The 72,089-nt window shown below is 36.8% G+C and overlaps 3 protein-coding genes and 1 long non-coding RNA gene across 7 annotated transcripts in view; 2 read left to right on the top strand and 2 right to left on the bottom strand.

Annotated features, from left to right (window-relative positions):
* LOC109223055 (peroxidase 43-like) overlaps positions 1 to 468 on the top strand; it is a 2,673-nt gene extending 2,205 nt beyond the window's left edge. Inside the window, exon 4 of the mRNA XM_019387317.1 lies at positions 1 to 468. This exon is cut by the window's left edge and continues 10 nt beyond it. Within this exon, the coding sequence (XP_019242862.1) occupies positions 1 to 409 (409 nt within the window). The 3' untranslated portion in view covers positions 410 to 468.
* LOC109213608 lies at positions 15,804 to 17,734 on the bottom strand. Its single transcript, XR_002066040.1, has 3 exons — positions 17,627 to 17,734; positions 16,917 to 17,016; positions 15,804 to 16,122 (listed from the first exon to the last, which is right to left on the bottom strand). It is a non-coding gene; the product is annotated as an uncharacterized LOC109213608 (long non-coding RNA).
* LOC109213601 (putative clathrin assembly protein At1g03050) lies at positions 19,694 to 22,538 on the top strand. The gene is made up of 3 exons (XM_019377418.1): positions 19,694 to 19,970; positions 20,097 to 20,825; positions 21,122 to 22,538. Exons 2-3 carry the CDS (start codon positions 20,186 to 20,188, stop codon positions 22,240 to 22,242), a joined length of 1,761 nt encoding a protein of 586 aa, XP_019232963.1. The 5' UTR covers positions 19,694 to 19,970; positions 20,097 to 20,185; the 3' UTR covers positions 22,243 to 22,538.
* On the bottom strand, positions 22,631 to 48,198 carry LOC109213573 (phosphatidylserine decarboxylase proenzyme 2-like). 4 transcript variants are annotated; one of them, XM_019377396.1, is made up of 23 exons: positions 48,118 to 48,198; positions 47,476 to 47,772; positions 41,948 to 42,187; positions 41,059 to 41,138; positions 40,037 to 40,061; positions 39,008 to 39,067; positions 38,322 to 38,390; positions 37,220 to 37,309; positions 37,076 to 37,126; positions 36,417 to 36,515; positions 36,066 to 36,157; positions 34,345 to 34,500; positions 34,113 to 34,197; positions 32,786 to 32,897; positions 30,877 to 30,977; positions 29,455 to 29,502; positions 28,836 to 28,982; positions 28,370 to 28,465; positions 28,137 to 28,211; positions 27,910 to 28,002; positions 26,448 to 26,534; positions 26,307 to 26,357; positions 22,631 to 22,977 (listed from the first exon to the last, which is right to left on the bottom strand). In XM_019377396.1, exons 2-23 carry the CDS (start codon positions 47,749 to 47,751, stop codon positions 22,870 to 22,872), a joined length of 2,241 nt encoding a protein of 746 aa, XP_019232941.1. In that variant the 5' UTR covers positions 47,752 to 47,772; positions 48,118 to 48,198; the 3' UTR covers positions 22,631 to 22,869. The 4 variants fall into 4 exon arrangements, with proteins under 4 accessions (XP_019232941.1, XP_019232937.1, XP_019232948.1 ...); XM_019377392.1 differs by having other exon boundaries at positions 47,476 to 48,176; XM_019377403.1 differs by having other exon boundaries at positions 36,432 to 36,515; positions 47,476 to 48,174.

Here is a 72,089-nt window from a genome sequence, read left to right as displayed (position 1 = left end):
AATTGGTACCACAGCATGTTTCTTCATGACCAAAAGGCTTTACAATTTCTTCCCTGGAGGAGGTTCTGATCCATCCATAAATCCCAGTCTCCTACCAGAATTAATGGCTACTTGCCCACAAAATGGTAACGTTAATGTCCGATTACCTATAGATCAAGGCAGCAGCGACGCTTTTGACAACCAAATTTTGAAGAATATTAGGAGTGGTTTTGCTGTGTTACGATCTGATGCTAGCTTATATGAAGATGTTGTAACAAGGAGTGTTGTGGATTCTTACTTTGGGATGTTTAGCCCATTTTTGGGGATATCATTTGAGGCTGATTTTGCAAATGCAATGGTGAAAATGGGTAGAATTAATGTGCTAACTGGATTTCAAGGAACGATTAGACGTGTATGTTCAGCTTTTTGATTGATATAATGGTAATTACTAGTTGTACCTTCTCATTGGGTCTTGCTTAAGCATTTTACTTGGTGTGTTGTGCAAACTTACTGGTACATTTTGGAGTGTGCAATATCAGAAGGCAGAATAGCCTCGTAGACACTTGTAGTTGTTCGCGTTTGTCATTCCGGTCCCTATATTCAATGAAGTTTCATCCAGACACTTATAGTTATTTAAAGTCAGTATTTTAAATCCCTCTGACCGTTGACTGGGTCTATGTGGCAGCTTGACAGCTGAACTGGACAAATTACGTTTATTTCACGCGTATATAGAGTGTGAGTATAATTATTTAAACCAGAAAATAATTTAAATGATAAAAAAAAAAAAGAAGACAAAAAGTTAAATGCAGAAAGAAAAGAAAAGTCAATGAGTGATTTCTCTCTTTCACTCACATTAACTTGCTTCTTGCTTGCCTCCCCCCCCCCCCCCCCAATCCCATTATCTCCCCCTTCGTCACGATAGTACTCCTCCTCCACCATTTTTACCAAAACCCATTGCAACAGCCCCCCACGACCGTTGGCTTTTTCAGCCTTGTAGAGAAGACCCAAAAAAGCATTTTTCACGACAACCACTAGAGATAGCCAAATTGGACTATTTCTATTGGTGAGCGTTTATTAGGTGATGACGACCCAACTGAAGTGGGTGCCATTACATTTCAGATCTTGGTAACCTTTGAATTGGAATACATGTGGCCATTAAATTTAATGGATGTTAAGATTGTACCCATAATTTATTCTTTTTGGTGTCTTGCTCTATGAAGACAATGAATATAGTGGGTTTTCCGGCCGGTGATGTTGCTTGTTGTTCTATGTCCCTGGTCCGCTCATTGTTTTGGTTTTGGACGAGGAAATTGGCGGCCAATGGTTGACGGGGGAGGCAGAAACAGAGGAAAAGAAGGCATAGAAGGTGGTGGTTGACTGCATAAGAGGAAGAAAAGGAGAAGTAAAAATAATATTTTATAAAAATAAATAATGACGTGGTTTCATTTAGCTGAGGTGGATTTGATATATCCTCCATGTCAACTCGAGTGAGTAACACGCAGTGTCAGAAGTGTTTAAAACATATGTTTTGATCGAGTTAAAGTGTTTGGTTGAAACTTCATAAAGTAAGAGGATCGGGATGTCAAACCCAAACAAGTAGAAATGCCTATTAGGCTATTCTGTCATATCAGAATCCAAGAATCTGAGAAGATAAGTAAAGAACTACTAATTTTGATAGACTTTCAAGTTTTTTTTTGTTTTTTTTTGGTAAGTAAAAAAAAATTTATTTCACAAACCAATTATAATCTTTACAATTCTCGTTCATTAGGATCTTAGACATCATGCCCCAAGTCCTATACTCTTCTGTTTCTCCTAGTTACAAACAAACAAAAAATAGCAAACAGTCTACTACTAACTCATAGTCTAGGATACTCCTTCATCTCTTGTAACTTCCTATCTAACTTCTTGTATTTACTTCCACGACTATGAATTTTCTGTGCTATTACCCGTATAATGGCTTCCTTCTGCCTAGCTTTCCCTTGAAAAATCCTCAAGTTCCTTTCATGTTATATGTGATAGACACATGCTGCCAAACAGATTCTATATATGCATGAATTTGCAAATTTTCCCTTTGCATGCACCTCTGCTCATTGAAATTCTTCATACCACCCTTTTGTTTTCCTTTGGATTCCTTGCCATTCCAATAAGCTATCCCAGATTTGCGATGCCATTCCACATTTAAAAAATAAATGTTCTGCATTTTCTGGTTCTCTTGTACACAATGGACATGATAGATCATCATCTAGACTCCACTTTGCCACTCTATCTCTTGTTAACAGCCTTCCATGTAGGTTTAAGTATAGTATGAACAACCATCTAGGAGCTCCATAGTTGCTACAGATTAATCTTCTCCATGAGCATTTTGGGTACTCACCCTGAAACTTCTTATACATCTTCTGTATGGTGAAGCTCTGCATCTGATTAAGCTCCTCTTCTTGTATCCCCACTTGTTCCAGATATTCAGCAGCCTTAAGTATCTTCTGTACAATCCAGGATGCCTGCATTGGTTTGCTCTTCCACAGACTAGCTCTCCTCCTATAGTAACAATGTATCCACTTTACCCATAGTTTGTCCTTCTTGTTGCATATATTCCACAGCAATTTGCACACAGCTTCCTTGTTCCACAGTTGGATGTCCATAATGTTCATCCCCACTGCTACTTTAGGCATACAGATTCTATCCCAAGCAATAAGTGTTGGGATTTTAAGTATATGATATGCTTAAAATAGGGTGAATGGGAAATGGAGGGAAATGAAATTCTTGAGTGAAAGTTTAAGTTTCCCCCTTGGCAAAGGGACATTGTCCCATATTGGAAGAGGAAGAGGTTTTTTGTGGGCATATAAGCAATTGCTCTTCTTCTAGCTCTTAAAGAGTTGAGAAGAAGGCAAGCCTCGCGCCGTCGTCGTCGTCGCTCGCTCGGCTCAGCTTCGGCTTTGGCTTCGGCTTCGGCTTTGGATTTGGTCAAATGATTGATCGATTAATTTTTTGGACCAAATTTATTTGTTAAATATTAACAGTGTTAATAACAGAATATTAATATTAAAATAAATATTAATATTAAATCCAATCCGTTTTTCAGTTGTGTAACTGAAAATTAAACTACCCTCTTCAATTTTTCCTCTTTATTGTTGAGTAAATAGCCATTTATGTTATGACATTTATGCTGTGGCCGTTTTGCATAAAGAGCCATTCTGAAGAGTTGCACCTCTTCAGATTTCAGCCCAACTTTGCTATAAATACAGGACTATTCTGCTCAGAATTTCCATACGAATTTTCTGAGTTCTTCTCCTTTCTTCTGCATATTTTAACTTCAAAGAAAGCACAGTAAGTGTGATTTGCAACCGAACTTTGTGTTCGCTGAAACACTGGGGTTTGAAGTACCACTACACTAGTGTGCAATTCGTTCTATCCTGGGAGGAAATAATCCATAACCTTGGGTACTAGGAGGGGATTAAATTCCTTAAGGAAACACTGTGAATTCAGTGGGCTCGAATTAGAATTATGTTTCTGTTTTTCATTTCTGTTTATGTTCATTTATATTGTCCAGAATTATTTTACAAATACAGTTTACTAACAAGCTTAAGGAATTTAATATATTTTCTGTATTTGTACTTACTGTTTCTGGAGAATAAAACCTTTGTGGTTTTGTACTCTATTGGAGATTAAAATCTACATGATTTTAACGTTTGTGTCATTCTTTTACAAAAATGACTAATGATAATGTGAACCAAGCTGTTCCAATGGTGACTGCCAATGCCTCAACGAGCCGAACAACACCGGCAGCATTGGCACCTGCGGAGAAACCCGGAAAATTTTTTGGGATTGATTTCAAGCGCTGGCAGCAAAAGATGTTCTTCTATTTGACTACTCTAAGTCTCCAGAAGTTCATCAAGGAAGATGTTCCTGTGCTGTCCGATGAAACTCCAGAAACTAAACGCTTTCTCGTGATTGAGGCGTGGAAGCATTCAGATTTTTGTGCAAGAATTATATTCTAAGCGGGCTGGAGGATGCTTTGTATAACGCCTACAGTGGCGTGGAAACGTCAAAAGAACTGTGGACTGCGCTTGAAAAGAAATACAAAACCGAAGATGTCGGGTTGAAGAAGTTCGTTGCTGCAAAGTTTTTGGACTACAAAATGGTAGATAGCAAGTCTGTTATTACCCAAGTCCAGGAATTGCAAGTGATTATTCACGATCTCCTTGCTGAAGGTATAAATCAAATTAATACTGATGTTGAAAGTAGTAATCTTTGTATTTTTACTAACAAAAATTTCATTGAAGGTCTTGTCATCAAGAAGCATGCCAAGTAGCATCGATGATTGAGAAGTTGCCTCCTTTGTGGAAGGACTTTAAAAACTACTTGAAACACAAACGCAAGGAGATGTCCCTTGAAGATCTCATTGTTCGGTTGAGAATCGAAAAGGACAACAAAGCTGCTGAAAAGAGAGGCCGTGGAAACTCAACAATAATGGGAGCAAATATTGTTGAAGAGAACAAAAAGAGGAAGAAGGCTTCTGGACCAAAATACAACCCAAGCAAGAAGCGGTTCAGTGGAAATTGCTACAACTGTGGAAAAGCCGGACACAAATCTACGGAGTGTCATGCTCCGAAGAAAGACAAGAAGAAGGGTCAAGCAAACATGGTTGAAAAGCATGATGATGTTGATGACTTATGTGACATGCTTTCCGAATGCAACTTGGTGGGCAATCCTAAAGAGTGGTGGACTGATTCTGGAGCCACTCGCCATGTTTGTGCTGTTAGAGAAGCTTTTGCTACTTATGCTCCTGTTGGACCCGATGAGACGTTTTCTATGGGAAATGCTGCAAAGGCCAAGATTGAAGGATGTGGGAAGATATTTCTCAAAATGACTTCCGGCAAAGTGGTGACTTTGAACAACGTCCTTCATGTTCCCGAGATTAGGAAAAATTTAGTCTCTGCTGGACTTCTTGTTAAGAATGCTTTTAAATGTGTTTTTGTTTCCGATAAGGTTGTAATAAGTAAGAACGAAATGTTTGTAGGAAAAGGTTACCTCACTGAGGGCCTTTTCAAGCTGAATGTAATGGTTGCTGAAAATAATAATAAAATTTCAGCTTCGTCTTACTTACTTGAGTCAAATGAATTATGGCATATACGTTTGGGTCATGTTAATTATAAAACCTTGCGGAAAATGATTAATTTGGAAGTATTGCCTAAATTTGAATGCGACAAATTAAATTTCAAATATGTGTGGAATCTAAGTATGTTAAACATCCTTATAAGTCAGTTGAAAGGAATTCAGATCCTTTAGACTTAATTCACACAGATATTTGCGATATGAAGTCAATACCATCTCGCGGTGGAAAGAAGTATTTCATAACTTTTATTGACGATAGTACTCGATATTGCTATTTTTACTTACTTGATAGTAAAGATGAGGCAATAGACGTATTCAAGCAATACAAAAATGAAGTTGAAACGCAACTTAACAAGAAAATTAAAATGATAAGAAGTGATAGGGGTGGTGAATGTGAATCTCCTTTTGAACAAATATTTTTAGAATATGGAATTATTCATCAAAGAACGGCCCCTTACACGCCCCCATCCAATGGGATTGCAGAAAGAAAGAATCGTTCATTAAAGGAGATGATGAACGCATTATTGATAAGTTCTGGTTTGCCACAGAACTTGTAGGGGGAAGCCGTTCTTACGGCTAGCCGAATACTAAATCGAGTACCCCATAGCAAAACACAATCCTTTCCATATGAAAAATGGAAAGGAAGGAAGCCCAACTTGAATTATTTTAAAGTGTGGGAGTGTTTGGCAAAAGTGCAAGTTCCCAATCCCAAAAGGGTAAAAATAGGACCGAAAACCGTTGATTGTGTTTTCATAGGATATGCGACTAATAGTAAAGCATATCGATTTCTGGTTCATAAATCAGAAAATCTCAACATTCATAATAATACGGTTATGAATCAGATAATGCTGAGTTCTTTGAAAATATATATCCGTATAAAAAGAAATGTGAGTCGATTGGTGAAGGATCTAAACGACCTCGGGAAGAAACAAAAGAAATTACACTTAACCAGGAGGATCCAAGATGTAGTAAACGTCAAAGAACGTCTACTTCATTTGGACCAAATTTTATGACTTTCTTATTAGAAAATGAGCCTCAAACATTTAAAGAAGTTATGTCTTCTTCGGAATCATTATTTTGGAAAGAGGCAGTCAATAGTGAAATAGAATCCATACTGAACAACCATACATGGGAATTGGTTGATCTTCCTCCTGAAATAAACCATTGGGTTCTAAATGGATCTTTAAGAGGAAAATGAAAGATGATGGCACTATTGACAAATTTAAGGCAAGACTTGTGGTCAAAGGGTATAGACAACGAGAAGGTCTTGACTATATCGATACATACTCTCCAGTTACAAGAATTATGTCCATACAAACGTTAGTAGCGTTAGCTGCAGTTTATGATCTTGAAATTCATCAAATGGATGTTAAGACAGCCTTCTTAAATAGAGAGTTGGAGGAAGAAATTAACATGGAACAACGTAAAGGGTTTGTGGTTCCAGGTAAAGAAAAGAAGGTATGTAGACTTGTTAAGTCCCTTTACGGACTAAAACAAGCACCCAAACAATGGTATGCGAAGTTTGACCAAACAATGTTGTCAAATAGTTTTAAAATAAATGAATGTGATAATGTGTGTACATTAAAAATGTTCCAAATCACATAGTCATTGTTTGCTTATATGTGGATGATATGCTGATAATGAGTAATGACATTGCCAACATAAATGCGACTAAGCGCATGCTAACTGGCAAGTTTGATATGAAAGACTTGGGAGTTGCTGATTTAATTCTGGGAATTACGATCCATAAGACTTCTCAAGTTCTGGCATTGTCACAATCTCATTATATTAAGACAGTACTTGAAAAATTCAAGCACTTGGGCTTTAAAGTTGCAAAGACTCCAATTGACGTGAATCTTGCATTAGCAAATAACAAAGGCCAAAGCATATCACAATTGGATTATGCTCGTGTGTTGGGTTGCTTAATGTACATCATGAATTGTACACGACCAGATATAGCTTGTGCTATAAGTAAATTGAGTTTACGAGCAATCCAGGTCAATCTCAATGGATGGCCATGAAACGAGTTTTGGAGTATTTAGTACATACCCAGGACTTTGCTTTGCACTATAGTAAATATCCTGCGGTCATTGAGGGATATTGTGATGCAAATTGGATCACCGGATCAACTGATTCCAAGTCCATAAGTGGATATGTATTCACTATTGGTGGAGGAGCGGTATCTTGGAAATCGTCCAAACAAACTTGTATTGCCCGCTCTACAATAGAGGCTGAATTCATAGCCTTAGATAAAGCCGGTGAAGAAGATAAATGGCTCCGGAATTTCTTGGAAGATATTCCATTTTGGCCCAAACCGTTGGCACCAATATGCATACATTGCGATAGTCAAGCGGCAATTGGAAGGGCTGGGAGCGTTATGTATAACGGTAAATCTCGTCATATACGACGAAGACATAAAACCGTTAGGCAATTACTCTCTAGAGGAATTATCATGATTGATTATGTAAAGTCAAGTGATAATGTGTCGGATCCACTTACAGAAGGCCTAACTAGAGAGGTAGTTGAGAAATCATCAAGGGGAATGGGACTGTGGCCGAAACAAGTCATAGTGGCGGTAACTCTACCTAGAAGACTGGAGATCCCAAGATCTAGGTTCAAGGAGATCAAACAAAGTCATTAATGACGGTTCGACATTGTCAACTAAACTTTTGGTCTCGTGATGAGACAATGTTTAGTACCAAGGATAAAGCATTAACGCTTTTTAATGATTTCTAAATTTGATACGGGGTATATCAAATAGTGTATCTATGGGATGGCACATTTAGGAATCACCTATGTAAGTGTGAAGTGTTAGCCGCTTCAAGGAGAACTTTGTAAGGCCAGTTCTCTACGCACTTATGAAATCAGGCGGTGTTCATGGCTGAAACGAACACAACAATGAGAACCAAAGACGGTTAAGGGTTGGTTGTGTGACTTATGGTTGTCTAGGTATACACCAAAGTTCGACGGTTCAAAGATATCAAATCTACCGATTGACCGAGTATATCTGACATAAGTTCACTACGAAAAGTTCAAAAGGAAACCTACTTATCCAGATGCAATTAATCCTTGCTTGCAAATCACACAGTTTTCATGCATATTTTCGTGATATAGCCATTCCCCATTCATGTGGGGGATTGTTGGGATTTTAAATATATGATATGCTTAAAATAGGGTGAATAGGAAATGGAGGAAAATGAAATTTTTGAGTGAAAGTTTAAGTTTTCCCCCTTGACAAAGGGACATTGTCCCATATTGGAAGAGGAAGAGGTTTTTTATGGGTATATAAGCAATTGCTCTTCTTCTATCTCTTAAAGAGTTGAGAAGAAGGCAAGCCTCGCGCCGTCGTCGTTGTTGCTCGCTCGGCTCAGCTTCGGCTTCGGCTTCGGCTTCGGCTTCGGCTTCGGATTCTGATTCGGATTTGGTCAAATGATCGATTGATTGATTAATTTTTAATCAAATTTATTTGTTAATAGTAAAATATTAACAGAAATGTTATTAAATATTTGTTTTAATAACAGAATATTAATATTAAAATAAATATTAATATTAAATCCAATCCGTTTTTCAGTTGTGTAACTGAAAATTAAACTACCCTCTTTAATTTTCCCTCTTTATTGTTGAGTAAATAGCCATTTATGTTATGGCATTTATGATGTGGCCGTTTTGCATAAACAGCCATTCTGAAGAGTTGCACCTCTTCAGATTTCAGCCCAACTTTGGCTATAAATACAAGACTATTCTGCTCAGAATTTCCATACGAATTTTCTGAGTTCTTCTCCTTTCTTCTGCATTTTTTAACCTCAAAGAAAGCAACAGTAAGTGTGATTTGCTACCGAACTTTGTGTTCGCTGAAACACTGCGGTTTGAAGTACCACTACACCAGTGTGCAATTCGTTCTATTCTGGGAGGAAATAATCCATAACCTTGGGTACTAGGAGCGGATTAAATTCCTTAAGGAAACATTGTGAATTCAGTGGGCTCGAATTAGAATTCTGTTTCTGTTTTTCATTTCTGTTTATGTTCATTTATATTGTCCAGAATTATTTTACAAATACAGTTTACTAACAATAAGTGCCCTATGTGATACATCAACACCTTCTGTCTAGAGAAACCTTTTACATACACTCTCAATCATTAGTATCAACTTCCTTGGTAAAGTAAAAATTTGAGACCAAAAAGTTTGTATTGAGAAGAGAACACTTTTAATGAGTTGCAGTCTCCCTGCATAAGACAAGAACTTTGATGTCCAGCTAGTAATCCTGCCAATAATTTTATCAATTAGTAGCTTACGCTGAGTAACTGATAACCTTTTTGTACTGAGAGAGACTCCTAGGTATCTTATAGGAAGCTCACCCTTTGATAGACTCAAGTTAACTTCATGATAAAAACTAATCGAGAGGGATAATAATACCAAAATATATATCCTGTTTTCGATCCGATGATTAGCTGCTAAAACACATAAAGACACTGATTTCACGACAAATAAAGTTTAACTTTTTTTTTTTTTTTTTTTTTGTGTGTGGTTCTGGACCTTATTTCTTATCTAATTAAACTATTACATTGATTTTTGATGATGAATTTCGCTTAATTAGACCTTAAGCTTCAAGCTAGAAGGTTGCAGAAAACTAAGACGGATTCAGGATTTAAATTTATGGGTTTAACATATGGCTTTTAGCATTTAACCGATTATATTCTTAAAGTTATAAGTTCATATCTATTATTTTTTATAATTTTAATGAATTTTTACACATAAGTTTGTACTCCATGTCGAAAGTACTGGGTTCAGAAGAACCCGGTCACGATGACCGGATCCACCGTTGAATTATGAAAGCCTTTTAGTCAACAAGTACGGATATATAGACTGGCTTGTTCCAGATCAAGAATTTGCAAATTAATCTGTGGTAAAACCAGGATAGTTTAATTTGTAATGCGGCCGGTGGCAAAGTTCTTTATGCAACTTATACATGTGACTTAAAACTTGTTTATATTCCTGCGGTCATCTGTAACTCTGCCAAATGTTCTACCGTGGAATTCTGGATGTAAATTGAAGTGAATTCACGAGAAGCCCAGTTTCTAGTTTCTACACTGTCTTTACGTCCCAGTAACAAGTAGAGGCAGATTCAGGATCTGAATCTGACGGGTTCAACTTTTAAAATTTTAAGCACTCAATTTATTACACTTTTGAATGGGTTCATAATTAATATATAATTTTTAAAATGCTAGTGTGTATATATATATATATATATATATATATATATATATATATATATATATATTCCTGCTCTATGTTGAAAATATTGAATTTGGTTGAACCTCTAGCTAATAAGCTACACAGCCACTCGTAATAACATCAACATGCCACGAATTCTTTGAAACTCTCTATTGAACGGTCAAGAGTTTTGTCTTAAACAATAAAGGTCTATACAATTACAACTTAGATTGAGCTGGCAATTCTCCCAAGATTAATATGAGAAGTCCAGTCTTTAGGATGAGGTTGGAAGACAAGTTAAGCCAAAATAGTTTTCTGGCTGGAAATAAAATTCTGTTAGCTTTTTAATTCGTTATTGTCCACATTAGTAAACACAACCAAATTGACAGCACTTTTTTTTTCTTTTGTTTGGTATATTTGTTATGTTTCACATGCAAGTCCTATTGGAGAGTGAAATCATTTTCAATTTGCACTCGCTTCTTTAGAAAATCTTAATAAGCATTTCAAAAGAAGAAGAAAAACAAAGACAAAAAGCACTTCAAGACTCAAGTCTCAACACTCTTGATTTTCGTCATATGTATAAAACTTTTGTAGCAAGCGAAGACATCTTCTTCAGCAGATTGACAAAACTTTCTTTTTATGTTTATCATTGATAATAGGTGAATTTAACTATAATTAGGCCCTAAATAACCACCTTCTTGTATAGTTTTGATGATAAAAGTGATAACAAAATGTTCTGATTAGTGCTTTTCATGCTTTGCAGTTGATATATGACAAGAGAAGGCTATGGAGTACTTTTGGGATCAAATATGGGGAAAAAGAGGCCAATCGTAAAATTCTGCCAAGTGAACCAAGAGAAGCAGCTCAAGCCAGGCCTGAAGAAGGACTGCCGCGGTTCCACCGCGACCGCGGCAGAACCACAGTAGAAGACTGTCGCGGACAAGTTGAGATTCAGAGAAGGTGTGTGGCCGCGGTTTGACCGCGACCGCGGCAGAACCACGGTAGAGGCGGAAAAGTTCAGGGACTTAAGTGCAAAATACGGGATTTTTAGCCCAAAACCCTATTTTAAATACTAGACTTCGCCCAAAGAAGGCAGGGATTGTATTGGAGAATATTTTCGCAAGCAAAACAATTGTGAGAGATCACCTAAAATATCATATCTTCTTCTTCTTTAATTTTTCTTGCAATTATGATTATGAATATTGTTCTAGTTTATTTACCCATAGTCATGAGCAGCTAATTCTTTTGTCTAGGGTTTTGATGGAACCTGTTGAGAGATGAACTTCTTGTTTATGTGAATACAGTTTGCCAGTTTAATTTCTATTTGTTCAACTACGTGTTTGTTGTAGTTAATTGACAGGGTCCTCAATTAGCTGTGCCTATTTAGTGTGCATAACTCGGGAGAGAGTGCATATTTAGGTGAATGTTGAACAACACCACTCCCAAAGTATAAGAGGGATATATAACTGCGGGTTTAAAGGCGGGATTAGAAATAACAAAGCCTTGGGTGCAATCTTAAGTGAACTGTGATAAATAAAGCTAGCTAGTGTATCTTGGAAGAGTGCATTTAGTAAATTACTGTGATTACTCGGGAGAAATTTACGGTAAGAAGAGCGTTCATGATTGATAGAATGTGTTGGTGAATTTGTATGAAACATAAACAGAAGGAATTCCATCAATAGGGGAAATCAGTACTTTAGCGCTTTCTCATTATTGTTTACAACTTAGCATCTTTAATTTGCAGCTATTAGTTACTGTTAATCTTAGTTATTAAAAACACCATCAACTGTGATTCTCAACGTTTGGGAAATTGATTCTAAAGAGTTTAGTAGGTCTAAAGATAGTGATTGATAGGTTAATTCTCTGTGGATTCGACTCTGGGCACAATGCTCAGGTTATATTTGCAACGTCCGCATTGTCCTTTTTATAAGGCATAGTTGGACGTGATCAGTCATATTTCTTATGTTCTATTTGAGAGTGAACTCGTTCATAAATTGCATACGATTCTTTTGAAAATCCTAATAAGCTCTTCAAAAGAAGAAGAAACAAAGACAATATAAAAGCACTTCAACACAGTTGCTTTCGTCATCAAAAGAGTTTATTTTTTCAAGCTCAATTTAAAATGAAAAAAAAAAACATCCTTACACATCTCTACACGAATAATTTAGCTTTTACCTATAAAGCACTAGAAGTTCGTATTAAGTGGTTAAAACACCTCATGATATGGCCTATATTGATCATATCATAGTCCCATCATCAAATTTTTCTGGTTAGGTTGTTCTTGTAAAGGGCCAAATATACCCCTTTATTTTTGAATATTATATTGTCTATATTTAACCTCCGTTATATTATTCCGTTAAATTTATCCCTACCATTATACTATCCGGCCAAATTTATCAATATCGTTATACTGTCGAGTCAAATTTATCCCTACCATCGGCAAATTTTTAAAAATAATCCCTTGACCAATTAGATAATCCGAAATCTCCCAATCTTCTTTTATTTAAATCGCTTGTTGTTCTTCGTGCTCCACTATTTTCAGAAATTACTATTGAAGTGAATGCTAAAGGTACTAGACTATACAAATTATTCATGGATATTTTTAATTACCATTGCACCCACTTCTCTTCTTGTGATAATGGATTTGGAATAGGTTTAAAATTTTGTTTATTTTTCAACCATAAACACACTGCAGAATTCAGTGGGCCTATTTGTTGTGTACTATATGCAGCTCCCTCTATATGTATATGTTTATTCAAATATATTTTGTTATTGTTTGGTTAGTATAGAGTTCGTTTGACTAACTTAAGAGTGCATAATGCTTAGACATTTGATTAAAGCAAAGTTAAATTCAACAATGTAAAGTCTCCAAGGAACTTTAACTTCTATCACTAATACTTGCAAAGTTTAACCTTTGGTGCAACGAATTCATTAAAGTTTGGGTGTTGTAAATACTTTTGAAATTTAGACAAGCTACCTAATTTATATACTTCAATTTACTATACTTTGTTTACTAATCGTTGTATTATTTTAATATTTCTTTCTCTGATTTTTTTTTCAATTATTAAGAAAGCATTTAAATGCCAACTATTTCGAAAATAGTGAATCTAGAAGAAGAATAAGTGACTTAATTAAAATAATTTCGGAAATTCTAGGTCACCTGACAGACACTACTAAAAAAACTATCAAAAAACGTCCAGAATAATCCACCGAGATTGGTCGGAAACGAATAAAAACCGACCGATTTCCGACCATTTTAAATTCGTCGAAAAAAGAATGGTCGCAATTGGGGAGTGACCGTAGTCAATAGATATTTCCGACCGAAGTCCGTCGGTAATTGTCAACGCACTTCGACCAAGTTATCTGACACAAAATAATCTTACCGACTGAGTTCGATCGGTATTGTTAAATATAATTTTTAATTATTTTTAAATTAGCGACCGACTTCGGTCGGAATTTTAATTATTCATTTGTTTTAAAATTGTTCAATTCCGACCAATTTCGGTGGAAATTATTAAAATATTTAAAATTTAAAATCAAAAATTCCGACTGAAGTCGGTAGGTATTATTAAAATATTTAATATTTAAAATCAAAAATTTCGACCAAAGTCAGTCGATAAAATTAAATTTCTGAGAAATCAAATGAACATTTTCGATCGACTTCGATCGGCAGGCGTTGGTTTTCTGGGTATTTTTTTGGCAGAATACAGCTGTTTTATAGTTGCCCCACCTGCCAACTACCAATCACTTATAATGGCAGCATTACATTGTTGTCATTCAACCAATAACAGCAACAATAACAACGATAACAACAACAATAGCAATAATAATAATAACAACAACAATAACAACTATCAAAACTATATTACTAACAAAACATCATCTCCATCTCCACTAAACTTTATTAACAAAACATTATACTTAATAATAAAATGTTTCACAAGTTAAAAGTTCAAACATCATTCAATGAGTGTTTTGTATTACATCATCTTCATCTCCACTACTAGAAGCTCCATTGTCGGTATTGTTCGAAGGATCACGACGAGAAAGATTAACATCAGGGGGCTCACGAGACCGCGAAATGGGGAAAGCACCACTAGCAAGAAGATTGTCCAGCTGACGTTGAAGGACATTAAATTGTTGGTCCCTCTTTTCTAGCTGAACTTGAAAGGTATCAAATTGTTTATCTCTTTTTTGTTTTCTAGCCTTTGTCTCTTCAAACTCTGATGTCAGCTTTGTGATCTTCTTCTCCATAGACGAGAAAATCGACCTATCAATTGCCTCACCCTGGGCGGAAGTCCCTATACCTTGCAATCCAGCCCTGTAGCGCTGAAGTTATCTCTCTGGGGCCATATGCTATCCCCTTTTTAGGACCACCGACAACATCCAATCATATCTTCTGCGCTTCTTCGTCTGAAAGGAGTGCTCGCTCGCCTTGTTCATTCGGTGGCAAGCTCTAAGTGTACTCCTCCACATTAAAACTTATTTAAAAATAATTAAATATTTAGCGCTATAAGATGTAGTGATATATTAAAACTTAAGTTGTAGCAACAATAACATATACTCGATCAAATCACATAATTGGAGAATATATATATATATATATATATATATATATATATATATATATATATATATATATATATATATATATATATATATATATATATATATATATATAACAATAATTAATCTATAAGTGTTTGACCATTTTGACTTCTAATACCGACCGATTTCTGTTGGTAACTTTTTTAAAAACAAAATGTATAGTGCTATATTAAAACTTAAGTTGTAGCAACAACAACATGTACTCGGTCAAATCACACAATTGAAGAATATATATATATATATATATATATATATATATATATATATATATATATATATATATATATATATATATATATAGATATAGATAGATAGATTGTAAGTAACAATAATTAATCTATAAGTGTTTGACCATTTTGACCACTAATAGCGATAGATTTCGCTCGGTAACTTATTTAAAAATAAAATGTATACTGCTATAAGATATAGTGCTATATTAAAACTTAAGTTGTAACAACAACAACATATACTCGGTCAAATCATACAATTGGAGAGTGTACACACACACATGTATGTGTGTGTATAAATATCACTACAAGAAAATAGGACTAGGAAGACATTTTTTAAATGTCGTCATAAGTCACATAAATGTCACAAAATCATTTACCGACATTTATTTGACCTTTATATCAAATGTCCTAAATTTCGATGTGGAGAATTTTCCGACATTTAAATTAATGTTAGGCAAATAAATAGTGACACTTATCAAGGACTTTTATCAAAATGTCACCTATTTGAATATAAGCTCAATAAAGTTGCGACATATAAAGAAATGTCACCAAATACTATTCGTCATTTCTTCATATATAGAAATGTCGGTAAATTATCTTTGGTCAACAGCTTTTTTTCTTTATATACATAGAGAACATTAGCTTTTCATACATTTCAGTCATTCATATAATTTTGATATTACAATATCATACCCTACAAAAGAAATTTGAATTAAAACAAAAGGGTCACTTATATATTATTTTTTCAAATCTTACACCATCATTCGGTAATAGTTCTCATAGAATATAAATTTTTATCCTTGTTCATCTTCAGAACAAGCTGAATGCTAACTATAAATAAAGACCAATGCCGACCACAAGAACACTGATTCACAACAGTTCACTTAGTGAGCCTCCGTACAAAGAGGCAACTTGAATCTCTATGGCAACACCCTTTGCATAGGACTGTCCTCTTCTTGACTCTAATTTTTGCATATCAACCTAACATAAATCCAATAAAGGCATAAATTAGAAGTTAAAAAAGACCAAGTAACAAAAATCAGTTAGCACGCAACTTCTATAAAAATTATATGGCAAATGATATCACATGGAATGTTAGAACCTGTGCAACTTATAAACTTCCATCATACAAACAAAGAAGAACAATGAACTTACTTATCAAAAAGAAAAAAACAATAAAAAACTTCAAGTCTTCCAGAAACACAAGCCACAAATGTAAACAAGTGATCCATAAAGTAAGAAAATGCAAAAGGTGCTTGAACACACATACATCTGTTCAGTTAAAATAAATGCAACACAAAAGGAAAAGTTCTCTTTGTCGTTTTCCTCTTCCTACTCCCTTTAACTATAAGCATGACATTTTAGTTGTAGAGTATACATGATGTTCTGTTAAAATTATTTGTCGTAGATTGATATATTTCACAAGTGAGCCACAAGAATTTTCTTGATCTCATTGATATTGTGAAGAGATAACCTTTGACAAGGATGACGACCCTTGAGTTTGCTCCTAGTGCAAGTCATTTTGAACACCTTCACGGTAATCTTGTTAGTAGAGTATTTCAGTGCTAATAATCATGCTAGTGTGTTGATTTAGTGATAAGTAATACAAACTACATATTTATTTATCCCAATTGAAGGAGATGATCCTATTGACCGGCCTGCAAGGTTTAGAACCACAATCAACTCGAATTCACAAACCATATTTGGCTAATGATCATGCAGCAAAAGTCATATTTCTCATGGAGTTATAAATAGTACTAATATCCTATTCTTACTGAAAAGCAGAATGTCATCTCCTTGATCCAACATTGCAAGTCCTTCATGAATAATGAGCTTATGGTTATCTAGTGCAACAATTCCAAGGCTTTGTCCTCTCTGGTGGACAGAACAGAACAGTAAAAGAATCATATTAGAAATAAGTAAAAGACAAAATTCACTAGCAGAATAACCAACCACTGAAATTTAATAGAAACTGCAAATACAAAGTGACATAAAAGTAAAAAATAAAGTAGATACTAATATTGTATCCCCATATTGATCAATTTCAACACCCCACTACCAATAACATAAGCAAAGAAATATTAAGTTCATTAATAAATCCTACCTACCACTTCCTAAACCAATCATCAGCAACCACAACAAACTTGAATACATAATAATAAAAGAAAAGGTTACAACCATTTTAAAGGCAGGAAATTTAATCCAGTTAACATAATAGAACAAAAATCACAGGAGAAAAAAAAAATACTTCATCGCGCCTTAATAACCTCGATTAGAAGTTTGAGAATTATCAGCAGTATCTGTCATGTTTAGAGTTCTAAATTAATCTAAGAACAATCTAGGAATAATCAGTAGTATCTGCTAATTGAGCACCGACTCTGAATTTTGATAAATTGATCCTAATGCTAGAAAGGTATATGAAAAGAGTCCAAAAGAAGATGGCAAAAATTCCTAGAAGATTGCTGCGATTTCATGAGAACCTTACCAATTTCATGAATGCGAGACGACGGCATCAGTTATTTGGGTCTGAGAAAAGGGGAAGTTTTGTAGGGTTTTTTGAGATAAAATAGCAGACGCCCCTACACTTAATATATTTTATAAATGTAAGCAAATTTCCTTCATTAGTTATAAATGTCAGTAAATACCAACTAATATAGCTACATTTCAATTAAAGGTCACAATAATTGTGCCATTTCTTACCAAATGTCATTGATTTTACGATATTTGTAAATAAGTGTCATAAAATTAGTCCTTTTCCGATATTTATTTCACATATCGTTGATTAAATACCGTCATAGCCCTCTTTTCCTGTGGTGTATATATACAATTTAGGATGTTATATATATGTAGATTGTAAGCAACAATAATCTATAAGTGTTTGACCATTTAGACCACTAATACCGACCGATTTCGGTCGATATTTTTATAATTATATTAAAAGTAATTTTTTATTATAAAAAAACAATTGACACAGGGAGGAAAAAAATAAATTAAAATTTCCGACCGGCATCGGTCGGTATCTATAATTTTTTTAATGAATCATTTCTTTTGTAGATAGTATGCAAGTCTGACCAGGCTTTAGTCAAAGATTGACCATTTTCCGACCGCAGTCGGTCGGAAATTTCAACTATGTCAGATAAAGCAAACTTTCTTTTTTATGGGACCACAGTTTTCGATCGATTGCGGTGGGTATTTTTATTTGATTTTTTCGACCAGTTTACTTTGTTTCTGACCGATTCCGGTCAGTATTACTTTCTGACCAATTTCGGTCGGTATGCTCTGGACGCTTTTTGAAAGTTTTTTAGTAGCGGGACTCGGGGATAATTTTTAAAAGTTTGCTGATGGTAGGGGTAAATTTGACCGGATAGTATAACGGTAGGGATAAATTTGGCCGGATAGTATAACCGAGATAAGATGTAGACAATATTAGAAAATAGAAGGGTATATTTAGCCATTTTCACTTCTTAAAATATACTTGTTGAAAAATCAAATATTTAGAAAGAAACTACTCTGATAGAACCGTAGTATTTCGTATATGATCTCACTAGTAATATCTGATAGTTACTATTACTTCACCTATTAATATACAATTACTTTCAAGTACATTAAATAAGAAAATACATACAACGTACCTTTAAGTATTTAAGACCTCTCTTGAGAAGCTTAGTTGCATTTAAGGGTGTGGAATAGAGGTAGATGAAATTGACACAAGTTCAATATACACAAAAGGTTGTGTTTCTTTTCATTTGCCCTAAATCTTGATACGTAGGCATGGAAGAGAAATAACTAGTGAATAGATCGAGATGCGTACAAGCTAGTGATTCAAATTATACTTGGTCAAGTTTGATACTGCTGTAAAGAATAAGCTTTCAAGAGGTGTAGAAAGTGGTATAAGTTCAATTTTTCATTCTTTTAATTTTTCTTGTGCTATTAATGGAACACCAATCATTTCTATCAACAATTACAAAGAGTTCAAGTGTTCAACATTCTCAAATTAAAGAGAATCCTATTCCATGAGTTATCATGACATGCGTAAACAGAAATTCCCGTGAACATACCTTCAGTTCGCTTTAGATCTATAATACCTTTTCTGCATTTTCTATATATACCATGAACATGAATTACGTTGTTTAACGCCCGAAATCTTTTTTCAATTAAATCTATGATAGAAAAAATATATTTAAAAAGCCTGAAACAAAATTAAGATGGAACAAATTGAATAAAAATGTTTACTCGCTTTTCTTCTCATTTTTATGTCTTTCTGTGTCGCTCCATTATTTTTCTTTAAGTTTTGTTCATATATTATATTTTCTATCAAATCACGTGTAACATAATACAAGTATGGTAATTATAATACAGTGGCACACAGAGAACGTCACAGATGATCGATCCTAAGCGAGTTAGTCAGGTCCATCTCCAAAATAATTGGTATTGCCTTAAAATTTTTATTAAAATTCTTCTCTTCACAGAAATTCAGAAACGAGGGGGAAAAAAATGTTTAAGACAGAGAATTTTCATTCATCACAAATTCGCAAGTGGTAACTCTGTTTTGAAAATATTTCCATTAGCCTCCCGAAATATGCTGCTAAAGCACAGGGTATTTCTATGGTTATTGGAGCAACTCAAGCAGAGAGAAAAACAAGAGGGAGAAAGCGAAAATTTTAATCAGGAAAAGAGAGAAAAAAGAGCTGCACATACCTCATTTTCTCCCTTTTCATCTTCTTTCTCCAACTCCAGTAAATTCTCCTTTCTTTTGAATTATTCTCTCATTGCAAAACTGAATCTTTCTTACTTTTCCATCCGTTTTACCACAAAATGCAGTATAACAGGTGTAAAATAATGTTCTACTATGACTTCAATTATTTTGCTGTTTTTTATGAGATTTACGTAACATACCATGCATGCATGTTTAATCTTGAAGTCATTATGGGTTGTTTTTGTTTCATTTCTTTCAGGTTAATACGGCCATCCTTGTGAATAGTTGAAGAGAAAAATAATCAGCAGTATATTAAAATATTTTTGAGACTTACAAGTCTGAAACATCATGGCTCCAAGCACGCTTAGAAAAGCAATTGGGGCAGTGAAGGACCAGACGAGCATAGGCTTGGCCAAAGTTGGGAGCAGTGCCTCCTTGTCCGATCTTGAAGTAGCCATCGTGAAGGTGACCCGACACGAAGAGTACCCACCGGAGGAGAGGCATATAAGAGAGATTCTAAGCTTAACTTCTTATTCTCGAGCCTATGTTGGTGCATGTGTTAGCTTCATTTCCAGACGCCTTGGAAAGACCAAGAATTGGGTTGTGGCGCTTAAGGCACTCATGTTGATCCATAGGCTGCTCTCTGATGGTGATCCGTCTTACGAGGAGGAGATTTTCTTTGCCACAAGGCGAGGAACCAGGCTTCTTAACATGTCTGATTTTCGTGACTCAAGATCTAACTCCTGGGATTGTTCTGCATTTGTACGATCATATGCTTTGTACCTTGATGAACACCTGGAGTTTAAGATGCAAAACCGCAGGGGAAAACGCAGTGCATTTTCATACAACGATGATGAAGAAGAGGCTCGTCATAATGCCAAGGGGGTAAAAGCCACTCCTTTGAGGGAAATGAAGAATGATCGAGTTTTCTCAAGGATTCATCATCTCATGCAGCTCCTAGAGCGATTCTTGGCTTGTCGACCTGCAGGTTAGTATTTCCTAACTCCACTTTTGCTTTAATATTTCTTGTCAATTTCATAAATATATTGGTTATTCAATCAGCAATGCATCTTATAAGTAATGAATATCAAATGCCAATATAGAATTAGCATAGAAGTAAAGTAGCTGAAATGAAGAGAAAAGAAATGATGAGAAGATAATAAATGAGGTTAACAAAATTTGAATTTTGTTAACATCTTATAAAAACCATAAGGGCTTGCTCGTATTTTACCGACTCCTTTCTAAAGGTAGTCTTTAAATATAAAATTCCACTATATGTTTCAGGTTTGGCAAAGAACAACAGAGTCGTGATTGTGGCTCTTTATCCATTAGTGAAGGAAAGTTTCCAGCTACATTATGATTTAACAGAAATCATAACTATTCTGTTTGATAAGTTCATAGAACTATCAATCCCCGACTCTGTAAAAGTTCTCGAGATTTTCTTCAGAATTAATAAGCAATATGAGGAGCTCGAGCAGTTCTACGATTGGGGTAAAACAGTTGGACTTGCACGCACTTCTGAATATCCAGATATTGAGATCATTCCACCGAAGAAACTTGAGCGCATGGATGACCTTATACGAGAAAAGTCCTTCAGAGAACAGACCAGGAAGGCGGCAATACGCAACGAGCCAACTACTGAGCATGTTCAAGAAACTGAAAAGCAGGAAACTAAAACTGAACCCGAAGAGGACATGAATGCAGTTAAGGCATTACCAGCACCAGAGGTATTGCCCAAAGAAACAGAAGAAAAGAAAGAGGAAGACGACAAGAAAGAAGTGGTGAAAACCCAAGAAGTAGGAGATTTGTTGAACTTGAGTGAAGATGTTCCAACTACGGAAGAACATGGAGATCAACTGGCTTTAGCCCTGTTTGATGGTGGTCAAGCAACGACCAATCCTACAACAAGCATTTCACCATGGCAAGCATTCAACGATTCAGGAGATTGGGAGACAGCACTGGTTCAATCCGCAAGCCACTTGTCAAACCAGAAAGCTTCCTTTCCCGGAGGATTTGACACATTAACACTTGATGGCATGTACCAACAAGGAGCAGTGGCACAGGCAGTAGCCAGCTCAGGTGTTGTGGCTACTGGAAGTGCAAGCAGCGTAGCATTTGGCTCAGCAGGACGGCCAGCAATGTTAGCATTGCCTGCACCTCCAACTGCAAATGGGGGAGCTAGTACAGCCGTACCAGGCACAGATCCTTTTGCAGCATCACTGGCAATAGCTCCACCAGCATATGTTCAGATGTCAGAGATGGAGAAGAAACAGAGACTGCTAGTGGAAGAGCAGTTAATGTGGCAAGAATATCAGAGAAATGGAATGCAAGGACAGGTAGCATTAGCCAAGGCACAACCAAACCCTTACCCACATAACATTGGTGGTTACAGGCAAACCTTCTAAAGCTTTCACTGATAAGATTACACAACAATGTAATGTCATTTTCCCAGTGGTCAGCGGTATCTCAGTACAAAGACAAGTCATGAAATTGTACAGAAAGAAAGTGGCATTCTGAAAGAAGAGGTGCAAGTTCACATCTTATCAATGTCTGCATTGCCAGCTTTCTCAGAAAGTCAACTAAGCTACGATATTGAAAAATGAGAACTGCAAACTACATGTAGACAAGATCCATTATCTGTGTACAGAGTGTGACATTTTCTTAAAACAAATTGCTAGTGACACCTTATTCTTTTTCCTTCTTTTCTTTCTTCAGTTTAAAGTGGTTACTCAAGCTGATATATACATACGGGTGCATTTTACATCATAAGAAATAATAAATTAACCACGGAAATGAATGATAGCAAATGCTAATTCTTCATGAGGAATGATAACACATAATTTAGAAGACAGACCTAAAAGTTACAAACTGTGCACAGTAAAACAACAACAACAACTATGCCTCAGTCCCAAACAAATTGTGCACAGTAATCAGCTTAAATCATTTTTGCAATCATCTAGGACTAATCTCTACACAGTTGGTGAACATATCAAGCTCATAATGAAAGGTTTCTGAAACTTGGCAGCTTCATGTTAATCCTGCTTCTTTACGGAGAGACCCAACTGCATTCCTACAGATACCAAGGTCTCAAGTGATCTTGCACTATTTTCCAAGAGATCCTCGTCTATCTTTATGGAATCCTGTACATTTCCACAGATCAGATGAAATGCATATCACTAAACAACAGCAGGATAGTAGTTTCATAAAATAAAATATTTCCATATTTTTGCTTACTACTCCCTCTAAGGAATGGCGCTTCCAAATGTACAACTAGATGGGACGCAACTCACAAAAAAGAGGGAAGGTAAGGGTGATGAATTCTATGTATAGATACACAAAATATCTAATGTGGAGTGAACATTGTGAGCTGGCTAATCTTATGAGGCAAGTAATTCACCATCAATACCTAAAAAGTTTTTTGTAATTACTGTAAACGAATGCCAGCTTCTGTTGAATGTTCTCATTTTTAATCTTGTCTAATCTTGTGACCGCACATCCATCATAGTATTCGTATCTTTGCAACACTGACTTTCGAGGCCCAACATTTACGCATGTATAACATTATTGAACTTACAACCGTTCTATAAACTTGTGTTTCACTTTGGCAGGCATCCATCTATCACATAACACTCTGGACACACTTCACCATTTCAGCATCCTATATTGATTCTTTGTGTAATATCTTCATCTATCATACCATTCTTCTGGAGCATCGCGTCTAGATATATTAATTGTTTGCATTTACACCACAAACCCATCTAATCTCATATCAACTTTACCCTTATGTTGGCTAAACTTGAGCGCATATATTCAGTCTTACTTTCACTTATCTTAAAACACTTTCTTTTAGAGTGCTTCTCCATAACGCATGCTTTTGGTTGACACTGTCGTTGGTTTTTTCAGTTAGCACAATATCGTATGCATATAGCATACAACATATGACCTCATCATGTATGGTATTAGTTAGCTCATCGATAACTTGTTTAAGCAAGTAAGGGCTCAGTTCTGATCCCTGGTGTAAACTCACGGTTACAGAAAAATATTTTGTGTCTCCAACTGTGATCTCACACTAGTGATGGCTCCTTTTATACACATCCTTTATGGAAACATAAAATATATATTAGTGGGAAAAAAAATTATGACACGTGAAACTGAAATAGATGTTTCAAAAATACACTGTTTATACAATGAACCAAATATTCCTCTAATGCATATTCACTAAATTATTCAGTGATTATCATTGTTACAATCCACATATTATAATCCATGTATAAGTTGTTTGTGAACCAAATCACCCTAAATTATTAGACACTTTTGGAATACAGGGCACGTATATAGTCATCTCTTATAGCTTAAAGTTAACCCATGTAGTTCTACAAGAGGATGATCAGAAATATTTACCCATAGAAGAGTCCAGAGAGTCTTAAATTACCAGAGGCGCTGGACAGGATTCCAAGTAGAACCTACTCTCTCTCTCTCTCTCTCTCTCTCTCTCTCTCTCTCTCTCTCTCTCTCTCTCTTTTCCTTTTTGTTTTTCTTGCAGCAGTCGCCTAAACCTTACATTTTTTTTGAGAACCAGTCACCTAAACCTTACATATATCTTCGAAACGTCGCACCAACTTATACCAGTTCCAAGTTATGGAATTTTTCCTTCTTTCTTTATATTAGTGAAAATTATGGATCTATTAGTCATTGTTATATCCCACATCCGTTGGGGATTTAAAAATGAGTCTCCTTATATGGTCTTCGGAAATCCTCGCCTCAGGAGCTAGCGTTTGGGGTTGAGATAGGTCCAAGATCTATTTTTATCAGTCATTAATTCAATATGATAAAAACATAACACCTTCCAATAAGCAATGCTATCTCGCAGAGGTATTATTCAATACTGACTAAACTAAATTAGAACCTAAGCAGCTGGACATTTTATTTATTCTCATACATGTATTGAAAAGACCAAAGTGGTGTTGTGTTAACAGACAAACTAATCTCCATATCTTCTATTGCAAAATAGATTACTCACATTGGTTTTCTAAATCCTAGTGGCAGTTTATAAACTCTTTAAACCCATATTTCCTATGATGACAACTCTTTGGCTCAAGCCAAATCGTTCAACTTAGTGGTAGCAAAATGGATAGAAAAAACGGTTACCCATCCATATTATCCGTTAAAAATGGGTTGGATAATGAACATTTTAAAAATGGCTCAAATATGGATAAGATCTATAATATCCACTTAAAAAATAGATAACCAATGGGTTTAACTTTTACATTTGCACCGACTCAAATTGGGGGTTACTCAAGTTCAGGAGACTAAAAATTCTCCCAAAAGTGATCAGATTCAAGAAGTCATAGATAATATCGATATCCACATTATCCGTCGGCTAACCCATCTTCTCCCGTATTAAATATGGGTCGCATCGGATAATTTATCCATTTTTGCATTACCCGTTTTCGACCTACCCTTATCCGACCCGACCCGCCTGTTTGTCACCTCTAGTTCAACTAAACATACATGTTGAACTCTAAGGATATGCATTGAGATATCACCACGATTGTCTGTGCCCAAAATGAGCCCACTAGATGGGCAGATGTTACTCTAGCAGGACATAAATACTTGGTATATTTTCCATGCTGGCAGAATACTTTTAAGTCTTTATGATATAAAAGAAAAAGTGTATTACCTTAGCAGTTAACACGAAGGGGTCGTTGTATAAGAATAGTGCTGAGTATCAGTAATGATGGAATTAGTTATGCTGAGATTATTTCTTATTCACTGTTTGGTTTGGTGTATTAAAGAATTGCATAATTTCTAAAGAATTGGTTGTTTACAAAAATACCCTCCACATTCTTTAACTTTGAACACTATTTTTTCCATGGCCAAAGCTTACAGAGAGAAGAAAGAGCAGATGTGTTTCTATAAAATATAGAAGGAAGTGTTTGGAATAGGTTTTGAGGGATTTGAGGGGAAATTATGTCTTTAATGTTTATGCAAATATTAAAACCCTTTGCATTGCTAATACCATGGTTTACTATGTATTAGTTATACATAGGACAATACCAAATAGGATGTATAACTAATTATTAGTAAAAACGTACCAAACGAGGGATTAGTAATGCACAAACCTGATGCTTGCATTATTTTTTCTAATACCTCCTACCATACGGCCCCTAAAAGCATGCCACAATATGATTTATATATACTCAAGTAATAGTAACATATGGGGATGTAAAGGTACTTGAGCAATGTTTCACATAACCAACAAAACCAAGGTTAAAAGCGATTATCACTTCAGGATTTCGAAAGGGAAGGGGGCAAAGCATTTGAAAAAACTTCAGATGATAAAAAACAAGCTTAAACATCATGAAATAGGCAAGAGTAGAATAGTTCTACAGCATGATTTCACAATGTAGCTTGCAAAATAGAATTTTCCAAGTCTTTTTTAAGTAGAAAAAATTGCTTGTACACCTACCTTTTCAAAGACACAAATTACAGTACTTCCACCAAAAGAAAAATATCCAAACTGCAATCATGAAAAAGGAATATGAATTAGACATCAAACAGGATAATTTAATCATAAGGCAGCAAAAGTCCCACGTCATAAGTACTGTACCTCATCCCCTTTCTTAACATAGTCACCCTCCTTTCTGGAGAAATTAATGCTGCCAACCATTGTTGCTCCAATTGCAACAAATGCAACCTGCAGTCAATTAAGCAAAGCTTCTTTCACCAAATTGAGCATAATAAGACACAGTAAGGGAATAGAGTTCTGGCGGAGGCTAAGGCAGCATGGCTGGGCGTGAAGTGGTGTATTTCACAGGGCTTCCAAAACATGTCCCTTGAATGTGACTCTATGGTAGTAATAATATGATTAAAGGGAACACAAGATTAGCGTGGCAAATGAAGGATATTATTTTGGATACTAAACAACTACTTCAACAAGTAAATTTTGAGGCCCAATATTGTTTTCGTGAGGCTAATCAAGTAGCAGATGCTCTTGCTAAATGGGGAATTAAGGAGAATGAATCCATTTTCCTCAATCCTAGAGATCTGCCCAGGTGTGCGGCTGGACCCTATTTGATGACAAGGCCCAAATGGCTTCAATAAGGCATAAGCACAGGAGGAACATGCTGTCATAAGCTTTTGTTTTTGTCGCAGGTTTGTCTTGGAGAAATCTGATGTATAAGGGTACTATCTTGCATAGGATCATAGGAGTGTATAACTTAGATTATGAATCTTTGTACTTGTATATGGCCCTGGTTGTGATTACTGGGATCTCTGGGATCTTTTGTTGAACAGGGGCTAGGTTGATGCCCTCCCTCTGTTACGCTGTAATTTTTTGGTGATTAATATAAGGACTACACCTCCTAATGGAGTAAAATTGTATTTTTAAAAAAGGGCATAGAGTTCGATATCTTAGCCAACAATCTGGCAAAAGCAGTAGTTCAGAATGCTGACTCAACTTAGAAGGGATATTATCAATTAAGCATTATATCAAGTATTGTTAGAGCTCCTATAGACAGAAAAGGGAAGGAATGAAACTTTAGCGCGAAGATTAGTTCAACACCTTAGAGACTAACACGTTAATGACTCAAAAATAGCCTTAAGGAGATGATAGAGTGTGGAGTTATTCTCACTTGGAGAGTTTCTAAAAAGACTAGCTAAATTAATCTAAAAGGAAATTCAAAATAGGAGTCACACAAACAAAGTGGCCTATGAATCTGATAACTGTATCACTGAGATATGTGACTAGATCCCTTGCTTCAAATCAAACACGGCCTAACGAGAGAAATGTTGAAAGTTAATGATCAAAAACCTCCTACTGATAAAGAAGAGAATAGACGTATCATTCTGAATTTTCAGATATTTATTATGACCACTTCGGTTGGATATTTCAAAGAAATCTAGGTAAAAAAATAAGCATTCATCTCACAGACAGCAGTATCAGAATTAATTACTTTTAACTAGCATGGCTGATAAAGGATAGCTGGACAATATTAACAAAGCAGTACACAACTCTTTCAAGAAAGAAAGATTATGTGTGAAACTGGAGTCAACTGCATAAAATGACATACCTTCCCGAAGTATTCTGTGGAAATTATAGACACAACCCTCTTATTCTCTGTGAAAACATTGCAGTATTTGCTATTCACAGCAATAGGATTCACCTGGAAGAAAAGAAAAAGGGGAGTGGGGTGAGTGGAACAACATGAACCATTTAGGATTAAAAATTACTCTGATAAGGAAGCACAATTCGCTGCCAAGATAAGCTACATTTAAGGAAGCAATATATTTTACATACCGTATATAGGCATCCAGGTATTTCAATAAATTTCTCAATAGTTCCAGAGACGGGAAAGTGGAAACGATGATAGTCCTGCAGTTATTTGGTATAGCATATCCAAAAAGTGTAAATCAGAATAGAACAGTGGAAATTTACTTAATCAAAAATATTTTAATATTGAGAAATCATAACAGAAATATTTAATAGTGAGAAATAGCTCAAACAAGGAAGAAGGTTCACAACAATTCTACCTGTGGTGCCAAGCGAAATATCACTAGAGCTCCATTGACAAATGCACTGGAACATGCTTCATTCCCCAGAAGACCTTGGATGGAAAACTTTCGACCCTGAGGTAATCCATAAGATACCAAGGCAGTTTGCATCACAATGAAAATAAGTAGAAGCTTTTGAAACTTCTAAGATCTCGCTATAGGACAAAATGATTTAGCATTTCTGTAATGGACATTACAATACACAACACACGCCAAAAGGCGAAAAAAGAGAAGCAAAATAAAGCAATTCAGACAAATGTGAACAAGGGTTATAAAGTTTCTGCCATGTGGTAAAAAGTTGAAATATTTTGTTTTACATTGAACTACCGGATAGGATCCGCAAATAATCTGCAGTAAGTGATCTTTATAGATATCATGAGAAATAGCAGAATATTTTCAAGCAATAATGAAAAACAAACATTTGTTTACAATATAGTGGATTTACCTTGATCCAAAATCTTATACTATCAGCAACACTGTTGAATACCATCAGACGGCAATCAGCAGCACATACAGCAATATCATCACGTTCTATAAAAGCAATAGGTCTTGCACCAGGCTTCAACTCTCTAATGAAAAATTCGTTGAATGTCTGGAAACCAAATTAATGAGACCATTAAGCAATGATGCGCGATGACAGTTCAAACTTCATAAAAAATTACAAGATCAGAAAATTATAAGAAAAATAATCAAATACGAATAAGGAGCATTGGATTGATCAAGATACAACGCATCCTAGTGACAAGTTATCATCCTCACAGACTTCTACTCAATCTTCTTCTACATGTAATACCAAATTGAAGCATATGCAAGCAACAGACCATATTAAATTCATTCTTTTCATAATTCATAACACTGCCAGTATCAGTTCATTCTCTTGCAATCAGTCGAAAGACCTAGTTGGAAAATTCCCTTTTTCTTTGTTTTTCTTTTTGAGAGAAAGTAAAGTCCTATTTCTGGATAATGGGAAAGCTTCGATTTACAAGAAGCATACCAAATTTAAGTGAAGAAAGAAAGAATCTCTTTCAAATGAAAGCCCAAGTTGCCTGACGGTGTTGGCATACCTTAAATTGCTCCAACGGATACTTGACTTCATCCATATTTATTTGACCCTAAAACAGAATTATTGAAGTCAATCATAGCAGTTCACAAGAATAAGATAACTTTCTGTGTTCTGCAAAAGAGACCACGTCGAAAGACACTATACATAGATATTGCCAGGAATTATGGAAATTATAACAAATTCAAGCACAAAACATGTTCAGCATAAAGTAGCTATGCTGTCAAATCACCAAACAAATGATTTCCTCTTCAGCATCTGGAAATTGGGACTTCAAGATGATAATGAGGATAAAGAATTACTTCTCCCATTCTTGCGCTCCAGTTTTCACTCTCACAGTAGTCTTAGACTCTTAGTTTAGGCATAAAGGGATCAGGAGTATAATTCAAATCTTACAGTACTTTATATAAGAGAAGTAGGCCCAAGAATAGAGTTTAAAGTTGTATCTTGGATAAGTCTAGAAAATTTACTAGAAAAACATTGGTCCTATTTGACAATTGAATTCTTCTGCAATGATTACATACTAGGATTCCATACTTCAAAAGATCTTTTATGATCTATGTTGCTCGAACTTGGGTGCGAGTATCCGGTGCAGGTGCAGATCTAAAGGTCGTCGGATTCTTCATCACATAAATTTTAGGATTCAGGAATATGGATTCGAGTGCGGATACGGGTGCTGGGATACAACCAACAAAAATATATATTATGGCATATAGAGTATATATCTCAATTCGTTAAAGCTACTGAACTAAAAATAATAAAATTTAATTCCTTATAAACACCTAATATTTTATTCATAAGATATCTCGTGTAATAGCAAAGCATTCTCACACTTTATATAACTATATGTATATATATTACATAAACCCCAAAATCAAACCAAATACCCAATCAATCTATACTTCTCGGTCATAGATGTAGTCAAAGCACCCGGGGTAAGCTGACCAAATCCGGAGTTGTGATGCATTTCTAACTTGATTGTATAGTGTAATATCAAAAGTAATTAAGTGTTGAAGCAGGCGCCTTCCGATATGAGGAAGATGGACAAATTTCATAATAAAAGGTAAGAGTCCATTAAGGATAGAGGGGATAGCTTTTTGTACATAACACGTGGAAGGAAAGTTGCATTTAATCAAAGGACACAGCTTTTATCATTCAAATCTCTTCCAAGGGACCTACAGTTTATTGCAATAGTAGCAGAGTGTACAAATGGGGAAAGCAAAAGGATAATTATTTATATTCTCCAAAAACAAGAACTTCATGTCCAAAGTTGGCTACAAGACATTACAGCAAAATTGGTATATTGAAGAAAAGTACAGAATCTAGCTGCAGTTGGCTTAGGCTAGCTAGTGAATCTACTAGGATGAAAGAAGAATAATGTATAAGAAGAACTAATTATGACATCATAATTAACTAGGAAGAATACCTTAAAAAATTCAATGAAGTTAGGTATTTCTTTAGCAGATTCAGCAGAATCCATTTTCTTGCCCTGTTTTTCAGAGAGGCTCCGCAAGATTTCTTTTGCGCCTGTGCTAAAGTTAAAATGGTAACGATCAGCAACAAGAATACACAGCAGAAAAAATGGGGAACACAATTTATAAACTCTCATGACCTCCGTTCCACTTTATGTAAACTTTTTCGCTTTTCGAGATTCAAACTATGTAAACTTTGACCAACATTTTGAAATGCATTTTTTCAGCATATTGACATGAGAAGAATTGCAACTTATAGCACTTTTCGTATAGTTTTTGGATATCTAAATTTAACTTTAAAATATCGAGTTAATCTAATCCAATTTAACTTCAAATATTAGTCAAATTGACTCTCGAAATAAATTCGCATAAACTGGAACGGAGGGAGTACTAGATACTCACTGTACTATGTACATTTCTCAAGTTGATAGTATCTGATAAAGGAAAAATATGAGAGATAGATAGGATGATGGGAGAGTTCTGTATTATGAAACCAGCATCAGTTAGGTATATCTTTTTTCCCAGGATAAAGAGCACTTGTGGCCCATGCTACATTGAGAGTTTCGACTTACATGTAAAGCAATGTCTTACTCAAAATTTGCTAGAACTAGTTCGGTGGCCCCTGTGTTATCCTTGCTTGCACTTCCAGTCCTCATTTATCCAGAAGTGGAACTTTTGGCTCATTTTTTAATAGAACCGTTAAGAATGAACAAGAATAATTAAATCTGATTTAAATTCAGGGCAATTTATTAATTCAGCATACAACCGGAAAATAATATAAATCTGGATTTTAAGATAATTTTAACACATTTAAAATAGTCTTTTGCACGAACAAACAAAATAAATAAGCAAAAAAGAAAGGAAAAACTAATATGCATAAAGTGAAAAATAAAGTGGAAAGAAATAAAAAAGAAACACATGAAAAAGAAAAAAATTAAAACCTCAACGCTCAACCCAACCTTCTCTCCTGTGTTGCTCATCCCCATCCGCAACAACCCACTACTACCTGGACTTAATATAAATGCAACTTTCATTTCCCCTGATTTAAACAGTTTGAATGGGTGTAACACGAGTACGACTTAGAAGTATCTAGTGCAGATCCTTCAAACACTAAAACTGTAACATTTAGCATACTCCATTGCGTACTTATAACACCCCAACTGAATGTGTAGCATCTGTATCCCAAATACAATTAAGATTCCTTATCCACCCTAGCCCTACCCGTTCCTCCCTCACCAAGCTCCTCCACCATCCATTAACCCAACCCTCCGTCCTCTCAAACCCCCAACTCATCCTTCCCTAGCCAGACTCCCCGAATCACCCTCACTACCCTGTTGATGACAGAAAAAGCGAAGCTTGTTCTTATGAGTTTGCTTTCTGTTTGTTCTTCTGATTTTCCACTATGAGAGTTATCAAATACCCCTGATTTTTAACAGATTGAGATATGTATATTAAAAATGGACTAGAACCATTATATTTTTTAAAATCGAAGGCTAAAGAGCTACTTTGAGTACATGGGCCAAAAACTGAAACTAATATATATCATAGGGGCAAACTAGATGGATATCAGGATATTCATTATAGGCTTACATATAGAAGAAGTAAAGGGCAGCCAGGTGCACTAAGCTCCCTCTATGCGCGGGGTCCGTGGAAGGGCCCGACCACAAGGGTCTATTGTACGCAGCCTTATCCTGCATCTCTGCGAGAGGCTGGTTCCACGGCTCGAACCCGTGACCTCCTGGTCACATGGCAGCAACTTTACCAGTTACGCCAAGGCTCCCCTTCTACATATAGAAGAAGTGTTTATACAAAAAATGCGCACAATTGAGGATCCTTTGATAACTGATTAAGTCAAAAGCATACCATTATCCATAAGGCCAAGGCCAAATTTAGACTGATAGATAGCCCTCATTGACAAGACAATCTTCCGATCAATTATTTCCTCCACTAGCCTTTTCTTTCTGCGATCATAAACCTAACAAGTGCAGGATGCAACATCAGATGCCATCAGAGGACAAAAGCATGTTCTAATTCCCATCCTACTCTACTCAGAAATTACACATAAGACCAAAAGAAAGAGAGAACGATTCCAGTTGCCCGAGTTACGGGGTCATTTTGCCGAGTTGTTCTTTATGAGTTTTACATGAATGCAGTAAATGAACATGGGGAAATAGGTGAGCCCTCGGAGTGTGTTGGTAACTATTTTCAAGAAAAATAAAATGAGAAGATTCAAAAGAAGGCGAGTCTCAAAGGAAGAAATCATATAAGATCCTCGGACAATTCAAAGTAATTACTTTGAACCAGCAGTGGGATCATACACACTTCAGAATTCATAACAGAACCCTAAGGGGTCGTTTGGTAGGATGCATTAGGTAAAATAATGCATGTATTAGCTTTGTGTATTAGTAATACTTTGTTTGGTACACTTTTTGAACATATGCATTAGTTATGCAAGCATTAGCTATACACCCTATTTGGTATTATCCTTTGCATAACTAATGCATAAGAAATCATGGTATTAACAATGCAATGAGTTTTAATGCATGCATTAGCTTAGTTAAAGACAAAATTGTCCTTCAAAATTTATGCTTGATTGAAATATGCTATTATATTAATGCAAGTTTGAAATAATCCAAGAAAGTGAAACAAAATTATATCCCTAGTAAATAAATAAATACTTAGCATATTTTCTTTTTATAAATAAATATTGAGTTCTATACTACAATATAGGTAGACAAATCAAAATTTTTTTAAACCTTTTTCATATAAAAACATCCTCAACATATGTATCTTTTAAAAAGATAAAGTGATGGACTGGTTATGAGGGTATTCTTGTAAACAAACAATTCTTTTAGAAATTGTGCAATGCTTTAATACATCAAACCAAACAATGGATGAGAAATATATAAGCATAACTAATACCAGCATTACTAATACACCATATTCAGCATTATTCTTATACACTCTACCAAACGACCCCTAAATTGATAAACAGTGTGAAAATTACAAATATAAAGTTCCGAGAGGCTTGCACAAGAACTTGTAAGAAGACAAGGCAAGTAAAGTACGCATAAATGTCTTAGATCCTTCTCCCAGTTTCTATAGAAAAAAGGGTTGCTCCTTCCTTATATGCATACCAGAAAGGTGAGAGACATTTCTGTTGAGGGGTGGAGTGAGTACAAGAGCATACCAAGATATGTGATGCACTTGAACCAGACCTTAAACCGATATCATAAGTTGAGAAATGGGCCCATTCACTCAGTTTGAACATCCATCTACACAGAGTTATACAAGTATGTGAACTTCAACATTTCATAATAAAGTCAGCAGATCTCAAAAAAAAATAATTATATAATAATAATCAAGACAGAAGCAATTTTATTAGGAATTATTAGAACTCAGAACTGATGCTTAGTTCTCACCCACTTGAAGCCTCCTTCTCAGTCAGGAAGCCTCCTGTCATAACCTGATGCCCAGTCCCCTCATCAAAACACAAGGTCATATGAATCATGCTGTTCAACCCATCCGAAACTTCAAGAACTTGGCCACAAACTGGACAGCAATTGATTAGTGGTTCCCTGCAAGAAAAGAACATTGAGTCTACAGGAGAATAGAAGACCATGAAGCCAATGACACAAGTATCTATATCTGCCAGAAAAGAAAAAGTAATTCAATGCAAGTAATTGTAGATGTCATGTATCTTCACTTTAAGTTGAAGAACTCTGGACAAAAGTTTAGGAATGTCCAAAAAAAGATTTTGACAAGATGACATCAAATTGAAAAGTTGAAACTACGAGGAGGTTTCTAATCATCCCTATATAAATTGTTCTATGTGTCTCTAACTTCTACCCACTCCTCATGTACATTGTTAAGGATATAATTGGTTTCTCGTTAACAATGTTTCAGGCTACATACCACCATATAAAAGGTTTAAAAGACAACTGTGTTTCCACATGATAGAGCATGATATAAGAAGTAATCTCTTTTAAGCCAAAGTCAAGTCAAGGAAAAGGCACACGTAGGAACTTTTTGCTTTCATCCATTTTATTCCTTACTAACTACCTTCAGTTTACTTCAAGTGAAGCATCTAGATTTATCATACGTCATGAAGTTCAGTACTTCATCAGAATGTTCTCTTCTCTTTAGAAAAGGGAACCTTGTGCTTCTATTCTGTGATGATTGCTAATGGTTTTCAGTTTTCACTCTAAGCATATATTTATAGGGATGTTATCTTTAAGAAATGAAGAGCCTTGTGCACCTAATTTATGATGATGCCTCACATTTTTCTTTCTGCGGAATATTACTATTTATAATTTTGAATAAACCCATGCAAAGACACTCTGGAAACTTCATATATAGCAATTTAACTTTTCTCCCCAATTTTTTAGCCAGACAACCATGAATTAACAAATGGAAATCATTTGAAGTTTGCATATGGTATTAGGTCTACAGAATAGCTTTGTTATGCTCTGGTTTTGATCTTTTTCTGTTTCTTTTTCCTTCCTTTAATGAGCATAATAGCTTTACTAAAAGATTGTCACACATATTTTTTTTTTCTCACAGTTGTCACACACGTTGATGCCAACAATTAGATGACCAAGATGAATAGGGGGTTTACTTTTTGTATCACTCAGTATGTACAAGCAGGTACTTATGCCCATTTTGCTATATCAATAAAATCCTCAAAACTTATCAGAAAGAAGAATTAGACAAACATACATTGAACATTAAATTCTCGATTTTTGATCTGAAAGAGTTGTTACTTTTGAAGTTTTCACAAGTTCAAATGCGACCTTCTAGGTCTTAGGAAGTTTTTTCTAAATCCTGTAACTCGTTTAGTAAGGTGTTAAGGCGTGTTTACCACCTTTCGCTTTAATTAACAAAGACAGCGGCAGTATGAAATTTAAGCACAACATTGAAGGAAAAATGCAAGAACTTTCAAAATAGAGTTGCATAATACAACCCCAACTGGCAAGTGCCTTTGGTTCAATGGTCCACTTTGCTTGCCCTAGAGTAGCTAAGAATTCAAATAAATAAAAGAACTCATGTAGATGCTGCAGTTCATTAAATTTGAGCATTGAAGGGAGTACTACAAAAAGAAGTCACAATTTATTCCAGGCAGGCAAATTTTACGAGGCCTTACTTTTCATGCTGTATAGCCAGAAGGGTGGCTAGCTCATCCAAGCAGACAACACCATCCCCATTTCTGTCAGCCTGTTTGAATAGCTCCTCTTTCTGACAAACAGAATAAAGACTCCTAAGCTATGGAGTCTTCACAAAAAATACAAGATGTGCCTCGGTTTTAATAATTACAAAAATTGTATCTAGAATTCTTAGCTGGTTTAGGTGCTATTCAAAATGCATTTATATTATGTTGAGAAAAGGTCATTTTTGAAATAACAATATGAATAGGATGTGATCTGAATGAGAAATCAAGTCCAATAACATGTTGCATGAGAAGATCTATAAAAACTACAGTGAGAGCTTAAGATACTCTACAGGTGCGAACCCTCTCAGCTGCCAGCTTATTTCCAAACGCAGCAATCAGATCAGAGAACTCAGCCAATGACAGCTCTCCATCTTCATTATAGTCCTGCAAAGAGCAACAACTCTCTAATAACTAATTCATAAGTCATCTCATTACCAAATAATAATAACTTAATGACAACAGAGAAGCAAAACCGAGATTGTGTATATTATTACAAACTTCGGAAACAGCCTCTCTATCTCTATGAGGTAGGGGTAAGGTCTGCGTACACACTACCCTCCCCATACCCCATTTATGGGATCAAACTGGGTTTGTTGTTGTTGTTGTATTACAAACTGAAAAAATCATTCACATATTGTAAACAGATGAAAGTTCTATTGTTTTTTTCTGAGTTCTGACCAGATTGACCAAATAATGCACTCCTTTCTTGCTGTTAGTGTGTGATATGCAATAGGATGATCTTGATAAGAAAAAGGAAAGAGAAAAGATTGAAACAGTTCGTTTTAAATAATCAAGAAACGAGAAAGAAAAGATTGAACAAGGGACACGCCTATATAGGTGAGACAGAAATTCTAGCCAGCTTATACTGCAAATTGTTTTCAGAAGGATCCACTAAGAGAACTCTTTCATCTAGAATGAGGGCGGTAGGTAAAATTTTCACATACCACTATAGATAAGATGCGCCGAACAAAGCTTTTCTCAGTGTCAACAGGGTCCTGCCAATAAAATTTAATCACATATTTGAGATCATAGCCGGTAGCAACCTACTATAAGCAATTAAAAGTAGATCCTCCCCGGTGCATACGAACCTCGATGCAACATGAAATAGATATACGGCCAACAGTTGATGAGGATGATGGGTCTAACAAGTCAAAAACCTCAGTATCAGAACTGGAATCCTGCAAGATAAGTTATTCACTTAGCATTGGGCTAAGAGTTGATCTGAAATGGAGATGGAAAACCTAATTTCATGACTAGGGACTTGGCCACACTAAGCAATCCAAGTTTGGACTTACAATTCAGCAGACATAGATTAACCACGAAAAATGCAGGATACATCTGGAAGCATAGTATCATTTAAGTAGATCCCTCTGACAACAGAATAACTTTCTCCAAGTAGAGGAAAGGTGCAACTATTGCAAACTAAGGAATGCAGCTCCAAACACGACATCAACATTTTTGACAAGCCAACGAGTTTCTGTTGATCTTTATGAGTAAAATCTTCTAAAATCATCATTTTACGAAACTACATCATTCTCGATATTAACATCCCTCTTCTTGCATTGGTAGACATCCTATTTCTGAACATATGAGACTCGGAGGCCTTATCCAAACGCATGATGAAAGTAACTGCTGTTTGAAGTGGTAACATTTAAAATGCTACTAAATCCAAGCATAGTGAAGGCCATGTTGCTTCCATTTTTGGATTTTTTGGTCAAGCGAATTGCTTTAAACAAGTTTTTCCAAATTCCTAGGACTTGTCAACAAAGACCACCTTTTGTCCACCTCTCATCGTAGCTAACATTAAATGGGGAAATACACAATTGATATAGGGCACAATCATAAAGAAGCTTAGATCAGTAAACTTTATCGGAAAGGATGATTCAAAATCTTTTTCAACATTGTTAAGTGAGTATAACTTGAGGAACGTGTCCTTAACAAGTGGATTTGGCATCTCTTCGACAGATGTTTTAGTCTTCTCTTTTACATGACCCTTTTAGGCAAAAAAAAGGAAGAACTGAAATGTCATTCTGTCAAAACTGTAACTCAAATGAGATGATTATTACAAACAAGAAAAACCCAAAACTTGCAGGGTTACATTACAAACAGTTATTCCTTAGTTAGCAACATAAACATGACATAAGTGCCACTTGTTGCAGATATTTTGTTTCAATCACAAAAGCAACTCACCTGAGAAAGGAATTCAAGTAGATCTATCTCACAGTAACCAATCAGATTGTTCTTGGAAAGCCTGTTGGTCTGTAACATGGATGAAATAAATCAATGGTGAGTAATTTTTGAGAATTTTCTCTTTCTATTATATTTTTTTCTCTTTTCATAATGACTCATAGGATAAAACCAGTATTGGCATTTCAAAGTACAACATCAAGAAAGATGAAAATTAAACAACATTATCTTCCTCATGAGGTCTTAAGGAACAGGATTTGGAACAAAAATTCGACAAAGAGCTTTCTGCTTCCAAATATATCAAGATAAAGGAGAGGCTTAATCTTTCCCCTGAGAACTGTATATAAAATCCCAGGAAGCTGTAGGGCTACGTATTCATGGATGATTCGGTACGATAGAAAGCATATATCCTAACTTTTGTTTTTACCGATAACTTTCTCAACATGAGACCATGATGATCGGAAATTTTCAAACTCTTCAATTCAACTTCTTGAGACCTAACATGGTCAAACATGAAATATATAAACATTGAGGATGCTCTTTGATGCATTGCAGCACCTAGGTTGGACATCCAACACTAGGTTTAGCTTTTATAACTTAATGAGGTATATTGTATTATACAAAGTTTTTCACCATCAAGGAAATGCAAAGCACAAGAGATAAATTTCACAGCCATCAGTACTACGCACCTCAAAAACAGATATTCTTGCAATATGGGCTCCATGTCTTTCCAAAAGAAGCTTTTTTTCCTATAGGAATCAAGATTGAATAATATCAGCAAAAGCTCATGACAGAAATAGCTCATAAATTACTGTTAAAGAAAAACTAAAGAAGGTCAAAAATAGCTTCTGGAACTTGTCATTATCCTCTCTAGAATTTGGGTGTGTTAGAAATATACTAAGTGTCCCATCAGGTGTATACGAGCATCAAAAGGGTTTACAAAAATTTGGGCTATTCACACATTGCCTGAAAGTTTTTGCTTCGATGCTAAATTCTTAATCAATTTCATTCTGAGCTCCATTGTAGAATTCGGACCTAACCATTAAGCACATGGCATCACAATAAACTTTGATAAGCTTGTCGTTTCACCTTTAATTTCAATTTCACATGTGAACCCTAGCACATATGGAAAGTTGATAGAGATATACAATGTCCGACTCACATCAGATGTAGTTCGAGAGGAGGTAGACATGCTTCCAAAAGAACTCATAGAGATCTTGGGCTATTCACTCATTTCTTAAGATTTTACCTGAATGATCAGGTTTTCTCACAGAGAGCATAACCAAGAATAAAACACCCTAATGCAATGAGATGGATCAACCAAGATTAGTGTGTACAAGAAGATCAGAATGAATATCCCCAGGATTGCAGGGTCAGTGCACGCCCAACTGTAACTTGCATAACTAGACTTCAGTTATCATGCCTTACTTAGCTTGACAAACGAAAGGTAAGTTAAGCATAGAAAGATCACTCAACGCCTACCCACAAGGAAAATTCTGCATGTACAAGGACTAGAAATCGATATTTCTATAATCGCCATAAACATCTTAAATAAGTACGTGTGTTTAATCAATGTGGGAAAGCAACAATAATTGTGGCCTAAAGGGTTTTATCTGCTATGTGTGCATATTATGGATTGATCATATTAAAAATATTAAAAGGAAAGAGAATATGGGATTTCATTGCAAATATATTAAAAAAATACAGCGTTTACTCACTGAGTTCCAGGTCGGCTTGTCAGTTCTGCAAAGAAATAAAAAGAAAAAGAAAAAAAAACATAATCAATAATTTGTGGTGTAAAAGTAGGGAAACTGAGCACAACTATGCCTTTTTTTCTTTGTCCTACATTATGAATGATTGGAGAAATGTGTCATTGACATCTCCTAGGCATGAATCTGTATGTCTTCTTCCAATTCTTAATATAGTAAACATGCAGTAGCTGATTGATAAGAATACCAAATAACAAAGAGATGGAGTACTTCTGTGCATATCATACTTGGCATATTATCATTTTCTGAAGAAATACTGATCCAAAGCAAGAAATATTCCAAAGATAACAATAATCTTCGAGAATGTATAAATTATGTTACAGAACTACACAGAGCACATCAAGCGAATAACGCTCTGAACTGTTTTAAGATAGCATGCACAAGTTCGCCAGTTGCAATTCCAAATGAAACTTTACTTTTCATGTCTGTTACTATCAGTGCATTTTGAAGTATCCCAGGCAGGTATTAAGAACCTAGTCAAAGTTCTAGCTCTTTCTAATTTACACAGTTGTCTGGCTCCAGCAAAATAAGACCCATAGGTAAACTCAAAATTTCTACATAACTAACATGCTCACATCTCAAAAGCAGTTTTGTTAAACAAAATTATGTCATAACTGAACTAATTCATACTATTTGTTTTTTATCTTGAAAACAAAAATAGGTAAAAGCTAGCTTCGTTTTTCACAAATTATCCTCAAATTGTTCAAATAATTCAAAGCAACCTTTGATTACTGTACCCACACCCAACATACTGAGCAAAAAATAGCATACGCAACCCCCAACTCCCCCCCCCCCCCCCCCAAAACCCACACACACTCAACTATAACTTTGGATTACAAGAAGTGGCAGAAGTGAATTCTCCAAATATTTATATGCAAAATACATGTTTGTATATGTGTGTATGTACTGGGAACATAGTTCAAGACACAAATTCGATACCAAGCAACTGTCTGCAGGCACAGGTACTTAACTGATCAGACACATGGGTGCGAAAAGTTTGTTCACCAAGAGAAATACAAACTAGCCATTTGTCCTTGAACTTCATCTCTGCCTGAAACAAAGTAATCACAACTTCATCCATAAGTTTCCAAAACTTAATAGACACAACAGGTATAACATTTACCAGATTGTGTAAAATAGTTCGGAAACTTTGTAGAGCTACATTCTGCATCTTTCAAAACTAACATAAACATACATATTGTCACACAAAACATTAACATATAAGTATTCCATATATGAGAGTAAGTGTAAAATTTTGTAAAAGTCACTGGAATTAATAAGAGAAAGCTACATTGTGTCTTTCAAAAATTCTAAATATTACATGCATACATAGGTATTCAATCTACAAATTTGTAACACTCTAGAAATAGAAAATTGCATTCTGTATCTATTCAAAACTTATATATAAGTATACCTATTACATTTGCCAAAATTTGCATAATTTTTTGCAAAAGTTGTATAAATTAGTTATCTTTTCAAACTTTAAATATATGTATAAATATGTATTCACACGCAAGACATGCATATACGTATTACATTTACCAGATTATGTAAAAAAAAAATTCAAATTCGTAGAGATTAGTTGCTGAAAGTCACTTTCTCATTCTTTTCAGAACTTTAAAAAAACGCGTAAATACGAATTCGCACGACCGACATGCCCATATACGCGTTACATTTACCATTCTGTGCAGAAAATTCAGCAAATATTTGTAGGAATCAGCTACAGAAAGTCAAACTCTGTATCTTTTCAGAACTTACGCCTAGCTACGAATTCACACGCACGACGTGCACATATGTATTACGTTTACCAGAGTGAGTAAAAAGATTCAATTTTTTCAGAAATTCGGTAGAGAAAGTTACACTGATGATCCGGATGAGAGCGATGCCAGCAAAATCTTCCTCCTTTAGGATTTTAGTGGTATGAGAATGTGAACCAGTGGTGTGAGCACGACTACGGCGACGGAAATGGTGACTGTGCAGGTGAAGCCGTCGACCGAGTCTTCTCATCCGCGACGGTTTCGAGCCGCCGTCAGCGGAATCGCCGGATGAGGAATCCGATTTCGAGCTCACGTGACCCATTCGATGTGCCTCTGGAATTGCCTAATGGAGACGATTGAAAAAGTAGTTAAACAAACGGAAATATAAGAATATGAAAAGATTGCTGAATTGGGTGAATATTGCGAGTATAGTATAAGGAGTAGTACATTAATGGTGGGAACTTTGACTAAGACCACTACCTTTTATCGACTTGGAGCTGGTGGAAAAGCTGACATGGACTCGTCTTTTTCCACTTTGGCTCTCATTGGCAATTGGCTACATTATGGGTTTTGCTTTTTTTTGTTTTTCCTTTTTTGGCATTACTTCTATTGACTATTGCCAAGCGGAATATCTTTTATTTTTAAAAGTATTATTCGATCTTCTTTTTAGATTATTTTACTGGAGAAATTATAATTTAGGGTGTGTTTGGTATAACGGAAAATATGAAAAATAAGTAGTAATCTTATTGATTTTCCGGTGTTTGATACGCAAATTAAGGAAAATAACTTCTCAAGAGTATTCATAAATAATTTAGATACAATAAACATGAAGCCATAAACTTTCGAACCAACAACCTTCCGAACCCACAAATATCATAAACTTCCGAACCGCTAAACTTTCGAAACTGCGAACTCTCGAAGTCGTAAACTTTATAATTTCTAAACCTGTAAACTTCCAAACACATAAATCTCCGAACTCATAACTTCAGAACTTGTAAAATTTCGAACCTGTAAACCGAAAAATGAAAAAACTAAAACTGAATATATATATTAAAAAAATTCCGGCGGAAGGGGGGGGGGGGGTTTGCAAAAATAGAGAAACAAAAATTAGAAATTAACAAAAAAAAAGTAAAAAGGAAATAAATGTTTTTTGGTCGGGGTGGGGAGTGGGGCAGTGGGGTGCAGGGTGGGTGGTGCAAAAAAGCGAAAAAACAGAAATTTAAAAATTACAAAGAAAAAAAAGTAAAAAAAAAAATTGTGCGGGGTGAGGGGCAGGTGGTGCAGAAAAACGAAAAAATAGAAATTTGAAAATTACAAAAAAAAAAGTAAAAAAAAAACTTTTTTTTGGCGGGGTGGGGGCAGTGGGGTGGATGGCGATGAAAAACGAAAAAACAGAAATTTGAAATTACAAAAAAAAAAGTAGTAAAAAATATTTTGTGGGGGGGGGGGGGGGGGGGGGGGGGGGCAGGGTGGATGGTGATGCAAAAAAAAAAAAAAAAAAAAAAACCTTTCTGGAAAGAGGGCGTGGGGTGGGGTTGGGTGGGTGGGTGTGGGGGATGGGGTGAGTTGGTGAGGGTGGGGAATAAGGTAGGGAAGGTTTATAAGGAGTTTTAGAAAATATTTTATCTTCTCTTCATAAAGAATACATTTTCCTCCAATCGAATGAAAATAAGTTCATAAGGAAAATGTTTTCCAAAACATTTAAACCAATCAAACATGGAAAATTGGAATTCGTACCAAATACACCTTAATGTTAATGCATGTGCAAAAATATTAGTCTGATTTAGTGGGAAAGTTGCAAAAAGACATGCAAATAAATTACTTAATTGTATCTCATATGATAATAGGGTATATCATCCACTAATTATCAATCATCTCTTAATGAGTAAGCAAGCTCGTAGCAAACCGAATTATAGATAATAGCAAAACTAAAGGTGTGCAAAAGATAAAAACCATTAATCCATTATCCGTATAAATGTGGCAATATTTTTCTATGGTTCTTAAATTCGTTATTTGATCACAAGTATTTTAATTGTGGGGACGCTCTCCTCCTACATGTCTACATAGGGACTGATATTGCAATTGTCAGTTACCTGGACCCCCCTATTGCAATTTCCGTTTCAACATTTCATGTTATTCCCCAAGGAATTATTGTCAAATGAGAGACTTTGACATGTGGGATGTTATCAAATCGTTTACCAAAAGAAGGAATAGAAAAGCATTCTAGTTTTCCTTGGGAGCTCCTTTTTGTGATTTAAGACAATCGAACACACGCATAAAAGAAAAAATTTATGTCAAACCAAGGCGGATGTAGCACACGAATATCGGATTCAATTGAATTACAATAAATAGTAGATCTGAACTCATAATTTTAAACATGCAATGATTTCAATGCTAAAAAAACGTAAAGATTGAACTCATAAAACTTATCCTAATTCTGCCTCTATACATAAAAGAGAGTTATTTGACATTCTAATTAATAAAATTATCTTCTACTATAAATAGTGCAAGATATTAATTCTCTTCAAAATGATAATTAGAGAACGTTATAGCCAACAAAACGTCAAAAGTTCGATGAAATGAAAATAAAGTCTATTATTTCAATTCAATGAAAGTTGAATTACTGCGTATTATTGGATATTTTGGCCCCTTGTTGGTTTTGGTTAATTTGTTAGTTCAACATAGCACATGAGGAAAATCCATAGTCAGGACTCAGGATTTGAAGTAAATTGAAAGATTTGACAGCCCCATTGTAATTGTGGCGAGAAAGAAGCTAGGGCCTGCTAAGGCTAAGCTAGTCATGAGCACTAATCATATTCATCAGCTAAATTAGTTACTAGTCCACCAATAATCCACATCTCTTCTGACTAAACTGGTGGTGCAAAACACTCAAACTTTTGTTATAATGAAAAGATTATTTATGTGAAATATGTTATGAAACAATTAGTGTGGGTCTCGTTTGTATTCTTAACTCCCACGACTCATGGCTACTACTGCTCCTCTCGGTAATACAACTCACTAAACCCGCAACTTTTCTCTATAATGTTTATATGTTGAAGGGAAATAGGAAACATTACCACCAATTATCCAAATTTGTGTTGTACAAATACAATTATATTAAATGCATAGGTGGCATAAGGTTTTTGGTCTAATTTGAGATAGATATAAAAGGAAAATATATATTGTCGGACTCGAACGGAGACAGAAAAAGACGACAAGAAAAACAGGAAGACACAAATTGATTCTGTCAGAGAAGAGAATGGGAAGACTGAGAAGTTCGCTACAAAAGGGACAACGAAAAAGTTAGCTGCAGAGGGGAGTTAGAAAAATACAAGGAAGTAAGCATAAATTTGGGTCCATTTGTTTAAAGGGTTGTTATTTAGAAATTAGTCCGTCCGTTATGTATTTCAATTTTTCAGAATAAAAATATTCTAAATTGCCATAAAGTTAAGATTGTTAGTTTAAAATTTCAAGACAAAAATAAGTACAGGCTAATCTTTGAATATCATCCCGAACACTAGGTAGCCACTTTTAAGCATGCTATTTAAAATATATCCACGGTTATAATATATTTAAAGATTAGCCAATTAACTCCTTCAGGATACGATGTCCTGAAATTTAAACCTCAAGGTTCAAACTTCGGGATATCGTATCCTAAAGTTCGAATATTATGTCCAGAAATTAAAAATTAATGTCCTGAATTTTAAATTAGGAGTTCAGAAATTTAGGACACTTAGTCCTGAATTCCAAATTAGCAGTTCAAAATTTAGGATACGAAAATTCAGGATACTTAGTTCTTAAGCTTGGACGAATTGGCTAATCTTTAAATACATTGTAATTATGAATATGTTTTAAATAGCAGGCTTAAAAAGTGACTACTAATGCACTTCGCTCAGGTTTGGCCTTTGGGTCATTGTCCTTATGATCAAATTAACTCGGGGGATTTGCATCTATACCCGCTTTTTGGGTCACGTTTTAACTTGTGCTCGCTTTGCAAAAAAAATTGCAAGCATACCCACTATTTCGCGTAACTTCAGCATACGGGGTTGAAGCAGCAAAGACAATCATGCAAAACTTCAGCATTCTAGTAGACGAGCCTGAAGTAGCAAAAGCAATACGCTGAAGTTTTTTTGTCCTAGATAAGATGCTGAAGTTATTTAGTTCATTTGTAAAAACTTCAGTACTAAAATAGCTGAAGTTTTTTGTCCTGGATTCATTAGTTTTGTCATAAAACTTTTTCAAAAACTTCAGCAGAAGATGCTGAAGTTATTTAGTTCATTTGTAAAAAATTTAGCACTAAAATAGCTGAAGTTTTTTTGTCCTGGATTCATTAGTTTTGTCATAAAACTTTTTCAAAAACTTCAGCAGAAGATGCTGAAGTTATTTAGTTCGTTTGTAAAACTTCAGCACTAAATAAGCTGATCATGAAGTTTTTTTGTCCTGGATAAGCTTTTTCACAAACTTCAGCAGAAGATGCTGAAGTTATTTAGTTCGTTTGTAAAACTTCAGCACTAAATAAGCTGATCATGAAGTTTTTTTTGTCCTGGATAAGCTTTTTCAAAAACTTCAGCATCGAAGATGCTGAAGTTATTTAGTTCATTTGTAAAAACTTCAGCACTATATAAGCTGAAATTTTTTTGTCCTGGATTCATTAGTTTTGTCATGAAGCTTTTTCAAAAACTTCAGCAGAAGATGCTGAAGTTATTTAGTTCATTTGTAAAAACTTCAGCACTATATAAGCTGAAGTTTTTGAAAAAGCTTTCTAACATACTAGATGAATAATCACCTTATTCTTTCATAGTGTATTACTACTATAAAATAATCAGATTGCCAACAATATCTAAATCATAAATTTTGGAAACAATAAACGTAAAAAGAACATAATTACGTGGAAATATTCACAAACTATTGTCTACTAACTTACATAATTATTTATAATTTATTTTTAAATAATCTGATAAACATACTTATGGCAATCATCCCATGAACTGAAGTTTCATAGCAGCACCAACAGCAGCAGAAGAAAGAAGAAGAAGAAGAAGAAGAAGAAGAAGAAGAAGAAGAAAACGAAGGAGGAGAAAGAGGAGGAGAAAGGGGGCTGAAGTTGTTTAAAAAGTGGGTACATGTTAAAACTTTTTAAAAAAATGGATATAGGTTAAATGGGGGCGACCAAATAGGGCGCCCGTGCAATTTTTACAATTAACTCTATTCATATTACTATACAATTTCTTTATATTAATTAATCTTGATATGCATCCACTTATTTCAAATCTATAAATCTGTCTATAAACAGAAGTATTTTACATGTGACAAAGAGGTATTGGAGATACTAATTGCTTCTTTATGATTTTTTAGACATACATACTTTACCTTCCAACTTGTATGGAAACTCTTTTTACACACTTATTCTTTGACAACTTTCTTTAGACGCTTTAATTTACTAAATTCATGCCTAAAATCTCCATTAAGACCATTTCGTCATAGAAGGCCAATGGCACATGCTACTCACGTGCGACATGTGTCATAAAGTAAAAAAGAAAAAGAAAAAGAAAATTAAATTTCCTGCAACTTTAACATACGAGTACCTATAATTTTCTTATTGAAACAAGATAAAACTTTCAAGAAAATTACCATGCTGTTTGTGCTGCCATCCAATCCATTTATAAAGAGGTCCGCTGTGTCATTCTTCGAATATTTATGTTTTGGATTCCCCTTCTCTTTTACCATTTCGATTCGAGCCTTTTTCTGCCTGACTGTGAATTTGCTGTACCAGAAGTATATGAGTAGAAATAATAGCGAAAGAACTGAGAATCCCACTTCCCACCTCAGAAAAAAGTGAGCGCGTTGCTGAATTGTCATTATTACCAATTTGGAGTAGAACTTGCTTTTTAACCAAGAGTTTACCATATCTTGATGTTCTTGGAGTACCTAGATAACGAAAACATCAGAATGAAAGGGATCGCGCGCCAATTTAGATATGTAGCCGAGTTTGACAAATGAAAATGCAACGCAAGACACGACAGGGATCAAATCCCAACTAAGTAAAGAAAAGAAGCTGCTTTCATGTGTTTGATAAAGTGGAAAAGAACATATATGGAGGCCCAACGACTGGGTGCATGTGCATCTTCGGTCGAGTCTAGCAAAAGCTAGCTCTTGCTTATAATGAAGAACATATATAAAATTGGCATGAAAAAAATTGGAAGAGAAATTGATTTATCTGCTTTAATAAAAAGCATAGGGAGCAAGTTTGGGTTGCAAGGACAAGGAGATAACCTATATTATTCCAGAAATAACATCATTCAATTGATTTTGCTTTAGAACCAATGGAAACGGATTTTGTGAGCCGCAAACTCAAAGGTCATGAAAAATCATGAAGAGAAAGACATGCCATAGTAGGGACAAATTTTAAATATTGGATTACTTAAACAGTTAAACTTCAATAGGATTCGAGTAACGACTTTCACATGAGGTAGCACGAACATTGCGTTAGAAATATCCCTGTCACTTGTGAAATAGCTGTCTTTAAAGAGTATTTTTCAAGGTATATTAAAGGTATTAAAATTCATAGATTGCTATTGCTACATAGAGTTTAATTAGTTTCTTGGCTTCGGTCTTTTTTCCTTGTTATTGCTCCTACTTGTTGTCATTACTTTTTTTCATGCCTTTTCCAACTGAGGGTCTATCGGAAATAGCCTCTATGCCCTTCCAGAATAGGAGTAAAGATATGTACATCTTACACTTCCCAGACTCCATTTATAAAAAATTACTGGATTTGTTGTTAGGTGTTTATTAAATGTACGAAAAACCTGTTTTTTGTTTTGTTGTGTATGATTAAGGTATCCCTCAAAGTGGTACCGGTGGTCATTGTTATAAAGAATAATGCCGCATGGGCATTTCCCTTTTGCTTGGGACAAGGAAAGAACATATCCAAAAGGTAAAGTCTTTGTTCATCTAAGTGTCCATATTATGGGTGCTTTGAGAAATCTGTCATGTTATGGCCCCCTAACACAATAAAAGGGACTCAATCTACTATGGCGTAAGCGGACGGTAGAAGTATCTTATTATTGATAAATGAGAGCAAAATAGAACAATATAGTAATAGAGACAAGATGTATAGAGGGAGAATGTATACGATATCTTATTCAAGTGTGTTTCTTACGTGTTCTTCTATGGGTAAAGAATATCCTATTTATAGTATATAAGATACACGCAAAACTCACTAGATACATCCTAAGAATTAATAGGCACATCCATTCAAGTAGTACATTGTATAGAATGTACGGATGGATTATATGAACTTTACATTCACTTTATTTATAACACTCCCCCTTGGATGTTTATTTGAAAGATAATGTGTTCGTTAAAACCTTACTAGGAAAACACCAGTGGAAAAAAACCTAGTGAAGAAAAAAGAGTACACACGTCTTGTAACACGCATTGAGTGTTGCCTCATTAAAAACCTTACCAGGAAAACCCAATTGGGAAAAAATCTTGGTTAAGGAAAAAAGAGTACATCGCGTATTATACTCCCCTTGATAAAAACTTTATTTGATATCTCGAAGATGATGTATTCTCACCATTTTGTTGAAGATCACGCGTGAAAAAGAACTTTGTGAAATGTGTTTTGTTTTGTCTCCTTTGATATATCCTCCTTTTAGTTGAGCTATGTGTAACGACCCGACCAGTCGTTTTGAGCTCTAGCGCGTCGTTCAGCGGTTTGAAGTCCTGAGTAGCTTCACTTCAGGTATTACGACTTGTACGCGTGGTCGGAATTGAATTCCGGGAAGTTCGGAGTTGATTTGGAGAGGGAATTCTCATTTCGGAAGCTTTAAGTTGAAAGAATTGACTGAGATCGGATTTTTGAGTAAACGACCTCGGAATCGGGATTCGAAGGTTCTAGCAGGTCCGTATGATGATTTCGGACTTGGCGTATGTCCGGACTGGGTTTTTGGAAGACCCGGAAACGTTTCGGCGCCTATTGTGGAAGTTAGCAATTTTGGAAGAATTTTATAAGTTTGGGTTGAAGTGCATTTCAGTGTTATCGATATCTGTTTGGGATTCCGAGTCTGGGAATAGCTCCGTATGGTGATCCTGGTGTTGGGAACGCGATCGGAAGTGAATTCGGAGGTCCGTGGGTCATTTTGGAGTCATTTGGCTAAAGATAGAAATTTGAAGGTTTTTGAGGAGTTTGACCGGAAGTGGACTTTTTGATATCGGGGTCGGATTCTGATTTCGGAAGTTGGAGTAGGTCCGTAATGTCGAATACGACTTGTGTGCAAAATTTGAGGTCAATCGGACGTGATTTGATAGGTTTAAACGTTGAAAGTAGAAGCTTGAAATCTTAAAGTTCATTAAGCTTGAATTGGAGTGCGATTCATGGTTTTAGCGTTGTTTGATGTGATTTGAGGCTTCGAACAAGTCTGTGTTATGTTTTTAGACTTGTGCGGGTGTTTGGGTTGGAGCCCCGGGGGCTCGGGTGAGATTCGGATAGCTTCGGAGTGATTTGCTAAGAAATGGGATTGCTGGTACTGGTATGGCCGCATTTGTGGTGTTTTGGTCGCAAATGCGACCATCGCATTTGCGAAGGTAGGCTCGCATTTGCGAACCTGGGGCTGCTGAGGGAAGATCGCATTTGCGAGGGAGTTTGCGAGGCTTTTTGTCGCAAATGCAACTAAGTCAGGGGGGAGCTGGCTTCGCATTTGCGATGCCTTTGTCGCAAATTCGACCATCGCAATTGCGATCCAGAGGTCGCAAATGCGACTTCTGTGTCTGGTGCAATGGCTTTTTAATCCGAGACTTAGCCCATTTCCCTCATTTCCCACTTGGTCTTAAGCGATTTTTGAGAGCATTTGAGAAGGGGTTCCACCATCATCAAGAGGTATGTGATTTCTTCTAGTTATGGGTTGAATACAAGGATTATATATGGATTTAAACATGTAAAATTGTAGAAATTTAGGGATTTTGAAGAAAAACTTAGAAATTGGTATTTTTGGATTTTGACCACGATCTTGGGCATGGAATTGGGAGTAAATTATATATTTGAGTTCGTGAGGTCATGGGTAAATTTTACCTTTGAAAAATTTTCGTATCCGGGCACGTGAGCCCGGGGATGAATTTTAGGAACCTTGCATTTAGGGTTGGGAAATTGGTTTAATAATTAGAATATGAACTTTTGAGCATGTATTGACTAGTTCTTACCCCATTTGAATAGTTTTGGATCGTTCGGCTCCAATTTGGAGGTTTGAGCGCGTTCTTGAATTGGGACATAGGATTTTGAGCGAGGTGAGTCTCCTTTCTAACCTTGTAAGAGGGAATTGTCCCCATAGGTGAACTAATTGAATATGTGCTGCTATTTGTGGGAGCTACGTACGCACGAGGTGACGAGAGTCCGTGCGTAGCTACTATTATGCTTAAGTCCGGGTAGTCTAGGACCCAAAAGCATGCTTTACTTGCAATATTTGAAATCTCGTTGTCAATTTAAAAGTGCTTAAAACATATCGAATGTGTAAATGAATATCTAAAAGACTAGTCATCGTTTCCTTGATTTTTAAAAGCAAAATTTGCCTTTTACTTGGATAATTGCTCCTTGATGAACTCTTGATTGACTGTTTGAATGTATTTATATATTGTGGAGCTGGCCGAACGCCTCGGTAGATTAAATAGATGCATCTATGGTTCGCGTCATTCGCCCTCTAGTAGTGCACAATTTAAATATTATTGGATAGGGCCGTACGATCTCGGCATGATTTGCGCATGCTTATATTGCTTGCCTTGAAATTTATCGAAGTTGATATTGTTTCTTCCTGGCTTGAGAGTAAATGTATAAATGATGAAAAGAGATTTGGGAATTTCCTATAAAAGAAAGAATTGTTTACTTGCTTCATTCTACTGAATTGCAATCATGTTTATAAAAATCCTCGATCTATTATATTATTGATGTATCATTATTGGACCACTAGTAAGTGTCGAAGTCGACCTCTCGTCTCTACTTCTTCGAGATTATACGGGATACTTACTGAGTACACGTTGTTTTCGTACTCATGCTACACTTGCTGTGCATTTTTGTTGTACAGGCACATGTATTTCTAGTGGCTTATTGGGCGTAGCAGCATGGATGATACGGAGACTAGGTGAGCTGCATTTCTCGAGGCAACCCTCAGCCAGTATAGTCTCTTTCAGCGTTTTGTAATTTACTTCTGTCCAATTTGTATTCCGGACAGTTATTGTACTTTATTCGATTCTCTTAGTAATTGCTCATGCACTTGTGACACCGGGTTCTGGGATGTCTATGGGATTATTCAGTATTTTGAAATTGTTAAAGATATTATTATTTATTCAGTGGAACTTATTCTTTATTGTTTAAATATATATAAAAGGAGTAAATTCAGAAATATCTAAAACAAGGAGTTACTAGTGATTTTGTGTTGGCTTGCCTGACAATGGTGTCCGGCGCCATCACGACCCTTAGTGGATTTTGGGTCGTGACACTATGCAAGCATCATTATCTACATACAATATTGTTGGAATCTTCGTCTTTAAAGAAAGACCACACAGTTGTTGAATGTGTTGAGTCACTGATCTCAACCATACACATTCTCGACTAGCTTCATGTATAGCTATTATCTCTGCATGATTGGAAGATGTAGCAGCTAAAGTTTATTTTATTGAACGTCATGAAATAGTTGTACCTTGACAAGTAAATATATAGCCTGTTTGAGATCGAGCTTTATGTGGGTCAGACAAATAACGTGCATCTGCATAACCAATCATTTGTGAATCAGATTCATAAGAATAAAATAATCACATATCAATAGTCCTTCGGAGGTATCTAAAAATTATATTTAACACCATTCCAGATTGTTGTTGGAAAGGACCTAAATCTTGCTAATAAACTTACTGCAAAAGTTAAATTTGGTCGAGTATTATTTGCAAGATATATTAGTGCCCCAATTGCACTAAGATATAGAGTTTCATCACCAAGAAGCTCTCTATTATTTCATGAGGTCGGAGTAAATCTTTATTTATATCGAGTGATCTCACAACAATCAGGGTACTCAATGGATGTGCTTTATCCATATAAAAACGTATTAAAATCTTTTCGGTATAAGTTGATTGATGGACAAAAATTTCATCTTTCATATGCTCAATTTGTAGACCAAGACAAAAATTTGTCTTTCCAAGATCTTTCATTTCAAACTCTTTCTTCAAACAGTCTACTGGTTTTCGAAGTTCCCCAGGAGTTCCAATGATATTTAGATCATCAATATGCACAACGATTATAACAAATTTAGACCCAGACCTTTTTATAAATACACAAGGACAAATTGAATCATTCTTATGCCCTTCTTTCAGAAAATATTCACTCAATTCGCCGTGATTGTTTCAATCCATATAAGGATTTTTGAAACTTTATTGAACAAGTTTCCCGTAAACTTTTATAAGCTTCAGGCAATTTAAACCCTTCCGAAATCTTCCTATAAATTTCGTTGTCTAATGTGCCATACAAATAGGTTGTGACAACATCCATCAGATGCATATCAAGTTTTTCATGGACTGCAAGATTTATAAGATACCCGAAGGTGATTGCATCTACCACAGGAGTGTCGCGGCCAAACGCACTCACGCAAGTGCACGTGATCGTCAAGTAATAAAGTAGTGAGTACAGTATCGTTCCCACGAGGACTTGTGATTAACTATTAACTAAATTAGACTATCCTAATTATCTATACAAGAATTAAACCTAGAAGTATTTGATTCTATACTAATTAAATAAAGAAATATAAATAATGAACTTTAAACAGAGGAAGAGCAGATTTTTATGATATCAATGTAATGAAAACGATCTAGGGTTATGGGCTATCTAACATTCCTATTGTATTCTTCAATTGAATTGACTAATTAATTTATCTAGTTTATTGGTTGACAGGGTTAATACCGCTCATAAGAATCTGTCGAGTTCTTACTCGCCTATTCAAGCTAACCTAAGCCTATATGTCTATGGAGTTAGAATCAACAAGAACACATTTATAATTCCTGTAAATCAACCAAGCAAGGCAATTAGGTATATGTCTATCCTAACCGCGAATCCGTTCCCCGATGCCCAGGTTCAAGAACTTGCTCTACTCAATCCTATATGCAATCTAGAATTTCCACTTTCGAGTTCAACTCTAGATTCGTAGATAGTATTCAATTGGTGATCAAGCAATCAAATAATTAATTGCAATATTGAATAAATAAACCAATATGATAAACTAAGAAATAAAAATCAATATCCGAATAACAATAGTCATGAAAGAACCACAACCCTAGAACGTGAAGTTTAGCTCCACATAGACATGGTAGAAAAACAACAAATCATACAAAGAAACATAAAAAGACTAAGTTGGTGGAAGAAAAGATGAAACCCAGCCTCCACGGCAACTCTGTGCTTGTGTTTTCCTCTCAAAAACGTCCTCCTCCCTCAAAATACCGTTTTTCCATGTATATATACCAAGTAGGGTTGGGCCCAAACAATTATACCTTCTCCAATATGAAAAAGGACACTTTTCCCGGGTTTGACTAGCGCGATCGCGCTAGTGGTCGTGCTAGTAGCCCAGTGTTCTGCCTGACGAGCGCGACCTGAGCGCGTTCGCTCTATTGACGCTCATTTTTCACCCTGTTCCGTTTCAAATTTGGAAAACGTAAAACATGAAAGTTGTAGCACTTTGAGTTAGCTTTCCAACCATATATTGTGGAGCCCAAATGGAGTTCTGAGCAAAAGGTTATATCTATTTTACTAGACAGTGCGCAATATGCCTACTGGAGTCTTCGTTCGCTCTAACTATCATCCGTTGACCACCAAACACGATCCCGGCTTAATTCCTTGGGCTTTTACTCAGACTTCAAAGCTCCAAATCACATGAATTCATTCCATAACATCTACATAGCTCGGAATCACTCCTACAAGGCATAAAACACACAGGTAGTGCAAGACACTAGCGATTAAAGCACAAACTCAACTAAAGTGCAGTAAATTAGAGTGTAATAATCGACTAAAATACGTAATTATAGCCTATCATCAAGGAGAATATATCTCCATATAGTCAATGCAGGCCTTTGCGAAAATCCTTGTGCCACAAGTCGTGCTTTATATCTAACGACTTTATTTTTATTATTTTGTTTTCGCACAAAAATCCATTTTGATCCCACTACTTTATTCCTTTAGTCGTTCGAACTATACGTCCGAATACTTCACTTTTTTTAAGTGAACTAATTCTGCTTGGATGACATCTTTTCATTTTGGCTAATAATTTCTCTATCTACATTCATCAACAAATCTTGGTTCAAGATCCTCAACTTGTTGCATTATTTTAACAGCAATATTATAAGCAAAAGCGTTGTCGACAATAACATTTATTTGGTTACACCTTTTTCCTATAGAGACATAACTTATTGAGATCTCTTCATTCTTATTATTTTCAGGTACCTGGACCTCCTCTGAGGTCTTATTATTTGTTATGTCACATGGCTCTTTTTGAGCAATTGCCTCTATATTATGATCTCCTAGATCATTTGCTCCTTTTCGCGTTCGAGAATTTTTATCTTTGGAACCTATTTGTCTACCTCGTTTCAAGCGTGACTTAGACTCATTGCATTTATAGATTGTCCAATCGGGACATCAATTCGAATAGTAGCATTAGCGGCTGGAATATGTGACTTAGTCACCCTTGGTAGGTCAGTGAATGCATCTAGCAGTTGATTTGCAATATTTTGCAAATAAATTATCTTTTGAACCTTGTGTTCACATTAATTTGTTCGAGGATCTAAATGAGATAGTGATAATTCATTCCAATCTATCTCTTTTTCTAACTGCTTATTTTCTCCCCTTAATATTGGATATACCGATTCATCAACATGGCAATCAGCAAATCTTGCCGTAAATAAATCTCCGGTTATAAGTTCCAAATGTTTTATAATAGAAGGATATTCATACCCAACATATATCCTCAATCTTCTTTGGGGACCCATCTTTGCGCGTTGTGATGAAGATATTAGAATATATACCGCACATCCAAATATTCTAAGATGGAAAATATTTCCTGGACAAACGCTAATTGTAATGGGGAGACTTTATGATAACTTGTGGGCCTCTTCCGCACAAGAGCTGTTGCATGCAAAATAGCATGACCCTGTGCCGAGATGGGAGATTTTGTTCTAATAAGCATTGGTCTAGCTATTAATTGGAGGCATTTGATCAATGATTCCGCTAGACCATTTTGAGTATGAACATGAACAATTGGATGCTCAATTTTTATCCCAATTGATATACAATAATCATTAAAGGTTGGGGCCATAAATTCACCAGCATTATCAAGACGAAGTGTTTTAATTGCATAATCTAGAAACTGTGCTCTTAATTTTATTAATTGAGCCAGTAACCTCGCAAAGGCCAAATTGTGGGTTGATAACAAGCACACATGTGACCATCTTGTAGATACATCTATTAGAATCATATAATATCTGAATGGTCCACATGGAGGGTGTATGGGCCGATGACGTCCACAACACACATCGATAAGAGATATGATACGGTCGTATGCAATATGTATTATCCAACTATGAGTCGGGTCCAATCCACAGGGAGTTATAAGGGGTGTTAGGAGTATACACTTGAAGAAAGCGAATAGATTAACTATATTTTCACTTTCACAAAAGTTTTGATTTCTACTTCTACCATTACTCTAACAATTGTAAGCTAAAGAAAAGAAACTAGAAACGAACGATTATTTTCGGTATTTTCCAAATAGTTAAAAAGCCTAGGGATGTGACCATAACCTAGGTGTTCGCCTAATGGGTTAAAGACGTTAATACTTGTTTTGTTGATTGGGGTGCATTATAGCTCTCAACTCTACATTACCCACTCAATACCTCTCGGTCAAAGAGTGATTTTGCCCAATTTTGCTTTCTCAATTCCAAATGGGTATCAAACAAAATAGTTAATATGAGCTCAAGTCGGGTTCTTACTATTTCTAGTTTGAACCCTTTAATTAGGCTAATCAAACTCTCTATTAGCCCAATTCCTTGTTAGCCAAGTTATCCTAGACTAGGTCCTTCTTTCTCAAGTAGAGACTAAGTCAAAAAGGCATGAATCAATGTTTGCAACCATTAATTCTAAAATTGTAGCATGAACTAAGCTAAATATTTGACACACAATCATAAACAAACATTAAATTAAATACCCATAAGGTTTACACACTAGGGTTGGGTCACAATCCTAGGAAGAATCTAGCTACTCATAGTGGGAATTGAAGAAAATAAAGAAGAAATGCTAATTAAACTCATAATTAAAGATTAGAATTATAAAATATAATGTTTAAACACTAAATTAATCACAAACTTCCTAAAATGGCAAAAGGTAACAGCTATAGCAGCTCAAACTTCGAAACTTGACCTAAAACTGTAAAACCCGTCTATTTATAGTGGGGCAAAATTCGCTGATAAAAATGCCTCTCGGGAGGTTCTGCAGCTGTACAATTCCATTTGTGGTCCGCAGATTTCTTCAGTTGACAGGAGCTTGAATTCTGCAGCCGCACAATTATGGATTGCGGCTGCGAAGCAACTTCTGCGGTCGCACAATTCTTGTGCAATCCGCACTTCAGCATGGTTTCAGGACTTGGTCTTTTGAACACTCTCTGAACTTGGAATCATTTGTCAGTGCAGACCCTATTTTGCGGTTGCACAATTCATGTGCGATTCACACTTTGGTCAAATTCCTGTTGGGTTCTTTCGCTTGGTTTGCGGCCGCAGATGGAATTCTGCGGTCCGCATTTTCATTTGCGGCCTCAAAAATCCTTCTGGGGACCGCACTTCTTTGCTTATGTGCCCTTTATTACTTTGTGATTTGGAACACTCCTTTTTTAGTCGAATTTCATCATGAGAAACCGAACTTCCAACATTCCTGCAATTTGCACAATTTCATTAGTTTCAAGAACACAAATCAATACTTTCGAACTAAAACAAAAGTAAAAAGTTGCTAATAAGTAGTCAAAATCCCCACTTATCAACTCCCCCAAACTTAAGTCTTTGCTTGTCCTCAAGCAAATAAATTAGTTCCCACCTCATAGAGTTAAGGGTCATTTCAGCGAGTCAAAGGTGAGCCATCCACACGTCAGTTGGGACCAACAACTACCCACAATACTCATGCATTATCAATAAGGTTACAAGTCAAATATTCATGCACATATAGTTCTAATGTGACATTTGAGCTTCACGAATTGACTTAACTCATCAAGGACTCTTGTTCTATCATGTAGGCCACGGTGGACTCCAAACTTTTCCTCCTCTACTTTCCATTTGACAGGCTCACTTAAGAAATTAGCACTCAATCTGAAGATTCATGAAAGACCCAGTCATCTCTCATAAGAGAATGTCACAAGTACGACTTCAAGTACCATAGGCTTGACCCTCATGTAGATCGCCACTAATGTAAGCTCACTCGGTGAAATCAAGTAGGACTTCTTTCGGGATGTAATGAAAACTTTTGGGTTGGGTTAGGATACCATATGGGTAAATGGTTACACCTTTCCTTAAGCACTCCATCTTTCATTTCTTGGCTCACACTTGCCCATTCTTAGAGGCACTTTCTTTTCACTTGGGACTAGAGAGACTTAACATCACTCTTTCTTGATCATTTCATTCTTTTTCTCCCTTTTTGATTTCTCAATGTTTGGGATCATTGCCTCTTTTGAATCCATCAACCCTTCCACTTATTCACGTTATGCATTTTTCTTTTTGTTCTTTTCTTTTCTTGACTTCTCTTTCATAGAGATCATTTATTTTCTCTTTTTTGTGTCTTGATACCTTTTTCAAATTCCTCAGCTCTCCCCCAAACTTATGTTTTAAGCCATTTGTTTCACAAGAGTGTTAAGGAAAGTTCGGGTGCCAGGAGAGGTTCACGACAAAACGGGTAAAGGATTATAACATGGTAATCAAATGAGAAAGGCTAGAGGCTCAAAGGGGTTGACTAGGGATAACAACATTGGTTGGCAATAGAAAACTCAAATGGGCCAAGTAGAGCCTACAATCACTTCTCAAACCAAGCAAAACTTAGGATTTCGCCTTGAAACACATGCGGGGCAAGTTCTAGACCCTTCGCACTGATACTTGGACTAGCAAAAATTCATCTTACCCCTCACGTAACTAGATTGTAAAAGAGGATAGAGTCGAGAGCCTACATCGACCCCATTCAAGTTTAAAGATCACTATGGTCCAAATTAAACCACCCCATGGTTATCAAAGTCAACTCAAGAATCACAAAGTCACTAACTTGAGCTATTTCTTTTAAAACCCTTGTCTCTAACCATAAGCACGTAGTTAAGTGTGTTGGTACCAAATGAAGCATGGTTGACTCTTCGAGCATGACTTAATTAGGTCTTTTATTCATTACTACTACTATTATTACCTAAACACAAAAACGGATTCATTCTCTTAACAAGGTTATCACGCCATCTATCGTCAGGATGTGTCACCCGATTCACACAACAACTAGCCTTGGAAAGAACCGTAGCGTTAAGAAAACCATAGGCTTATTATCTATTAAAGCATAAAAGAAGCTACATGACAAAACAAGAACTAATATGCAAAAGATAAAGAAGCTAATATGCAAAAAAAACTACGATAAAGAAGCTAATGAGCAAAAACTACTAAAGATAGAATGAATATACATAACGAGAGAGAGAGAGAAGAGATATAAATACAAATAAGAAAATAGAGAATATCGACAAATTATTACAAGCCAAATGTATCAAAATGTACCAAATGTGTCAAATAAACTCCCCCCGATAACTAGGGATTCTAGCCTATTTTATGCTCCTTTTTGCTTAGGTTTTGGATTAAAAGTACGTACAAGTATTGGTCAAAAAGAGACAAGAAGGTCATAACCAGCTCAAAAATGAGTGAAACCTGCACAAGTTCAAAGTTGAAATCAAAAGGGCGCTGGCAGCGAGAAATAGCAGCTGACGCGAGGGGCTTACCGCTGAGGCGGTCCTGATACTGCTCTTAGCGGATTGAGGAATCAGAGAAGTGTTTCTAAAGCTTAACAAGTTACCGCTGCCCGCGGTGAAATTGTGCGGCAGCGGTGTCTCTGACGCGGCCACGGTCAAGTTCTCGCCCTCAGCGAAATTGAGAATCAGAGAACTAAGTCTAGAGCTCAAATTGAAGACCGCGGTCCGCGCTCATATTTTGTGGCCGCGGTTGGAGGAGCGCTGAGGCAGTAGTTTTTCCGCTCCCAGCGGACTCAAGTTCCGAACCAGCTAAAAAGAGAAGAACCGCGGTCCGCGCTTGCTTTTGCGCGGCCGCGGAAGTCCTAGCGCTGAGGCGACCCATTTTCCGTTGTCAGCGGAATCTTTGTAGGGGCAATTTTGTCCGAAAAATTTAGCTGTGTAAACATAGTTCTTTTTCAGATTTTTAGGTCATCTGTTGTGAGAAGAACACGTGAACAGCAGCTTCTTGTTATTTTGAGTAATTTTAGAGCTTGGTTAACCACTAATCTGACATTCTTCTCTTGTAATTACTTTTTATGGGTTATATTTCATCTAAATTTTTGATTTCTTCTTTGATTATGAGTAGCTAAACCCATTAGCTATGGTTGTGGCTCAACCCTAGTGTGGGTATTTAATGGGTCTTTAATTTTAGGGCTTAAATATTTATGGGTGAATAATATTTGGCTTGATTTATGCTTTAAATGTTGAATTGGTGGTTGCAAACACTGATTTGTGCCTTTTTGACTTAGGCTCTTCTTGAGAAAGAGAGACTAAGTCTAGGAAATTCAGGCCAACAAGGAATTGGGGTGCATTCAAGAGATTGATAGCCCCAATTAAAGGGTTAAACCTAGAGATAGTAATACCCGACTTGAGCCAATTTTGCTTGCATTGTTTGAACACCCAATTGGGCTTGAGAAAGCCAATTAGGGCAAAGTCACTCAAACTACCGAGAGGTATAGAGTGAGTAGTTATGTGCAATGGCTATATCATGATCCCAATTATAACAAATTTGTCCTAAGTTTTTAGATCCCGTTAGATACTCACCTAGGTGTAAGCCACTTCCCTAGTGCCTTTTTACCAATTAAGAAAACCCTTACAAAAATATCATACTTAGCTTATTTTCCTACTTCATTAGTATTAAAGTAGAATAGTGAACAAACAAAGAATGATTGGAAGTGCAAACAAGAACATCGCACATTGCTAGATTAGATAGGAACCCAATTCCAAACCTATCTTAGCTCTCTGTGGAAATCGATCCCGACCCCTCGGGTAAAAGCTGCATCGACCGCTCTTGCCATTCTTTAGTGTATAGGGTTGGAGCCAATCACTTTTTGGCGCCGTTGCCGGGGAGCTAAATGGTTTTGGCTATCTATTTGACTAATTTTGTGTCTTGTTTTTCTTTCCTTCTGTGTTACTAACTTGTGTGAGTCATCAATTAAGGTACAAAATGGCAAACAATGATCCTCTTGGATATGTTCTCCCGGGGGAGGAGGTATATGATAATGGTGAAGATGAGGTGCCTCTAGTACCTCAAGGTCAAAGAACAGGGCGCCAGGCCAATGACAACATTCCAGAACCTCCCCCGCCTCCTCCAAGAGTTGCTCCTCGGGTGCCTCCAAATGAAGGATACGCAAGTGCAATTGTCCCACACCGGTTCCGGGCGGGCAATTTCCAAATTACAAATGTGGTGTTGAATTTATTGAAGGAGCGAGGGTATTTCACAGGCGCTCCCCATCAGAATGCATATAAACATCTTAAAGGCTTTATGGATACCTGCTGGGGAAGCAAACAGACGAATGTGTCGGAGGATGCATTGAGATTGAGATTGTTCCCTTTCTCACTTAGAGGGAAAGCTTTGGACTGGCTCGAAAGACTTCCCAACCATTCCATCACTACGTGGGATGAGTTGACGGACAAGTTTATTGCTAAGTTTTTCTTGCCGGGGCATATGGTGACATTGAGAGATGAGATCTTGGCCTTCAAACAGGAACCTAATTAACCCTTCATGAGATCAGGGAAAGGTATCGGACAATGGTGAAAGAATGTCCGAACAATGACATGACCGAAGCAATGATCCAGCATACATTCTACTGTGGCATTAACACGACCAATCAGTTTGTAGTGGACTAGCTAGCAGGGGGAAATTTTATGAACACACCTTATGCTGAGGCATGTGAGATATTGGATGAGATGGCAGATACTTCCTCAGCTTGGCAAAGTCGAGCTAATGTGCCATAGGGAGATCCCACTATCGTTCACCTGCATAAAGAGCTCCACGACCATGGCCAGGCAATAGTAGAGTTAACTACAACAACGAACCAGTTGGCAAAAGCTCAATTGCAGCAAGTTCAAGTGCTGAGACAAGTAAATGCTATGGAAGGTGTAAACATGTTGGTCAATAAGAGGCGACAAAAAGGTCAACAAATTCAAGGAAGTCCAGATCAATATGAGCAGGGTAGTGGTGGTTTCAACCAAGATGATGGGTATGATGAGCAAAGTGAAGAAGTGCAGTACGTGAACATTTATCAAGGACAAAGGGGCAATGCTCCTAACCAACAACAACAGTGGAGATCCTAAGGAAATTGGGGAAATCAAAACCAGCAAGGAAATGGCAACTGGGGGAACAACAATCAGAATTGGGGCAACCAGAACAACCAAGGCAACTGGAGTGGCAACAACAACAGCTGGGGAGGAAACAACAACCAAGGGGGTTGGAATAATGGCAATCAAGGGAATCAGGGGCAAGGCTTTCAAAGGCCTCCGATGTATCAACAACCAAACAACCCGCCTCCATTTCCATCCCAAGGTCCTAGCTCGTCAAACAATGAGATGGGAGGATCGAGATGATGTTTGAACAAATGATGAAAAAGAAAGTCGACTCTGATGCCCAGTTGACATCTCACAATACTTCAATCCGAAACTTAGAGGTTCAACTTGGACAGATTTCGCAATCTTTGAATACTCGCCCTAAGGTGGCTCTACCTAGTGATACGGTAGTAAAACCAAAGAGTGGGAACAATACAGGGCATGCAATGGCGGTGATCACAAGAAGCGGTCGAGGTGGTGATGTGAATACCTCCAAGCAAAAGGAAGTTGTGAGTGATGAGGTTGAAGTGCAAGATGATGATGTTCCTATAGTTGATGAGCAAGTGAGTGAAGAGAATTTGAATGTGGAAGTGAGAATTGATATTCATGATAATGAGGTGGAGACTCAAAATGACGTGAACCCGTCTAGGGAACGCGTAATAGACATACCGGAAACGGTAGTGCCCAAGGCTAAGGCTCCCTTGCCAAGGCCTCCTCCACCTTACCCTCAAAGACTTGCGAAGCAAAAGAATGAAAAACAATTTAAGAAGTTTATTGAGATAATGAAAAGCTTAAGGCATGTGCACTGGCCTCAGAGCTGTGGTGGGAGCTGTGGCATGAGTTATAGTAGAGGATGTGCATGATGGTGAAGGCATAGCTGCGACACTGGAGGAAGGCTCAGCCGAAGTGGATGGAACATCAACTATAGTTGAGAAACTACCACTGTTGGCTCATCAGACTGGCATGTGGTGGTAGAAGGCTGAACTTTCTTCTTTGGTTTGCTCGCATCCATCAATGAGTACCAATCAAAAGGCTTGGTGGTGGTGGCCCTGGTGGTGCTAGAATCTCAGCAAACCAAGGTTGGAATTCCTCTTGTAGTGCACAATTCCCTATATATCCTTCTGCTCAACATCCTCAAAGGCCAAATACGCATTTAACGTATGCTGATCAAACCTCACCTTGAGGTTGCGCACTTTGGTCACCTTCGTCCCTTTCTTTATATGAGCCACATTGGCGTAGAATTCACGGATGAGGTATTCCTTGGCATCCACTACACTCTGGGTGAACCACATCCACCCCTTTCATGCCTGGAACTGTCTCAATATAGTTGGGTTGTACCTCTCCAAATCCTTCAGCAAAAATTGTCGCTTAAGAGTTAGCGACCTCACTGGCCACCACATGCGGAAGCTGGTGAAGGTAGCCAGGCTGACAAAGAGATCCTCCAAAACCTCTTTCTTCTTTGATCTTTGAAGGCCAGAAGCTGTAGCATCTCCCCCTCTTCCATCATCGGGGATATCAAGTGTATCATGTTCCTCAAGGACCGGCCGATGGCTCAAATGCTTGACTAGCACTCTCCGATCTGTCGGAAGTACTGTGGCATGACGACGGCTCGTCCCTGAGCTGGTATCTTGCGGTCCGCACCTCTGAATCCCAAAAATGCTAACTCTCTGATGATAGAGAAATGACCAAATTGCATCCGCAAGAGGATTTGTGCGGTCCGCACAATTAGACTTGCGGTCATACATTGGAGTCGCAAAGTGAGTACTCTCTGATGACAGAAGATGTGTTGTTCTGCGGCCGCAAAGGGAATTTTGCGGTCCACATATTTTAAGTTGGGGCCGCAGATTCCTTCTTCACTAAGCTGCCAAGATTCATCGTGTGCGGATCGCACAAATTCAAGTGCAGTCGCAGATTTAAAAAACGTTACATACATACCATATTTTTCTACTTAGGTTTTTCAATTTGTTGCACATTTAGACATGGCTACTTTGTAAAAACCATGAAATTATACTAACCCGGGTCCCCACTAGAGCATGTATCAAGTTAACCCGTAACGTTACTAGATTTAACCCACAGGACATAAATTGAACTCTAATAACAAATGGCCTAAAAAGAACTAAAAATCTACAAGTTAAACTACACGAAAAAAGTAACGTAAAATTGAAGCATACTAGATAGAATGAGTGTAATGAATGAATGATCAAGGTGGCTGTATGTGTGGGGCACCTAGAAATCTCCAAGAAAATCACAAAGAACAATTTTTAGTTCAGAGAGTGAAAAGTATAAAATGGCCCTGTTCCTCTATTTATACTAAATATTCGATAAGGGGAAAAAGGACAGAGTGCGGCTGCTCATTTTCATGTGTGGTCCGCACTCTATCACCTGGGAGCTCTCACTAGAATTTCATCTGTGGTTCCGCACAATTTTAGCTGCGGCGCAGATTTCACGTGCGGCTGCAGATCGACCTCCGCACTGACAAGCTTAAACTTCAAAGAGTTGGTAGTTTTGACATCTCAATTGTGTCTGTCTAGACGAAGAAGAAGTGTGCGCCGCAATGCTCTTTTTCTATAGCACCCACAAATGTGCGGTCCGCATTCCTTACAACACTTAGCCATAATTTCTTCCACAAAAATAACACTTATCTACAAAAGAAAAAGGAAAAGAAACATGGGTTGCCTCCCAACAAGCGCCTGATTTAACGTCGCGGCACGACGCAGAATACCCTCAAGTGAAATGAATGACTGCCACGGCGTGGCTATCCCCAACTTTTTCCAAGTAGTGCTTCACCCAGTGACCATTGACTCGGAATACTTCATTGTTTTTGTTCTTCAAGTCTAATGCACCAAAAGGTGTCACACCCACAATTTCAAAAGGACCACTCTAGTTGGATTTTAGCTTCCTGGGAAACATCCTCAACCTTGAGTTAAACAACAATACAAGATCGCCCACCTTGAACTCTTTGTTCCAAATGTATTTGTCATGAATATATTTCATCTTTTCTTTGTACAAGGACGAACTTGCATAAGCATGATTCCGGAACTCATCCAATTCATTCAAGTGTGCCACCCTCAAGTTAGCGCTACATCCCAATCAAGATTCAACTTCTTTAGAGCCCACATGGCATTGTGCTCTAGCTCCACCGGAACATGACAAGCTTTCCCGAACACCAACCGGTATGGCGACATTCCGATAGGTGTTTTATAAGCCATCCGATAAGCCCATAATGCATCATCAAGCTTCTTGGACCAATCTGTCCGATTAGCATTCACCATTTTGGACAAAATACTCTTTATCTCCCGGTTGGATACTTCCACTTGCCCACTAGCTTGTGGGTGATAGGGAGTCGTGACTTTGTGAGTAACACCATACTTGCCAAGTAAAGCGTCGAAAGCCTTGTTGCAAAAATATGACCCTCCATCGCTTATAATTGGACGTGGAGTACCAAACCTTGTGAAAATATTCTTCTTCAAGAAAGCCACCACACTTCTCGCCTCATTGTTGGGTAAAGCAACGGCCTCGACCCATTTGGAAATATAATCTACTGCGACCAAAATGTAGGTATTTCCACAAGAACTCACAAAAGGTCCCATGATGTCAATACCCCACACATCAAAAATATCAATCTCTAAAATAGTTGTGAGAGGCATTTCATTTTTTTTGAGATTGCATCGGCCCGTTGACATTCATCACATCTTTTACTAACTCACATGCATCCTTGTAAAGAGTGGGCCAATAGAAACCACAACTAAGCATTTGATTGTCGTTCTCGCTCCACCATGATGGCCACCATATAGTGAAGAATGACAAGCCCCAAGAATTTCACCTTCCTCTTCTTCCGGTACACATCTTCTAATAACCCCATCTGTACAAATTCAGAAAAGGTATGGTTCAGCCCAATAATAATCTTGACAATCCCGTTTGAGCTTCTTTCTTTGGCTTGAAGAGAACTCATCAGGGATGATTCCACACAAAAGGAAATTTGCTAAATCCGCGAACCATGGCACATCTTTCATTGAAATTACCAAGAGTTGCTCATCGGGGAAGGAGTCAATATTGCAAGGCCATCATGCGGCCTCCCCTCCTCCTCCAAACGAGACAAGTGGTACACCACTTGGTTTTCACTACCTTTTCTATGTTGGATGTCAATATTAAACTCTTTCAACAATAGCACCCATCTCATCAACCGAGCTTTGGAATCTTTTTTGCTCATAAGATAACGAAGCGCCGCATGATCCGTGTGGACAATGACTTTTGCGCCCATCAAGTACGGGCGGAACTTCTCAATTACAAACACAATGGCAAGGAGCTCTTTATCTGTAACGGTATAGTTAACTTGGGCACTATACATGGTCTTACTAGGATAGTAGACCGAATGAAAAATCTTGTTGATGCGTTGCCCCAAAACAGCCCCAACCGCTACGTCACTTGCATCATACATGAGTTCAAAAGGCACACTCCATTTTGGAGCGGTGATGATTGGAGTAGTTGTCAACTTGAGATTCAACAATTCAAAATCTCCCATGCAATCATCATTGAAGTTAAACTTAGTATCCTTCTCAAGAAGCTTGCACAACGGGTTCACCACCTTGAAGAAATCTTTGATGAAGCACAGGTGACAACCCGCATGGCCTAAGAAACTCCGCACACCCTTCGCCGAAGTTGGAGGTGGAAGTTTAGAAATTACCTCAATTTTTGCCTTGTCAACTTCTTCCTTGAGATTTTGTGGCCAAAGACAATGCCTTCCTCAACCATGAAATGACATTTCTCCCAATTGATCAACAAATTTGTTTCTTCACATCTAGCCAACACTTTGTCCAAATTTGCAAGACAATCATCAAAAGAATCTCCAACCGCCAAGAAGTTATCCATGAAAACTTCAAGGTAGTCCTCCACCATGTCCGTGAAGATAGCCATCATACACCTTTTATTTTCTCTTGATATTCCGGAGCAATGAGAATTCGGTTGTAGCCCGATTACCCATCAATAAAATAATAGAAAGCATGGTCGGCGAATCTATCGAGCATTTGATCTAAGAAAGGAAGTGGAAAGTGACCGTTCCTTGTGACTTTGATGAGCTTGAGATAGTCCATACACACCCTCCAACTGGTCACCGTTCTTGTAGGAATCAACTCATTCTTGGCATTGGTGACCACCGTCATGACCCCTTCTTTGGGACACATTGAACCAGAGAGGTCCACGAACTATCGGATATAGGGTAGACAATCCCGACATCCAACCACTTGATAATCTCCTTTTTGACAACTTCTTGCATAGCATCATTGAGTCTCCTTTGATGTACAATAGATGGTTTGGCGCCATCCTCCAATTTGATCTTATGCATGCAAAAGGCGGGGCTTATCCCTCGAATATCCACCAAGGTCCACCCAATATCCTTCTTCCTCTTTTGTAGCACCACCAATGTGGAATCTACCTGCTTGTTAGTCAAACAAGGGGAAAGAATAATCGGTAAAGTAGAACAAAGACCAAGAAATTCATATCGAAGATGTGAAGGCAATGGCTTCAACTTCAAGGTAGGAGGCTCTTCAATAGAAGGCTTTGTAGGCAGAGTTGTCCTATTTTCAAGATCCAAGGACAATTTTTGTTGTGCATAATTGTACGACCCCATTCCTTGCAAAGAGTTCACACATTCCATGAAGTCATCCATCTCGTCATCATCAAAGTTAAGCAAGACGGCCTCCAATATATCACCAACATTGATCGTAGAACTTGTTTCATCAACAATAACATCGGTCACCAAGTCCACGAAAGAACACACCTCACTACTATTTGGTTGCTGCATGGACTTACACACATGGAATACCACTTTTTCATCACCAACCCGGAAGGTAAGTTCTCCGGCTTCAACATCACAAAGAGCCTTCCCCGTAGAAGGAAAGGTCTCTCAAGAATAATCGGCAACTCATAATCAAGTTCTCAATCTAGAATGACAAAATTCGCCGAAAGAATAAATTTATCAACACGAACCAAGACGTCTTCAATCACTTCCAAGGGCCTCTTCATAGTATGATTGTCCATTTGTAATCTCATAGAGGTGGGTCTTGGTTGCCCAATTCCCAAAGTCTTGAAAACCAAGTAGGGCATCAAATTGATACTTGCCCCAAGATCACAAAGAGCTTTAGCAAACTTGGCACCTCCAATTGTACAAGGAATCATGAAAGCATCGAGATCCTCTAACTCAGGAGCTATTGAATGCACAATTACACTCACTTGATGGGTGACTTTGATGGTTTCAAAATTCATTGACCGCTTCTTTGTCATGAGATACTTCATAAACTTTGCATAACCGGGCATTTGTTCTAAGGCTTCAACTAATGGCACATTGATTGAGAGACTCTTCATAATTTGAATGAACTTCTTGAATTGATTCTCACCATTTTGATTGGCAAGTCTTTGAGAGTATGGAGGTGGAGGATTAAGCAATGGTGCCTTAGCCTTTTGCACAACCAGCTCTGGTATGTCAATAATATGATCCCTAGACGAGTTCACCTCCTCTTGAGTCTCTTCCACACTATCATCAATATCAATTCGAACTTCATCATTAGGTTGCACCACATTGTTCGAGATTTCCTCTTCTTGCACCACTTGATCATCATCAACAAGTTGCCTTTGACTTGAGGTGGGTGCATTCCCACCTCTTCCATTTCTTGTGGTAACGGCCATGGCATGCTCCGTGTTGTTTACACCCTTTGGATTTACTACCGTGTAACTTAGTAGTACCCCCTTAGGACGAGAATTTAGTGCTTGAGAGATTTGTCCCATTTGAATTTCTAGGTTGCGGATTGATGTGTTTTGTGAGGCAAGTTGAGCATCCGAATCGCCATTGTTTTCCATCATTTGCTTAAACATATTTTCAATACGCTTCATCTCATTGTTTGAAGAACTTGGACCATGTGAAGGATAAGGAGGTAGGTTGCTCGGTTGTTGGTACATCGGGAGCCTTTGAAAGCCCGACCCCCTATTGCCTTGATTATTGTTCCATCCACCTTGACTCGTTACCCCCCCCCCCCCCAATTTCCTTTATTGTTTCCACTTCAATTTTCTTGATTGTTGTTGTTATGCCAAGTCCCCTGATTGTTGTTTCCACTTCAATTGCCTTGATTGTTAGAATTCCAATTGCCTTATTGTTTTGAGGTCGCCATTATTGTTGGTTTGGTTCTTGGAAAGTGTTTCGTTGCCATTGAAAATTATTCACATATTGCACTTCTTCTTCTTCTTCCTGTTCATTCCTAATCATCTTGCTCAAAACAACTATCTTCTTGCACATAGTTCTCCACTCAATTTTGCACTTGTGGACCCTTGGTCCTTCTCTTGTTCAACATCATGTTCACTCCTTCCATAGCATTGACTTGCTTAGGATTTTACACTTGATTAAGTTGAGCCTTTGCTAGTTGATTCATGGTAGTAGTCAACTCGGCAATGGCTTGCCCATAGTCATGCAATTCTTTGTGAAGGTGGATCATATTCGGGTCACCTTATGGAACATTGGCCCGAGATTTCCCAACCGATGACGTTTCCGCCATCTCATCCAAAATCTCACACGCCTCCGCATAAGGCATAGTCATAAAGTTCTCACCGACAAGTTGATTCACTACACATTGGTTTGTTGTGTTGATACCACAATAGAAGGTTTGTTGAATCAAGTTTTCTGTCATATAGTTGTTGGGCATTCCTTAACCATTTTTCTATTGCGCTCCCATATCTCGTGTAGTGGTTCATTTGGCTCTTGCTTGAATGCCAAAATCTCATCTCGAAGTGTAGCCATATGCTCGACAAAGAAGAACTTAGCAATAATTATTTCCGCCAACTCATTCCAAGTGTGAATGGAATGGTTTGATAATAGTTCCAATCAATCTAAAGCTTTCCCCTGTAGAGAGAAGAAAAAATCTTAGCCTCAATGCATCCTCGGAGACATTTGTTTGTTTGCTCCCCCAACAAGTATCCACAAACCCCTTCAAATGTTTATACGCATTTTGAGTTGGAGCACCGGTGAAGAAACCCTATTGCTTAAGAAAAGTGAGCATCACATTGGTAATTTAGAAGTTGCTCGCCCTGATACGGGGAGGGAAAATTGCACTAACATATCCTTCATTGGATAACACCTAGTGTGGAGCCGCTTGTAGTAGAGGTGGGGGTGGAACGGGGACATAGTAATGAGGCAGCCGACCTCTTCTATTGGCTTGAGGTTCATGAGGTACCTCCTCAACTTGCTCATCCTCGACGTCCACATCCCCCAAAGGCATATTTCCAAAATCATTGTTTGTTGCCATGATTGTACCTAAAATTGTTTCACACAAGTTAGTAACACGGAAGAAAAAGAAGATATTCCAAAAACAAACCCAAATATATAGCTAACACCATTTTAACACCCCGACAACAACGCCAAAAATTGATGACGTCCACAATACACCTCAATAAGAGATATGATATGGTCGTATCCAATATATATTACCCAACTATGAGTCGGGGTCGAATCCACAGGGAGTTATCATGGATGTTAGGAGTATACACTTGAAGAAAGCGAATGGATTAACTCAATTTGTACTTCCACAAAAAGTTTTGATTTCTAGTTCTACTATTACTCTAACAATTGTAAGCTAAAGGAAAGAAACTAGAAATGAACGATCGTTTTTGGTGTTTTTTAAAATAGTTAATAAGCCTAGGGATGTGACCATAACCTAGGTGTTCGCCTAATGGGTTAAAATATTAATACTTATTTTGTTGATTGGGGTGATTATAGCTCTCAACTCTACATTACCCACTCAATACCTCTCGGTCAAAGTGTAATTTTGCCAAAATTGGCTTTCTCAAGTCCAAATGGGTATCAAACAAAATAGTTGATATGAGCTCAAATCGGGTTCTTACTATCTCTAACTTGAACCCTTAATTAGGCTAATCAAATTCTTAATTAGCCCAATTTCTTGTTAGCCAAGTTATCCTAGACTAGGTCCTTTTGTCTCAAGTAGAGACTAAGTCAAAAAGGCATAAATCAATGTTTGCAACCATTAATTCTAAAATTGAAGCATGAACTATGCTAAATAATCAACACCTAATCATAAAAAAAATATTAAATTAAATAGCCATAAGGTTTACACACTAGAGTTGGTCAGAACCCTAGTAAGAATCTAGCTACTCATAGTGAGAATTGAAGAAAATAAAGAAGAAATTATAATTAAACACATAATGGCAAAAGGTAACAGCTACAACAACTCAAACTTGGAAACTTGATCTAAAATTGTGAAACTTGTCTATTTATTGGGCCAAAATTCTGACAAAAATGCCGCTCGAGAGGTTCTGATGCCGCATAATTCCATATGCGGTCCGCAGATTTCTTCAGTTGACAGGAGCTCGGATTCTGCAGCCGCACATTTCTGGATAGTGGCTGCAAAGCAACTTCTGCAGCCGCAACAATTCTTGTATGGTTCACACTTCAGCAAGACTTCAGGACTTGGTCTTTTGCACACTCTATGAACTTGGAATCATTTGCCAGTGCAGACCCTGTTTTGCGACCGCACATTGGTCAAAATCCTGTTGGGTCTTTCGCTTGGTTTGCGGACGCAGATGGAATTCTGCGGTCGCGAAAATTCTTCTACGGACCACACTTATTTGCTTTTGTGCCCT

Source organism: Nicotiana attenuata, chromosome 2 (assembly GCF_001879085.1).
Source record: "Nicotiana attenuata strain UT chromosome 2, NIATTr2, whole genome shotgun sequence".
In the NCBI taxonomy this organism is placed as follows: domain Eukaryota; kingdom Viridiplantae; phylum Streptophyta; class Magnoliopsida; order Solanales; family Solanaceae; genus Nicotiana; species Nicotiana attenuata.
Note: the sequence above shows the minus strand (reverse complement) of the source record. Positions and strands in the feature narration are given on the sequence as shown.

Excerpts from the sequence above, each read along its gene's own strand:
- LOC109213573 (XM_019377396.1), bottom strand. The coding sequence starts at position 47,751 with ATGGTAAACTCTTGGTTAAAAAGCAAGTTCTACTCCAAATTGGTAATA. Across the intron at positions 36,516-37,075 it reads GGCGCATCTTATCTATAGTG|GACTATAATGAAGATGGAGA; the intron begins GTATGTGAAAAT and ends TGCTCTTTGCAG. Across the intron at positions 34,501-36,065 it reads CTGGCTATACAGCATGAAAA|GGAACCACTAATCAATTGCT; the intron begins GTAAGGCCTCGT and ends CTTTTCTTGCAG.
- LOC109213601 (XM_019377418.1), top strand. The coding sequence starts at position 20,186 with ATGGCTCCAAGCACGCTTAGAAAAGCAATTGGGGCAGTGAAGGACCAG. Across the intron at positions 20,826-21,121 it reads CTTGGCTTGTCGACCTGCAG|GTTTGGCAAAGAACAACAGA; the intron begins GTTAGTATTTCC and ends TATATGTTTCAG.